This window comes from Dama dama, chromosome 9 (genome assembly GCF_033118175.1).
Source record: "Dama dama isolate Ldn47 chromosome 9, ASM3311817v1, whole genome shotgun sequence".
Taxonomy (NCBI): domain Eukaryota; kingdom Metazoa; phylum Chordata; class Mammalia; order Artiodactyla; family Cervidae; genus Dama; species Dama dama.
Window position 1 is genome coordinate 44,293,581 of NC_083689.1, and position 72,089 is coordinate 44,365,669.

Here is a 72,089-nt window from a genome sequence, read left to right on the forward strand (position 1 = left end):
CATCTGTGATTGCATAGGCCAACTTATGTAGTTTCTGATGGGTGTTTGACTTTGATGACCAAATGTTCTGTTGTATCTGCCTAGATTGTGTCTTTAACATATAAATAGTCCTCTTTCCCAACCCTTAAGGAGTGACCTGTATTTTGCATAAGAAATAGCCCTAGAGATCTGCACATTTGCAGAGATCAAGTGTCTTAGATAACTTTTAAAAAAGAAATAGCTAATTCTTACTCATTTTTGAAAACTCATTATCATCAGGTAGTTTATTAAGACTGAGCATATTTATGCATCTCAGGTCATATCCATGGACCCATGTCCATCATAAATCAACATACCCTTTAAACATTATGGATAGAATCAGTTTCAAAAATAAGATTTTATTTGTGGTTTGCGTTAAAGCATGTTACTCACTGCAATTACAATTAGATCCTGGGGAAAGGTATGGATTACTTAAATGAGAAGTTGCATGAATCTAAAAAACTGCCTTCAAACACTAAATAATACAGTCTGCAGAGAAATAAAAAACAATATTGTGACAATTTAACACGTTTCGATTAATCACTTTCTCCTGTGCCATGGGCTTTCATTTTAAGTTATAGCTAAATAGCAGTGTTCTTATCTTTCTTTGATCTCTATATTTAATTATTAGAAATGCACAGAGCAAGGACATAGAAAACATAATATTAAGAATAAATTACTGGAAAGAAGTAAAATATCAGCCCCATTTTAACATTTTTCACTGTTATTGGCAGTAATATTTAACTTTCTAACTTTCTGTTTATTTAGAAAGTGGGAGTCAAAATACTTATATCACATGGATGTCATAGGATGTAAAATAATTTCAGGCTTCTGAGGTAAGGGAGTCTGCCTGTCTGTGCATGAGATGCAGGAGAGGCGAATTCGATCCTCAGGAAAATCCTCTGGAGAGGAAACGGCAACCTACTCCAGAACTCTTGCTGCTTAGCATGAGGTATTGCAAATAGTAAAAGCTCAAGAAACATTACATCTTGATATGGGCCAGTATTCTTGCTTATAAAATCCCATGAACAGAGGAGCCTGGCAGGCTGCGGTCTATGGGGTCACAAAGAGTCAGACCGTACTGAGTTAGCGTGCATACGTGTGCGCGCGCATACACACACACACACACACACACACACACACACACACACAAGGTAGACTGACAATTCTTAACAACTTCCTATTATACCAATCATTGAATTTTATTTTCTCTTCAAGCATTCCTAAAGAAGAGATACCTATAATATGGTTAAAATGCTAATAACTTCAAGAATTTGACAATGGGTAATGTTAAATACTGGGACTAAGTTTGCTGGTATTTGAAGTCTGCACATTTTCTCAGCCACCTTTTCAAGGCTTCTCTGACCTCACTGTTCCTCAAACTGTAGATGAGGGGGTTCAGCACAGGAGTAAAGATAGTATAGAATGCTGACACAACCTTATCATGGTTAGCTGACCTATAGGATCTGGGTCTCATGTAGATAAAAATGGCAGGTCCATAAAAGAGTGCCACCACAGCTAAATGGGAGGAACAGGTGGTAAAAGCCTTCTTGAGGGCTTCTTGAGAACGCATATGGAGAATGGCAGAGAGAATGAGACTATAGGAAGTCAGAATGAGGGAAAAGGGAATTAGGAGCATTAACACACAGCAAACGTACATGACATTTTCAAAGACTGATGTATCAGCACAAGCCAAACGCACCAACATGGGGGCCTCACAGAAGAAATGATCGATCTCATGAGCACTGCAAAATGGGAAGCTCAGTGTAGTGGCCGCTTGCATGAGCCCATCAGCTGCCCCCAGGAACCAAGAGCCCAAAGTCATTTGAAAACATAATCGCCAGTTCAGGAGTACAGGGTATCTCAGTGGGTGGCAAACAGCTACACAACGGTCATAGGACATGGCCGCTAGGAGGAAACTCTCTCCACCACCAAGCGTGAGTGAGACGAAAATCTGCAACCCACAGCCAGCAGGAGAGATGGATTTGTTCCATGTTAAGTAGTCAGCAGCCATTTTGGGCACGATGGAGGAAACCAGCATCATGTCCATGAGAGATAGTTGGCTCAGTAGGAAGTACATGGGCCTGTGGATTTGGGGGTCCAGGAGAATCAGGAGAAGCATGAGGGCATTGGCCATCAAGGAAGCAATGGCCATTGTCAGAACCATCATAAATAGAAAGAGATGGGATCTTGTGTGCTTAAAGATTCCTAGGAAAATAAAGTCTGAGGCTGTATTTCTCTTCTCCATGATTTCTGCTAGATATGACACTGGAAATGGGAAAAAAAAAAAAAAAAGAAAAGATAAGGGCTTTTATTATCAAAACATCTTAGTTAAACTTAATAACTTCTGGGTATGTAGTGGATATGGGATCCAGGGACCTGATTCAAAGCCTTACTTCCCGCTTATAATGAGTCTTCTTGACCTATCATCCACTTCTCGATAGTGGAATGTTAATAAATGTTAATATTTTAAGTAAGGTCAAGCTATATAATTCAGAGAATACTGTATTAACTAATTGAGATGATAGATTAAAATAGATCAAAAGCAGAAAACAATATCAGGGATTAAATAATTGTAAATAGTTATTTTGACTATATATTTTGTATTGTTATTTTATGCTCTTATTATGTATATTGAAACCAAATTAACTTATTGAGGAAATAAAAACTCATTTAGAAATTTGTCATTTATATTTTTTTAATCACAGGTAACTTTTTCTAAATTTTGGAACTTGTAGCATATTCAATCTAGGTTTTTTTTTTTTTTAATATAACAAGAAATTATAGTTCCCAGGATCATGAAATGGAACAGATGAGTATGAGTTAAACAAAATTTCTGCATTGAAGGGAGATAATATCCTCAGTAACTGATGAAAATGTCCTTTTATTCTTTTTCTCACTGGATCACTATTTCTATTTACATGATTTTAAAATGCAGATATTCTAGTTCATTACTCTCTCCTCTGAAATCTTCAGTGTCTTCCCACAACACTTATTCTCACAAACTTATTTCTCCAGCTTACTACGGCTTGGTGACAAGCCCTAAACACCATTTCACCGCAAAGTATACTATCACAGAGACTTCAAATCATCAGGTGAATATGACAGGGAAGCATGAAAGATCTTTCATGTTAGTAAATGCTTAGAGAAAATACCAATAAGTATAATGAGAAGTAACATTACTAAAAGGACAAAGAAGCAATTTTAAAGCAATTTCATTACCATGAAGCATAATTATCAACAAAATGTAAAGATACTTGGGAAGAGAAAACACTTTATTTTAAAAATACCTAAATTCAAATATGTGGCTTGTTTTTAAACATAGTTTTTAATATTCAACAAAAAAGAACCATTTTCTTGTGCTGTGTGTGCTTAGTCACTCAACCGTGTCTGACTCTTTGGGACCCCGCGGACTGTAGCCTGCCAGGCACCTCTGTTCATGGGGATTCTCCAGGCAGAAATACTGGAGTGGGTTGCCATGCCCTTCTCCAGGGGATCTTCCCAACCCAGGGATTGAACTCAGGTCTCCTGCATTTCAGGTGGGTTCTTTACCATCTGAGCCACCAGGGAAGACAAAACTGAAATGACTGAGATAAATGAGTACAGCTTCATTAGAAATGATTTACAGGTTGAAAGCCATTGTCTACAGAGTACAAGTAAGAATTTTTTTAGTGTTTACCATTTTTAAACTCGATACTAAGGAAAAAAATGTAAATTTATAAACAGCAGAAGAGTATATAGCTTCAAGGAACCAGTACTCCCCTGTTATTAGCAGAAAAAAATTCACAAATGTGCCACTTTTTTTTTTTAATAAATGTAACATTTGCAGATCACGGCATCTGGTCCCATCACTTCATGGCAAATAGATGGGGAAACAGTGGAAATAGTGACAGACTTCATTATTTTGGGCTCCAAAATCACTGCAGATGATGAGTGCAGCCATGAAATTAAAAGACATCTTGGAAGAAAAGTTATGACCAACCTAGACAGCATATTAAAAAGCAGAGACATCACTTTACCAACAAAGGTCTGTCTAGTCAAAGCTATAGTTTTTCCCGTTAGTCATGTATGGATGTAAGAGTTGGACTATAAAGAAAGCTGAGCACCAAAGAATTGATGCTTTTGAACTGTGGTGTTGGAGAAGACTATTGAGAGTTCCTTGGACAGCAAGGAGATCCAACCAGTTCATCCTAAAGGTAATCAGTCCTGAATATTCACTGGAAGGACTGATACTGAAGCTGAAACTCCAATACTTTGGCCACCTGATGTGAAGAACTGACTCATTTGAAAAGACCCTGATGCTGGGAAAGGTTGAAGGTGGGAGGAGAATGGGATGACAGAGGATGAAATGGTTGAAAGGCATCACCGATTCAATGGACATGAGTTTGAGCAAGCTCTGGGAGTTAGTGATGGGCAGGGAGGCCTGGGATGCTACAGTCCATGGGGGTCACAAAGAGTTGAATACGACTGAGTGACTGAACTGAACTGAAGGTTTGCAGACCTCTTTATTTCTGATATGGTGAAGAAAACTTCACCAAATCTTTAGAGATGTAACGATTTCTAAGCCTGTTGTCTAGAATTTGTCCAGTTATTGATTATTACAGAGACAGGTAGTGATGATGCTTTCTGTTCTAAGGGGTTTGATTTTGTGAATATCTTAATTCTATAAAAATCATATGGCCATCATAGCCCACCTCTTGCAGAGAAATCATGACATCATACACACTAGCAGTCTCTTTAAAACACCTGCAGAAAAGCAGTGCTAATGGTCTATTAAATCACTATTTGAACCACAAGAACATTCACATTTGAACAGACATAAAACACATATTGACACCAGTATCTTCAGACACTTGTTTAAGCATCAGATACCAGAAAATAGGTATTCTACTTTACCCAATCAAGGCATTGTTAAACCTTGTGAGTCCAAATAACCTCTATCCAGTATATGCAGTCCCTTGTTGTATATACTGTTTAAAATACCTTTCTCCTATTTTTGACATGAACCTTGAATTCAGACTCCTTCTGCCTTCATTATAAATTTAAGTTACACTTGTGTTCATCTTACTGATGATGAACAAAGACCATGAGACCTGGAATACAGAAGTACTGGTTTAAGAATCATTCTGTCATTTTCTACATATGTGATAGGTCAGTCAACCTTGTTTTGTTTGCTTACTTATGCTTAAAATTATAAACCTCCTAAAAAGATTACTCAGATAATTAAAAGAAGACATTTTGTACATGAAAGATTTTTGAAATAATTTCCCAAGTCATTTTGCAGATTCAGGCAACATTTTAAATTTTAATTTAATTCATCATTCAGGATAATTTGCTGCTATTTTAAAAAATTTTCATGTAAACAAGAGCTAGAAAGTCACAGTATAATACATTGATTTGATAAATTGACTGAATGCTCTGGCAAATTGAAGGTGACATTCAAAGGCAAAACTTAAATGACAGAGATACACACATACACATGCATCACACATGTATGTGTTTAAATTAAATAAGAGTAAAACTTATAACTATTACTTTTTAAAATGAAAAAAATAGTAAAAGTAAAAAAAATCTGTTACATTTGTTTATTGCTTTAATAAATTACACTGCTCAAAATTCAATATGGTAATTTAATAAAAATGTCAGCTTAAATGTATTACATAATTCTTTTAGTTATATGGACAAGCAGCTTCATCTTTTTTTCCTAAATATCATACAAAATATGTTTAAATGAAGAATGTTTGTAATTATGAATATATCAATGTATTTTCTTGCTCTGTGAAATGTTTAGCTGTTAAATAAAAAGCAAATTATGACTATGGACATGCCCTTATAAGTATTTCTTCATTAGGTCAATTGTGGACAAAATTAATTCCAGCCTGCTTTAATAAATAGGGTAAAAAATTGAAAAAAATTTAAAACTATACATATTTTTTCCAGAAATGATAGAAATATTTCTCCTCCAGAAATAGATGATGTATACTTTTTTAGATGCATATGTATGTATCCTTCAGAGAAAGAAAAGACTTTGTTTCATTTTCTTTAAAGTAACAGTATATCTTGCGCCCCAAAATTTTATACTTACTTTGTCTCTCTTATATGAAAAATATTTTAGAAACTCCACTAATCTCAAAAGTATGCCCTTTCTGATGCTGTTACACAAATTGATTATAGTCTCCCCCCATCCACACTTACTTGTAAACACTGGTAGAGATCATTGTCGTGAATTACTGGGAGTTTCCCTTTACAAACTCCTTTTCTCTTCTGCCATCCTGCACTTCACAAAGAAAGTGCCTTTATAGTTACAAGATATTGATATAGTATGGTTACTTCCTTAAAACTGTCCCACTGTTCAGTGAAAAATTACCCTAATATTAATTCAATAACTTGAGTGAATTCACTGCCATTTCAAAATGACTTTTTAACTCACAGAGTGGACACAGCCAACAACTTACACATAGAAAATAGGGAGGTTTTTATTTTTTATCACTTGTGGATGAAATTTTACAAAATTACTATGAAATTAAAAATTCAAATGTAAAGCATCAAGTACATAGCAAATATGAATCGATTGCTATGACTTAAAAAATAAGTAAATGGTTTTCAAATTAATTAGACTCACCTCTATAGAAAAGTCACAATCCATGAAATGTGCATTTATACATATTTGATGCTCGATCTTTCTGACAGGTTGGCTACAAATGTTTGCTTATATAAGTGTTGAGGATACTGCTTTCCGCTCCTGGCTGCATGCCATATTTACTTAGCAGTCCTATATGACTGCTTAAAATATCCTACACCTACAAAATATCTTCCCTTGAGCAATGGCACCTGCAAAGGCAAATCTTCTATGGTAAGGGAACACAGATAAATGTTTCTTAAGAGTAAATGATGAAATGAACTAATTTACCTCCTAGGTTTTTGTTAAAGCAAAAGAATCCTGAGTGGTAAGGTGAAGCAATGTGACACTGTTAGGAACAGCAAATACAAGAAATTGTTCAAGGCAACACTGGAATTCTGCTCCTTGAACCAAACACATGTGATTTAATTGCCTGAAATAGACAGTTCTACAAGAATGCAAACAATATTAATACTTTTTTTAAAAACTGTCCTGAGATACCAGAGTAGAAGGATTTATCTCTAAATCATTTTAAATTTGTGATTCTCAGACTTTAAGGAATATCTGAATCACCAGAAGGGCTTGTTAATTACACTTTGAAAAATATTTCCTTAATTTTACCATCTGAAGGTGACTGTTGACTCTATCCTGAACTGGATGTCAGTGCTCCATAAATTCATCAATTCCAAATTTTGTGTGTGTGTTTAAATCCTTGTGTCTATTCCTTATCCATTTCACAATCTTGCATTACTGTAATGAATAAGCCCTGCCTTTCTTTTCCAGGAAATATGCATAACATTGCTTACTTGGTAGCATTATTAGAAGGATTAAATCAAATAGTTGTTATCTTAGTTTTCTGAATGTTGAGCTTTAAGCCAACTTTTGCACTCTCCTCTTTCACTTTCAACAAAAGGCTCTTTAGTTCTTCTTCACTTTCTGCCATAAGGGTGGTGTCATCTGCATATCTGAGGTTATGGATATTTCTCCCAGAAATCTTGATTCCAGCTTGTGCTTCATCAAGCCCAGTGTTTCTCATGATGTACTCTTCATATAAGTTAAATAAGCACGGTGACAATATACAGCCTTGACGTACTCCTTTCCCAATTTGGAACCAGTCTGTTGTTCCATGTCCAGTTCTAACTTGCTTCTTGACCTGCATACAGATTTCTCAGGAGAAAGGTCAAGTGGTCTGGTATTTCATCTCTTTAAGAATTTTCCATAGTTTATTGTGATCCATACAGTCAAAGCCTTTGGCATAGTCAATGAAGCAGAAGTAGGTGCTTTTTCTGAACTCTCTTGCTTTTTCGATGATCCAATGGATGTTGGCAATTTGATCTCTGGTTCCTCTGCCTTTTCTAAATCCAGCTTGAACATCTGAAAGTTCACAGTTCATGTACTGTTGAAGCCTGGCAATAATGGCTCAGTGTCAAATACTGTGCCAGCCTATTTTGTAGCCTTTTTCACCAACAATTCAGAAATGAGAATTATTTACAGAAGTGAGAGCTACTATTAGAATAGAACTGATTGATCCCAGAGGCCTGTTTCAACCATTGTTTCCAGTGTAGTCATATGAACTGTTCCCTTCTTCAACCAGGATTTCTAAGACTCCAGAATAAAATCCAGTTCTTTGCTTCAGTCCACAGGAAAAAAGCCTAATTAACATGACTGTGTTAAGAAACTTAAAATTTCACAGTTTTGTGTTTACAATTAGTGGTGGCTGTTTTACTTTTGCTTGTTTGTTATTTACATTGATAGTTCATTTACAATATTGTGCTCATCTCAAATATACAACAAAGTAATTTTATATGTATATGTTTATGTTTATGTATATATGTGTATATATACACACATACATGTGTGTGTATATTTGTATATATATATTTGTGTGTGTATATATATATATATATATATGTATGTATATATATATATATATACACACACACACACACACACACACACACACACACACACACACACACACACATATATTTGGCAATTCAGATGTGGTGAACAAAATTGTCCCCAAGAAAAGCAAATGCAAGAAGGCAAAGTGGTTGTCTGAGGAAGTCTTACAAATAGTTGAGAAAAGAAGAGAAGTGAAGGTGAAGGAGAAAGGGAAAGACATACTTAAATGAAGATCTTGGCAACTGGCGCCATGACTTAATGGCAAATAGATGAGGAGAATTTGGAAACAGTGACAGATTTTATTTCCTTGGGCTCCAGAATCACTACAGATGGTGACTACAGCCATGAATTTGAAGATACTTGCTCTTTGGGATAAGAAGCCATGATAAACCTAGACAGTGTATTGAAAAGCAGAGACATTACTTTGCTGACAAAGCTATGTGTATGGTCAAAGCTTTGATTTTTCCAGTAGTCATATAAGAAAGTGAGAGCTGAAACATAAAGAAGGCTGAGTGCTGAAGTATTGATGCTTTTGAATTGTGGTGCTGGAGGACTTTGGGGGTCCCCTGGACTGTAAGGTGATCAAACCAATCAATCTTAAAGGAAATGAATTGTGAATATTCATTGGAAGTACTGATGCTGAAGCTGAAACTCCAATACTTTGGCCATGTAATTCAAAGAACCTACTCATTGAAAAAGACTCTGATTCTTGGAAAGATTGAGGACAAGAAGAGAAGGGGGTGACAGAGGATGAGAATGTTGGATGGCATCACCAAATCCATGGACATGAGTTTGAAGAGACAGTGAAGGACAGGGAAGCCTGGTGTGCTGTCTTAGGGTTGCAAAGATTCAGACACGACTTGGCAATTGAACAACAAGAATATTATGCTTATTTATTTTTGGCTCTTCTTGTTGCCATTTATAGCAGTAGTAAAAGAAAATAAGTCTCCTTGTATTGCATCTGTGTTCCCTTAGAAGTTCTTCACTGACCCGTTTATTGAGTACCTGTTCCCAACTCAAATTCTGCAAATAAAGATTATAATTTATAGTTCAGGTTTACATCTTTGCTACAGGTGTAAGGCAGGGAGGGAAGTGAGCATTTGGGTTTTCTCATAGGTATTGAAAGTGAACGTGAAGTGAAAATCACTCAGTTGTGTCCTACTCTTTGCGACTCCATGGACTATACATTCCATGGAATTCTCCAGGCCAGAATACTGAAGTGGGTAGCCTTTCCCTTCTCCAGGGGATCTTACCGACATAGGGATCAAACCCAGGTCTCCTGCATTGCAGGAGGATTCTTTACCAGCTGAGCCACAAGGGAAGCCCAAGAATAATGGAGTGGGTAGCCTATCCCTTCTCCAGAAGATCTTTCCAGTCCAGGAATTGAACCAGAGTCTCCTACATCGCAGGTGAATTCTTTAGCTACTGAGCTGTGAGGGAAGTCCAGGTATTGAAACATTTGCCATCTAAGAAAATTCAGAAGAGGGTTTAGCTTAGCAAAAGCCCAGTGGCCTCTCATTTACCAACAACTTGTGGTAACTATCAGTGAGATAAGACAATATTTTAGAAGTTGTTGTTTTTTTTATGTATAATGTGTGGGGAAATAATTGAGGGTAGAAAAAGTAAAAATGATTTGGTTTTTATTCTTTGATTAGTCCACAAATAATTTTTGTGACCAGATCCAATTGATGAAATGTAGCAGAGAGATTGATAGAGAAGGTGAGAAGGGGGAGGGAAAGAGAAAGGGAGACTCAAGCAGAGAAAGGAGGAAGCTTACCATGAATTTGTGAAATTAGTGAATAAGTATATGTCTAAGGCCTGGTGATCTAATGTGAAGCTGAGCTGTATGGAAAAGTCATCTGTACAATTCATAAATAAACTAATGTGATGGAAACAAAGTAAGAAACAATACCAGAAAATCTCTCACTCTTTTTGTCATCTCAAAGGTTATGCATCTTCCAGATTTTTGGAGTGATGCCTTCTCGGGAGGATCTCAATTGCCATTTTCACTTATTCTTACACTCTAAGAGAATCTGAGGATGATTGTTTTATTATGGGTGTAGTCTCCTAAATTTCTCATTCTCTTCTCTCTCTCTAAATCTAGATTGGATGGAAATACTTCCAGAAGTTATCTAGCCAAGATACATATTGATGATGTCACTTACCTCAGTATGGTAAGCAGTCACCTCCTTTAGCATAACTGACTCAATGGACATGAATTTGAGCAAACTCCAGGAGACAGTGAAGGACAGAGAAGAATGGCATGCTGTAGTCCATGGGATCACAAAGAGTTGGATATGACTTTGTGACTGAACAACAACTCCTTGTGGCTGGTGCATCTCTAAATATGCAGTATCACACAGCACAAATTCCTACCTAAAACTTTATATTCTCAATTGTATCAGATATACAAGACATCTTCAATACAAAATCCACTATCTTCACATGAAGTTCTTCCACTGGATAATTGTTACATTGCTCCCTGTTCTCAAGTTTGAAATCATGTGAATTCATATAAGGAAGATGCTGCTTTACACTGTTGTGTTAGTTTATTGTGTACAGAAAAATACATATATCTCCACCCTTTTGGACTTCCTTCTCATTCACATCACCACAGTGCATTAAGTAGAGTTCCCTGTGGTATACAATATGTTCTACTCTGACCTTTATGATTTCTTCTTTTCTACTAACTTTGGAATTTTGTTGTTGCTATTGTTTTACTTCGTTCTCTAGTTGCTTTAAGTGTAAGGCTAGACTGTTTATTTGAAATTTTTATTCTTTCCTGAGGTAGGATTTTAATGCTATAAATTTCTCTATTACAACTTTTTTTTTTTCCCCCTGTGTCTCATAGGTGTTGAGTCATTGCACTTTTATCGCCATTTCTGTCTAGGTATTTTTTTAATTCCTCTTTGATGTCTTCAGTAATTCATTGGTTCTTTAGTTACATATTGTTTAGGTTTTGTGTGTTTGTATTTTTATAGTATTTTTCTTATAATTAATTTCTAATTTTGTAGCATCATGGTCATAAAAGATGCTTGATATGATTTCAGTTTTCTTAAATTTACTGACACTTGATTTCTGATGGAAGATGTGATCTATCCTGAGGAATGTTCCATGTGCACTTGAAAGGAAAGCATATTTGGCTGCTTTCAAATGGAATGTTCTATAAATATCAGTTAAGTTTATTTGTTCTAATGTGTCATTTAAGGCTTATGTTTCCTTATTAATTTACTGTCTGGATTATCTGTGCATTGTTGTAAGTGAGGTTTTAATGCCCTCTACCATTCTTTTGTTGCTATCAATATCTCCTTTTATGATAGCTATTAGCATTTCCTCATATATTGAGCTGCACCCATATTGTGTGAATATACATTTACAATTTTTATATCATCTTCATGGATTGATCCCATTATTTCCTTTGTTTTTAATTAATTTATTTTTTACTGAAGGATCATTGCTGTACAGAATTTTGTTGCTTTCTGTCAATCCTCAACAGAGTCAGCCATAGGTATACATATATCCCCTCCCTTTTGAACCTCTCTTCCATTTCCCTCTGCATCCCACCCCTCTAAGTTGATACAGAGCTCCTGTTTGAGTTTCCTGAGCCATACAGAAAATTCCCATTGGTTATCTATTTTACATATGGTAATGTAAGCTTCCACGATACTCTTTCCATACATCTCACCCTCTCCTCCCCTACCCCCACGTCCATAAGTCTATTCTCTATGTCTGTTTCTTCATTTCTGCCCTGTAAATAAACTCAATACCAATTTTCCAGATTCCATATATATGTGTTAGAATACAATTTTTATCTTTCTTTTTCTGACTTTTTTCACTCTGTACAATAGGTTCTGGGTTCATCCACCTCATTAGAACTGACTCAAATGGGTTCCTTTTTATAGCTGAGTAATACTCCATTGTGTATATATACCACAACTTGTTCATCCAATCTTCTGTCGATGGATATCTAGGTTGCTTCCATGTTCTAGCTATTGTAAATAGTGCTACAATGAACAATGAGATACATGTGTCTCTTTCAATTTTGGTTTCCTCAGTATATGCCTTTGCTTTCCTTTGGTATATGCATAGGAGTGGGATTGCTGGGTCATATGGTGGTTTTATTCTTAGTTTGTTTGTTTTTTTTTTTTTTTTTTTAATGAATCTCCATACCTTCTTCCATACTGGCTGTATCAATTTACGTTCCCATCAACAGTGCAAGAGTGCTCCCTTTTCTCCATACCCTCTTCAGCATTTATTGTTTGTAGACTTTCTGATGATGGCCATTCTGACCAGTGTGAGGTGATATCGCATTGTAGTTTTGATTTGGATTTCTCTAATAATGGGCATTGTTGAACATCTTTTCACATGTTTGTTAGCCAGCTTTATGTCTTCTTTGGAGAAATGTCTGTTTAGGTCTTTTTCCCACTTTTTGATTGGATTGTTTGTTTTTCTGATATTGAGTTGTGTGAGCTGCTTGTATATTTCAGAAATTAATCCTTTGTCAATTATTTCACTGGCTATTATTTTCTCCCATCCTGAGGGTTGTCTTTTCATCTTGCTTATAGTTTCCTTTGCTGTGTGAAAGCTTTTAAGTTTAATCAGATCCCACTTGTTTACTTCTGTTTTCATTTCTGTTACTTTAGGAGGTGGGCCATAGAGGACCTTGCTTTGATTTATGCCATCAAGTGTTCTGCCTATGTTTTCCTCTAAGTTTTGTATTTTCTGGTCTTTCATTTAGGGCTTTAATCCATTTTGAGTTTATCTTTATGTAGGGTGTTAGGAAGTGTTCTAATTTCAGTCTTTTTCATGTAACTGTCCAGTTTTCCCAGCACCACTTATTGAAGAGGTTGTCTTTGCCCCATTGTATATTCTTGACTCCTTTCTCAAAAAGAAGGTAACCATAGGTGCATGGGTTTATTTCTGGGCTTTCCATCTTGTTGCATTGGTTCCTATTTTTGTGCCAGTACCATACTCTCTTGATGACTGTATCTATGTAGTATAATCTGAAGTCAGGAAGGTTGATTCCTCCAGCTCCATTTCTCTTTCCCAAAACTGTTTAGGTTACTCAGGGTCTTTTGTGTTTCCATATAAATTCTGATTTTTTTTTTTTTTTTTAGTTCTGTAAAAAATGCCATTTAATTTGATAGGAATTGAATTGAATCTGTAGATTGTGTTTGTCAACTTAGTCATTTTCACAATATTGATTCTTCTTACTCAGGAATATGGAATATCTCTCCATCTGTGTATATCATTTTTTATTTCTTTCATTAATGTCTTGTAATTATCCATGTATAGTTCTTTAATCTCCTTAGGTAAGTGTATTCCTAGATATTTAATTCTTTTTGTTGAAATGGTAAATGGGATTGATTCTTTAATTTCTCTCTCTGATTTTTCATTGTTAGTATATAGAAATGCAAGTGATTTCTGTGTGTTGATTTTGTATACTCCAACTTTGCTAAATTCACAGATAGTTCTAATTATTTTTAATACTACCTTTAGGGTTGTCAATGTACAGTATCATGTGATCTGCAAACAGCGAGAGTTTTACTTCTTTTCCAATCTGAGTTCCTTTTATTTCTTTTTCTTCTCTGATTGCTGTGGCTAGGACTTCCAGAACTATGTTGAATAACAGTGAAAAAAGTGGACACCCTTGTCTTGTTCCTGATCTTAGGGAGAATGCTTTCAGTTTTTCATGACTGAGAATAATGTTTGCTGTAGGCTTATCATATACGGCCTTTGCTATGTTGAGGTAGGTTCCTTCTACCTGCAGTTTTCAAAGTTTTAATCTTAAATGGGTGCTGAATTTTGTCAAAGGCTTTTTCTGCATCTATTGAGATTATCATATGGATTTTATCTTTCAGTTTGTTAATATGGTGTATCACATTGATTGACTTGCATATATTAAAGAATCCTTGCATCCCTGGAATAAACCCAATGTGATCATGTGATATGAATTTTTTGATATGTTGCTGAATTCTGTTTGGTAAAATTTTGTTGAGGATTTTTGCACTGATGTTCATCAATGATATTGGCTTGTAGTTTTCTTTTTTGTGTGTTGTCTTTGTCTGATTTTGGTATCAGGGTGATGGTGGCCTCATAGAATGAGTTTGGAAGTGGTCCTTTCTCTGAAATTCTTTGAAACAATTTTAGAAGGATAGGCATTCACTCTAAGTGTTTGATAGAATTCTCCTGTGAAGCTATCTGGACCTAGGCTTTTGCTTTTTGGAAGATTTTTGATCACAGGTTCAGTTTCAGTACTTGTAATTGGGCTGTTCATAATTTCTATTTCTTCCTGGTTCAGTCTTGGAAGATTCGACTTTTCTAAGAATCTGTCCATTTCTTCCAGGTTATCCATTTTATTGCCATATAATTGTTCATAATAATCTGTTATAATTCTTTGTGTTCCTGCATTGTCTGTTGTAATCTCTCCTTTTTCATTTTTCATTTTGTTGGTTTGATTTTTCTCTCTTTTTTTCTTGATGAGTCTGGTTAAAGGTTTATAAATTTTGTTTATATCTTCAGAGAACCAGCTTTTAGTTTTATTAATCTTTACTATTGTTTCTTTCATTTCTTTTTCATTTCTTTCTGCTCGGATCTTCATGATTTCTTTTCTTCTACTAATTTTTGGGTTTCTTGTTCTCCTTTTTACAGTTGTTTTAGGTGTAAAGTTAGGTTTTCTATTCTATGTTTTTTCTTATTTCTTGAGGTAGGATTGTATTGCTATAAACTTCGCTCTTAGAACTGCTTTTGCTTCATCCCATAGGTTTTGAGTTGTGTTTTCATTGTTATTTGTTTCTAGAAATTTTTTATTTCCCTTTTGATTTCTTCAGTAACGTTGGTTATTTAGAAATGTGTTGTTTAATTTCCATGTGTTTGTGTTTCTTATAGTTTTTTTTTTTCTGTATTTGATATCTAGTCTCATAGCATTGTGGTCAAAGAAGATGCTTGATACAATTTCAATTTTCTTAAATTTATTGAGGTTTGTATTGCATCCCAAGATGTGGTCTATCCTGGAGACTGTTCCATGTGCACTTGAGAAGAAGGTGTATTCTTCCGTATTTGGATGGAATGTCCTGAAGATATCAATGAGATCCATCTCATCTCCTGCATCATTTAAGACTTGTGTTTGCTTATTAATTTTCTGTTTTGATGATCTCTCCTTTGGCGTGAGTGGGGTTTTAAAGTCTTCCACTATTATTGTGTTACTGTCAATTTCTCCTCTTATGCCTTTTAGTATTAGTCTTATGTACTGAGGTACTCCTATTTTGGGTGCATGGGTATTTACAATTGTTATGTCTTCCTCTTGGACTGATCCCTTGATCATTATGTAGTGTCCTTCCTTATCTCCTGTAATCTTCCTTACTTTAAGCTCTATTTTGTCCGATATGAGGATTGCTACTGCAGCTTTCTTTTGCTTCTCATTTGCATAAAATATATTTTTCCATACTCTCACTTTCAGTCTGTATGTGTCTTTAGGTCTGAAGTGGGTTTCTTGTAGACAGCATATATATGGGTCTTGTTGTTGTTGTGTGTGTGTGTGTGTGTGTGTTTAATCCATTCAGTCAGCCTGTCTTTTGGTTGGAGCATTTAATCCATTTACATTTAAAGTAATTATTGATATATATGTTTCTATTGCCATTTTCTTATTGTTTGGGGTTGATTTTGTAGATCTTTTTTCTTCTGTTGTATTTCTTGGCTGTATAAACCCCTTTAACATTTGTTGTAAAGTTGGTGTGGTGGTACTGAATTCTCTTAACTTTTGCTTGTCTGAAAAGCTTTTGATTTCTCCATCAATTTTGAATGAGATACTTGCTGGGTACAGTAACCTTGGTTGTAGATTTTCCCCTTTCAGTACTTTAAATATATCCTGCCATTCCTTTCTGGCCTGCATAATTTCTACTGAAAGACCAGCTATTAAGCATATGGGGTTTCCCTTGTATGTTATTTGTTGCTTCTAACTTAATGCTTTTAATATTCTTTCTTTGTGTTTAATTTGATTAGCATGTGTCTTGGCATGTTTCTCCTTGGGTTTATCCTGTAAGGGACTCTTTGTACCTCTTGGACTTGATTGACAATTTCCTTTTCCATGTTGGGGAAGTTTTCAACTTTAATCTCTTCAAAATTTTTCTTATACCCTTTCTTTTTCTCTTCTTCTTCTGGGGACCCCACAATTTGAATGTTGGTGCATTTGGTATTGTCCCAGAGGTCTCTGAGACTATCCTCAGTTCTTTTCATTCTTTTTACTTTATTCTGCTCTTCAGAAGTTATTTCCACCATTGTATTTTCCAGCTCACTGATTCGTTCTTCTGCTTCAGATATTCTACTATTGATTCCTTCTAGACTATTTTTAATTTCAATAATTGTGCTGTTTTTCTCTGTATGTTTATTCTTAAGTTCCACTAGGTCTTCGTTAATTGATTCTTGCATCTTCTCCATTTTGTTTTCAAGGTTTTTGATCATTTTTACTATCACTATTCTGAACTCTTTTTCAGGTTGTTTGTCTAGTTCGTCTTCATTTATTTGGACTTCTGTGTTTCCAGTTTGTTCCTTCATTTCTGTAGTATTTCTCTTCCTTTTCATTATTTTTTTTTTTTTTAACTTATTGTGCTTGAGGTCTCCTTTTCCCAGGCTTCACGGAAAGTTGAATTCTTTCTCTGAAGAAGGTTGAATTCTTTCTTCCTTTTGGTTTCTGCCCTCCTAAGGTTGGTCCAGTGGTTTGTGTAAGCTTCATATAGGGTGAGATTTGTGCTGAGTTTTTGCTTGTTTGTTTTTCCTCTGATGGCCAAGGCTGAGTTTGGTCTTAATCCTGTCTCATGATGATTCTGTTTGTATTTTTGTTTTGCTTGATGTTTAGATGAGGCAGCCTGTACAGGGTGGTACTGGTAGTTGGGTGTTGCTGGGTCTTGTATTCAAGTGGTTTCCCATGTGTGAATTCTCACTATTTGATACTCCCTAGGGTTAGCTCTCTGGTAGTCTATGGTCTTGGAGAAGGAAATGGCAACCCACTCCAGTATTCTTGCCTGGAGAATCCCAGGGACGGGGGAGCCTGGTGGGCTGCCGTCTATGGGGTTGCACAGAGTCGGACACGACTGAAGTGACTTAGCAGCAGCAGCAGCAGTCTATTGTCTTGGAGTCACTGCTCCCACTCCAAAGGCTCAGGGCTTGTTTTCTCTCTAGGATGCCCTCCAACACTCTGCTGATCTTTGGACCTGCTGTGGGGGCAGCTCAGATTCTAATCTGGTCCTACTCCTGGGTGTTCTTGCCTCCAATGTCCACAGTTTTCAGAACTAGTGCCTTTTCTTTTGTGGGAGCTCTCAATGACCTTTTATATATTCCATAGACACAGAGTCTGCCTAGTTGATTGTGTGGATTTAATCTGCAGCTTGTGCAGCTTGTTCAGCTTATGGGAAGGGTTTGGGTCTTCTTCCTTAACCATAGTGTCCCTTGGTTTCAATTGTGGTTTTATTTCCCCCTCTACATGTGGGTCTTCCACTGGGGTTTGCTCCTGAGGCTGCCCTGGAAGACTTGGGTTTGCCCCTGTGAGGGCTATGTATGGAGATGGTGCAGCTGGTTGGATTGCAGGGGTCCTGGCAGCACCAGGTACTCAGGGGAGATGATGGCTAGGGCACCAGGAAATGTAATGCTCTAGAAGGGTATGGCAACCAGTATTGGCCAACATGCTCCAGTGTTCTTGCCTGGAGAACCCCCTTCCCTGACAGAGAAGCCTGGCAGGCCACAGTCTACAGGGCCACAAACAGTTGGACATGACCAAAGTGATCCTGCATGCATAGATGCCAGATTTTTTTGCCTGTGGCAGCTCTGCCCCAGTGAGAGTTGAGCTTGAAGGTGGCTGTGAAGCTGCTTGTTGTGCGGTGACCCCAGTGGCACCAAGTGTGCAGAGATATGGGCTGTCCCTGCTGCAGGAGTTATGTCCCTGTCAGTCTTTTTTCCAACCTCTTGTAGCTGGCAATCAGAAGGCCTCTTTGGCCAGTCTTTCTCCATAGCTCCGCCCATTCAGGCACTTAGGGGGCTCCCTTGCCTTGTGTCCTTCTCTGTGTTCAGAACATCAGGCACGTAGAGGGGTCCCCTGGCTGGGGTCCTACTCTGTAGTTCAGTGTGTCAGACATGTGATGGACCAGTCTCTCTATTCTTCACCTGCTGATGCTGGCCTGTGGGGGGAGAGAGGCTGTGGTGATGGCTCCACCCCCTACACATGACTCAGCAGTATTGCCTTGCTTCCATGGCTGCTTGGTTTTCCACCACAGGGATTTCCCACCACAATCTCTTCCCTCACATCCAGACAATCCATCTCTCTGCAGTCAACAGCAAACTTTGTCCTGGGATTGCTCCACAATCCCTAAACTCCAGCTCCCAGCCGCTATGCCTTCCAGGGGACCAGTGTTCCTGTCCAGGGTATGTATTCTGTGGTAAGGACTGTCTGATTCTCATTCCATTTAGTCTGCCACAGATCAGCTGTTTCACTCTCAGCCTTAAATGTTTCTCCTCTGACTCAGACAATTGCCCTGCTGTGGGGATTGGACCCCTGCTTCAGTTACCCCACCCACTGAGGGCAGGCTCAGTCCTACTAACACTCCTATTTTTCCCCCTAGTTCCTTCATCCTACTGAGTTTTGTGGTTCTATATATTCTTTTCCATTGGTCAGATACTCCTGTCAGTTCTCAGCTGATGTTCTGCATGCCCTTTTGTGTCTGAAGCTGTATTACTGATTTATCCGTGTAGAGAGATATACTCCATGTCCACCTATTCCTCTGTCATCTTCTCTCAATCCTTTGATCATTATGAAGTGTCCTTCCTTGTCCATATATATATCAATATATTATGAGACTATATATATGTATGTATATACATATATATATATATATATATATATAATTGTGAGACTAGCAACTTATATATATAAGTTGTTAGTCTCATAATTTCAGATGCAATTTCCATTTGCTTTATTTTCTCTCCTCATGATTACTGGTGTTGATGTCATATTTGTATTATTTCCTGCTTTTACTTTACATTTGTCTTTACAAGTAAGCTTTCCCATTTGTGAGTTATTTTTCTCTAAATGAGGCCTCTTTTTTTTCCCCTACCTAGGCAAATTTGGCTTCCCTGGTGGCTCAGATGGTAAAGAATCTATCTGCAATGTGGGAGACCTGGGTTCGATCCCTGGGTTGGGGAGATCCCCTGGAGGAGGTCATGATAATCCATGCCAGTATTCTTGGTTTGAGAATCCCCATGGACAGATTATTCATTACCAGTGTCCTTTCCCCCACAGTGAACTACAGCCAACCTCTGCCACTCAGGAAACTCTCCAATACTTCTTGGTAGGTCTAGCTCAGGTTCCTTGGAGGTTCTAGTTTATGCTGGGTCTAGGGCAAGTGAGAACCTATATAGACCCTCCAAGAATGGGATCTCTTTTTTCCCCTCAGCCCTGCAGATGTCTTGCATTCAAGACCCACTGGCCTTAAAAGCTAATGCTCTAGGGGTTCTTCTTTCATATGCCTGCATGTGTGCATGTGTGAAGGCCATTTTCTGTGTAGATATTTGCCACCTCTTTCCTCAGTGTATGCTAGCCATGAACCTCTTTATAAGGGGTTTGACTGGTGTTGTGGTGACCAAAACCTGGTTATTTGGTGGGGCCTCTGCTCTGTGATTTTCACTGCCCTGTTAGGGGCAGGGTCTGCTCCCTAGTTGATGAGATAGAGACCCACAGATCTGTTTCTGAGATGTGTTTCTGATCTATGGTGTGAAGTACATGAGACAGGAGCACTTCCACTGGGAGAGACTCCACTGAGTATTCATTTTCTAGAACTGTTCTGTGAGCATGCTGTTTTGTTCCCTTTCACCCATGTGAGAGCTCATTGTTACTCTGTTTTTGGCACTGCTTTCAGCCTCGGCTTGACCATAGGTATACCAACATTTGGCCTTGGTGTCTCTCAGATGTTGTTTTCACCAGGCCACTGGCATAGATCCACTGATGTCAGGTTCCAGGATTGCAGTAATCAGGGACCTGGACCTGCTGAAGGCACTGTGGGGGCAGTTCAGACTTTAATCTACCCCACCCCCTATATGTACGTGACCACAAAGTCCACAGCTATTAAAGTTATATCTGTCTCAGTTGTAGGAACACTCATTGACTGTTAGATTTTCTGCAGGTGCTAAATTTACCAAGCCAGTCCTGGGAGTTTAGTCAATAGCTTGAACAGCTTCAAGGAGAGATTTCAGCTCTTCCTTAGTCCACAGCCTCTGGGGCTCAGTTTTGGTTTCGGCCCCACTTCTGCATGTGGGCCACCCTCAGATGTCTGCTCTCTGCCCAGGCTAGAGGAGGTGAAGGCAGGAAGCAGAGGTGCCCTGACCTGTTTTGATAGGAAGGGAGAGGGATGGTAACTGACTGGGGTGCACTTGCTTGCTCAGGAGGGAGAGTGGGGAGTCAGTGACTAACTGGGGTGTATGTGCTTACTCAGGCAGGATTCCTTCCTAGTAACAATGGTGCCTTGTTTCTATGGCAGTCTTGGAGACCTCCAGCAGCATTCTTGATTGTTGAGTTCCTCACTCCTATCTCCTGAAATAATCTCCAACAAATAGCAGTCAACTCTCCAAACTCCACATTTGAGAACCCAGCCCCTGTCAGCGCTGGTGGACACTCACCTCAGGCTGCGGCACTTATGGCTGCGGCACTTATGGCTGCGGCAAGGTCTATCTGTATAGGTCTTACTCTGTCCTGCCTGCCACAGAGATTGCTGTGCTTCCCTTTGATAGCCCCCAGAGCTCCCCTTCTGCCCCAACTGATCACCCTACTGGTGAGGGGGCTTCCCCAGGAATAAGAAACTCTGATCTCCTTCAACTCTCCTCAGGGATGCAGATCCCATCCTGTCTCCTCTTTTCTTTTTCTTCCTTTTGTTTCTTTTGTCCTACCTGGTTATGCAGAGATCTCTTCTTATTCTTTTAGGTGATCGATGACTTCTGCTAGTATGGTGCTCTGTGAGAATTGTTTCCATTGTAATTGTATTCTTCATGTACTAAGGGCAGAGTAAACTCTAGGTCCTTCTATTCCACCATCTTGACCCCTCTTTCAGAATTTCTTAAATAACAATGTAGGCAATATGGGAATCTCAGAAGGAGCAGACAAACAGAAAGAAGGTAGAAAGATCATTTAAAGTAATAATGGCAAAATCTTCCCAAGTGAACATACAGGGAGGGAAGTGACCATACAGATTCATGAAGTTCAAAGAACTCAAAATAAATTAAACATAAAGAAATCTTCACTATGATACATTAAAATTTAAAAAATTCAAGTATTTTTAAAATAATTTTTATATATTCAAAGTGCACCAATACTACTCCATCCCAAATAAAGGGTATAATTAATTAATTACTGGAAATTGAAAAAGATAAAAATATTTAAGGTATACTTTTCTGAAATAAAAAAAGTTACAGGTTTGAATATGCTCTAAATGATGCATCAAATTAGTAATATCTTCATTTTCATTGTTTAGTTTAATAAGTAAAAATTGTTTCATAATTTAATGGGTTTCCCATCAGAATGGAGACAATTGAAAATATGTAATACCTAAAATAAATTAATGCTAACTTTCATATTTTGATATTTAAATAGTTTTACCTTACATGCTTTATTTATTTGACTTATTAACTTTTAGCCAATATGATAACTGGAAATACATTGATAAATGTGTTCATATCATTCCTGAACACTTATTGAACTTATTGAACAACACTTACTGAACAATTGTAAAATTATATTATCCATGAATTTCAGAGGCTTAATAATATTGGAAGAAACAAACAAACAAACAAAATTGCTTTTATATCTCCAATGAATTGACACTTTTACCCACTTGTGTAAATGCCTGTAATTGTTATCAGAATGCCTTCTCTAATCTTGGCTTCTGGCCATCTTGGCCTATTAGTGATAACCTACATTGTTTAAGTCTCAGTGGTTTTTCCTAAGTGAATACCAGGAAAGACACATACACACTAGAATAAATCTCCAGTTAAAGAAATTCTAGAATTATGTTTGTTCTTGCATTTCAGTTGAGGTATTAAAAATGTCAGAAACACAGAAATCAATATGTACATTCATTTAGAAAAATTTCAAAGCAGCTTACTCAGAAAATGATTTTGTTTATTGGAAGATGGTTTGATATCTGTCAACTGACCAAACCAGTGAATTTGTGAAAGGGCAGAAATAATACAAGGTATTAGTTCTAATTGTACTTTGATTTTTATTTAACACAGAATAGGAGAGGCTTTTCAACAAGTGCTTAAGGGAAATTTATTCAGAATTAAGAACTTTTATTTACAATAAGAAATGAATACATACAGGCATTGCATTAGTCAGGAATTCCAAAAAGAAAATTTTGTCTGACTGAACTTAGTATAAACAAGATATAGAAATATCTTATACTAAAATAAATGTACTTAAAAATAAAACAAAATGGGCAGTTTGAACTCATTTTTTAAGACATGAAGCTCTATTTACCTACAAAACTTTATTACACAGTTTTTAGAATTGTTTTGATTGCAAAATGACAGTGAAACCTAGCAAATTGATATTAAAGGCAACTGCTGATTTTGCTTATGAACTATTGTCCTGGATTTATGGCCCACCCTCAACTATATCTTCTCTTGAAATATAATTTTAAATAATTATGACATTCTAAGACAAATTATGCAATAGTAGTTTGTATGAATTAAAATGGTACTATAATTATGAGAATTATTGGGCTTAATAATTATATTTGTTTATATTAAAGAAGATAGGCTTGATTATCACACAGCTTGTGATGTATTCTCTGGAAATAGGAAAAACACAGCTGGCCCACCAGGCTCCTCTGTCTATGAGATTTTCCCAGCAAGAATATTGGAGTAGGTTGCCATTTCCTTCTCCAGGGGATCTTCCTGACCGAGGGATTGAATCCAGGTCTCCCCAGTTGCAGGCAGACTCTTCTGCTGCCCCTCTTGGAAAGCTCCAAAAAGGTACCGTAATTATGAGAATTATTGGGCCTAACAAAAATTCAACATTTATTAAAAAAGGTAGGCTTCATTGCCACACAGCTTGGGATATATTCTCTGGAAATAAGAAAGACACAGCCAACTAGAAAATGGTTGAAAACAGCATACCTAAAATAAATTATATATTTCAGGAGTAGAGATGTTTTCATATAAGCACATTGTATAATCATATAGGTGCTGACTTCTACTATACTAACCCTTTTGACAGTGTTGGTTACTGTTTGGATGACAATAATCCAGTATAAGGTAAATAGTTTCGGAAACAAGTGAGGTTTTTTATGTTTAAGAAATAGAAGATTTTAAAGGAAGGTTGATTTTGATCAAATGCTGCATTTCTACTATACTGTTCATTAAAAAAAATTAGAATATGAAATGGACAACAGAAAGTGTCTTTGGGCCTTATACATACATGTCTTCTCTGAATGTGGAGTTTGATAAGGGTTTTGGAAAATGCTTTAGATGAGCTCAATTGATACTTAAATAATAAACCTGATATCTGAGAATGCCTAAACTCACAAGGAGGGTAGAAATTAGCATTTTTCTTATTTATTATGATTTTTTTTTCATAAATGAGGAATAGTTACACTATCCCCATGGTAATGTTGCTGTTGCTTCCTACTTTTTCTTTTATCCTATGAAAATCCAGTCTTTTAAATCAAAACCTGGGAATTACAGTCTAGATAGTATATTAAAATATAAAATGAAATATATAGTGAAGATAAAAAGTAATGGGTAATATTACTTCTCTCTCATATATAATAAATATAAATATATATATATATATATATACACATACATATACATACACATGTATTTATATATATGTATACAAATATATGGGCTTCCCAGGTGTCTCTAGTGGTAAAGAATCTGCCTGCTAATGCAGGAGATATAAGAGATGTGGGTTCGATTCCTGGGTCAGCAAGATCCCTTGGAGGAGGGCATGGCAACCCACTCCAGTGCTCTTGCCTGAAGAATCGCCTGGACAGAGGAGCCTGGCAGGCTACCGTCCTTACAGTTGCAAAGAGTCAGACCCCACTCAAATGACTTAGCATGAACACACGCTTACATATAAATACCTATATATTTATATATATATGCATTCAGTTCAGTTCAGTTCAGTTGCTCAGGCGTGTCTGACTCTTTGTGACCCCATGGACTGCAGCATGCCAGGCTTCCCTGTCCATCGCCAACTCCTGGATGCCATCCAATCATCTTATCCTCTGTCGTCCCCTTCTCCTCCCACCTTCAATCTTTCCCAGCATCAGGGTCTTTTCAAATGAGTCAACTCTTTACATCAGGTGGCCAAAGTATTGGAGTTTCAGCTTCAGCATCAGTCCTTCCAATGAATATCCAGGACTAATTTCCTTTAGGATGGACTGGCTGGATCTCCTTGCAATCCAAGGGACTTTCAAGAGTCTTCTCCAACACCACAGTTCAAAAGCATTAATTCTTTGGCGCTCAGCTTTCTTTATAGTCCAACTCTCACAACCATACATAACTACTGGAAAAAAACCATAGCTTTGACTAGACTGACCTTTGTTGGCAAAGTAATGTCTCTGCTTTTTAATATGTTGACTAGATTGGTCATAACTTTTCTTCCAAGGAACAAGTGTCTTTTAATTTCTGAGTGTCATTGTTGCTTTGGCTCCGTCTCTTCATTCTTTCTGGAGCTATTTCTCTACTGATCTCCAGTAGCATATTAGGCATCTACTGACCTGGGGAGTTCATGTTTCAGTGTCCTGTTTTTTAGCCTTTTCATACTGTTTGTGGGGTTCTCTAGGCAAGAATACTGAAGTGGTTTGCATATAAATATACACACACATATATATACATATATATATGAGAGAATATAATTTTAGTAATCCACCTTTTGTTTTTTAAAATGGTGACAATTTAGTTTCATATGTTTTTAAGTTTTGCACTTTATTAACTTTTTAAAAATTCTTACATGCGTTGATAAATTTATAGTGAAGCATAATAATATTGGCATGAACAACTTTGCACAGCCGTAGTGAGCATATAGGCATAGGATGCATAGATTATTGGAAACTATATCATTATGCAATTGTAGCAGATGACCAGCGAGGTGAATGTAAATGATGGTGATGACTTTGTATTGATACAGATGCTAAAGCTTGCAGCTACTTTACAATGATACTTTTTATACCCAGATATATACTCTTTATGTTTTATCTAACAGTTTGTAATATTCCATGACTTTTTATATCTATTTTACATAAAAATTACTAGTTCAGGTAGTTTAATTATATAATATTATGTTTCTTATAAGTAAGTGAGCTAGATTTGTATCTACTTTTAAATCTAAACTCTCTCTGGTCTACTTGTGTAATGAAGCAAAATAAACATGTTCTCACTGTAAAGCAAAACTGAAGGATGTATACAAATAATCAGTTTCCCTCTTTGAAAATCCACCTATATAATTACTTACTTATTAACACTGATTTACCACTGTAAAACTCCATTGCCTTATGTGAATTAGAAGCACGGAAACATGTATATACAAAGATTCATCATGTATTCTAGATCTCTTTATACTCTAAAATTTACTTCAAACCATTTATGTTCAAGTATTGAAAATACACATTAATTGACTATTAAATACTATTAGTAAAATTCCCAAGTAGGTAAACTAGTACAAGGGATTGCACAATTTTTGTCCCTTATTTGGAACAGATTGGTATGGAAAAACTTGAGAAATGTGGACTCTCATGTCGGCCTCCATTGAAGGTTACTGTGGAGAATTCTACTTGTCTAGAGTCCAGAGGCCACTCTTCTGGCTAATCTGATTCAATTCTACAAAAGCTACTTCATAATGCTGTCAATTCTAGAGAACAAATTCTAGTAATGCAGAAATAATCTTATCATAGACATTTAGATCAATGTTTGTTCAGGCCTTTTATAGGAACTATGACTGACTGACTGTAGCCAGTACATTCAAAGATCTCTCAGTAAAATTGACCTGCTAACTTGGTTTATTGCTTTCCCAGCCCTACAGAACATTAAGGCAAGTCACGTTAGGGAAGGTCAACATTTTAAGATATTTTAGGGATCTATGAAGATAGGAAGTGATCCAAATTTCTGAAAACCTGTTGCAGAGTGTCTTGTGCTTTAGAGGTTTTTAAAAGTCTACTCTGAGATTTCCTATGAAATTTCAAAAAAAGCTGGATTTGTTTTTTTTCCAATTAAAAATAACTGCCATTAGAATATCCTGCTAGTAGGTCAATTCTTTTATGTATCATGTCATTAACTGGTGAATGGATTGCAATGCTTTTAAAGAAATTTTAAAAATAAAAGGGATTGAAAATGTTTTGCAAGTTGAAATAGGTTATTTATTTTTTATCTGGTGGATAAAAACAAAAGAGAAAAATAAGCAATCTGGATTTATTTTATCTGAGAAATACCCTCTTCATTTGAACCCTGAAGTATGTAAGGCGGATTATCTACAATTGAGATTTCCTACTTGTTAGATACAAGGATCTTTTAAGTAATTAAATAAGACAGAATACTAGAAAAGTAAAATATGAATATGGAATGAAATGTCAATATAGCGTGTCATTTATTGTTCTATTTGGTATCTAATTTTTTTACTTTTATAGTGTGACCATATTAGCCACCCCAAGGAAAAATTTTCAGAGATAGCCCTATATAAAATGTGTATGATAGGAATGATCATAATTCCATTGGTAATTTTGAATATTACATTTTTAACTTGTCTATAATTAGATTACCAATGTAAGCTCTATACTATAGGATAGCCTAACATGCTGTCTAGTTGAATCCATACAACATTTATATAAAAAATGGTCCATTTTTTCATGATGAATTTTCATAAGCCATGTATTATTAGAATATTGATTCCCTTGCACATGTTTAGGACATTTCCATAGATTTTATACAACGTATCTGGAGTTCCAAATATGAACTGGTTTCTTACATTTTATGTTTGACCTTATTTTGGTAAATATACATACAATAATATTTACAATTTTACCTATTTTTCAGTGACATTAAGTACATTCAATGACATTAAGTACATACACAGTATTGTGCAATCATAGCTAACATTACAACAGAACATTTTTATCTAGCCCAACAGAAATGCTTTACCTAGCAAACTCTAAATCTCCATTGCTCCCACTTCCCAGTCACTAATAACCACCATCCCACATTCATCTGTGTGGATTTGACTACCCTGAGTAACCCATATATGTGAAATCATGTTTATGGCTTCTTGTGACTGGTTTATTTTATTTAGCATAATATTTGCAGGCTTTACCCATGCTGTAGCATGTAGCAGAATTTATTTTTCTAAGACTGTACACAGGTGTATAAACACTTGCTCTAGACTCTGCCTTCTTTTACTTATGACATATGCTCATAAGTGCAGTTATATATTAATTCTTTATTTATTTATTTTAGATATTGCCAGAGCATTTGCAACAATGGTTACATAATTTGAATTCCCAACAGCATTGCATTTGCATGTGTTCTAATTTCTTTTTTTAATTTGGTTTATTTATTTTAGAATACTTGGCTGTGCTGGGTCTTTGTTGCTGCCATTTCTTTCCAAATTCCTTCTTTCAAAATGCCCTAAACTATTTATTATTTTATTGTGTCTTATGCTTATCCATCCTCTTTTAGCTTCTAATATGTTGAAACATAAAACTTATCTGTTTTTTATCATTATGATAGTTTGATAGGTTTGAACAAGGAGAAATTATAAATACATGTGCTTTAGATTTAAACAATAACCTATACTTGGAAAAAGTTTTAAATACAAAAAAAGGCAAAATTGATGAGTAGATAAAGTCCCATAAAGCAAAGTTTATCATGTGAGTATTAGAGAAGCAGAGAATATAAAGCATATGCTATTTGTCAGAGCTTGGGCAGCTTTATCAAACCTGTAATACAAAGGGGCTGTGTACAGATATTCAGGCAAAGGGAAGATTTCAACTATAACATTCAGAAACTCACTGAGGAGGCAGAAGGAATGACTTTGTGTAAATGGTGCTTGAATAAGGATTAATCCTAGATTTCACAATAGATGAATCAAACAGTGTTACTTGACTTCAAGGAAGCTTGATTTGTTATATTCATAAAAAGATGTCTCAAGAAAGAAACAACAGGGCCTTAACATGAGACAATAGGTTATTGAAGTTTTAGAGGTAAGGCTTAGGGCTAAATAAGAAACAAAAATTAGTTCCTAATGGTCATGAACTTTAATTCATAATATAATTTTAGCATCAGTTCAGTTCAGTCGCTCAGTCCTGTCCGACTCTTTGCGACCCCATGAATCGCAGCATGGCCAGGCCTCCCTGTCCAACACCAACTCCCAGAGTTTACTCAAATTCACGTCCATCGAGTCGCACTCATGTCCATCGAGTCGGTGATGCCATCCAGCCATCTCATCCTCTGTCGTCCCCTTCTCCTCCTACCCCCAATCCCTCCCAGCATCAGGGTCTATTCCAATGAGTCAACTCTTCGCATGAGGTGGCCAAAGTATTGGAGTTTCAACTTCAGCATCAGTCCTTCCAATGAACACCCAGGACTGATCTCCTTTAGGATGGACTGGTTGGATTTCCTTGCAGTCCAAGGGACTCTCAAGAGTCTTCTCCAACACCATAGTTCAAAAGCATCAATTTTTTGGCACTCAGCTTTCTTCATCGTCCAGCTCTCACATCCATACATGACCACTGGAAAAACCATAGCCTTGACTAGACGGACCTTTCTTGGCAAAGTAATGTCTCTGCTTTTTAATATGCTATCTAGGTTGGTCATAACTTTCCTTCCAAGGAGTAAGCATCTTTTAATTTCATGGCTGCAATCACCATCTGCAGTGATTTTGGAGTGCAAAAAAATAGTCTAACACTGCTTCCACTGTCTCCCCATCTACTTCTCATGAAGTGATGGGACCAGATGCCATGATCTTAGTTTTCTGAATGTTGAGCTTTAAGCCAACTTTTTCACTCTCCTCTCTCACTTTCATCAAGAGGCTTTTTAGTTCCTCTTCACTTTCTGCCATAAGGGTGCTGTCATCTGCATATCTGAAGTTATTGATATTTCTCCCAACAATCTTGATTCCAGCTTGTGCTTCTTCCAGCCCAGCATTTCTCATGATGTACTCTGCATATAAGTCAAATATATGTGCTATTATATTGATTTCTTATGAATACACATTGAATGCAACATCTGATTTTGATACTACCTATGTTTGCACAGTATAATATGCCTATTCTAATGGTGTCAATAAATACCTTTTTTTAACTTGAAAGATCTCCTTGAAAACACTTTGTCAAAAAGTATATGCATCTTCACACATAAATCTCTAGCTTATAAAAAAAGTGTGTTTTTCCAATATAGATATTTCCAGTTTTTTATTACAGAGGTATAAAACTTTAAACAATATTCAGCCTGACTAAAATAGTACTATAAACATATCTTATTGTTTTAAACTTGAATCATACACTCTTGTGTCTGCCTTTAGGAAAAATTACATGAATGATTCATGGAAAATTACAATCAAACAGCAACTGATTTCATGTTACTGGGATTGTTTCCTTCATCAAGAATTGGTCTGTTCCTTTTCATTCTCATTGCTTTAATTTTCTTAATGGCTCTAGTTGGTAACCTTTCCATGATTCTTCTCATCTTTATGGATATCCGTCTTCACACGCCCATGTATATTCTACTTAGCCAGCTCTCCCTCATGGACCTGAACTACATCTCTACTACTGTTCCCAAAATGGCCTATGATTTTCTGTTTGCAAACAAGTCTATCTCCATCATTGGGTGTGGGATTCAGAGCTTCTTCTTCTTGACTATGGCAGGTGCAGAAGGATTGCTCTTGGCCTGTATGGCTTATGATCGTTATGTGGCCATTTGCTTTCCTCTTCACTATCCCATCAGAATCAGCAAAAGAGTGTGTATGTTGATGATAACAGGATCTTGGATAATGGGCTCTATCAACTCCTGTGCCCACACCACATATATTCTCTCCATCCCTTATTGCCAATCCAGGTCCATCAATCATTTCTTCTGTGATGTCACAGTCATGTTGACAATAGCCTGTACTGATACAACGGTCTATGAATACACAGTGTTTCTGAGCACCACACTTTTTCTTTTGTTGCCCTTCATTGGTATTGCATTTTCCTATGGCCATGTTCTCCTTGCTGTCTATCACATGAATTCAGCAGAAGGGAAGAAGAAGGCCTGTTCAACCTGCAGCACCCACCTCACTGTGGTTTCTTTCTACTATGGTCCCTTTGCTTACACATATCTATGCTCAAGATTTCTGCATACTCCAACAGAGGACAAGGTTCTGGCTGTCTTTTACACCATCCTCACACCAATGCTCAATCCTATTATATACAGCTTGAGAAACAAGGAGGTGATGGGGGCCCTGAGAAGAGTAACTCAGAGAATTTCCCCTGTGAAAATGTAGACAATATTTTTGCATGAATACCAGGAGTTGGATATAAATCAATTTATAATTGTATAGTCATTAAAATATTATTTTTATTAAGTGAAAAGAGTAAAACTAAAGGATCCACATATTGACAGTGTGGATCACAACAAACTGTGGAAAAGTCTTCAAGAGACAGGGATACCAGGTCATGTTACCTGCCTCCTGAGAAATGTTTGCAGGTCAAGAAGAAACAGTTAGAACTGGACATGGAACAACAGATTGGTTCCAAATCAGGAAAGGAGTATGTCAAGGCTGTATATTGTCACCCTGCTTATTTAACTTCTATGCAGAGTACATAATGAGAAATGCCAGGCTGGATGAAACACAAGGTGAAATCAGGATTGCCAGGAGAAATATCACTAATCTCAGATACGCAGATACCACCACCCTTATGGAAGAAAGCTAAGAAGAACTAAAGAGCCTCTTGCTGAAAGTGAGAAAGAAGAGTGAAAAAATTGACTTAAAACACAGCATTCAGAAAACTAAGATCATGGCATCCAGTTCCATCACCCCATGGCAAATAGATGGGGAAACAATGGAAACAGTGACAGACTTTATTTTTCTGGGTTCCAAAATCACTGCAGATGGTAACTGCAGCCATAAAATTAAAAGACACTTGCTCCTTGGAAGAACAGCTATTACCAACCTAGACAGTATATTAAAAAGCAGAGACATTACTTTGCCAACAAAGGTCTGTCTAGTCAAAGCTATGATTTTTTCCAGTAGTCATGTATGGATGTGAGAGTTGGACTATAAAGGAAACTGAGCACTGAAGAACTGATGCCTTTGAATTGTGGTGCTGGAGAACACTCTTGAGAGTCCCTTGGACTGCAAGGAGATCCAACCAGTCTGTCCTAAAGGAAATTGGTCCCAAATATTCATTGGAAGTATTGATGCTGAAGGTGAAACTCCAATACTTTGACCACCTGATGAGAGGAACTGACTCATTGGAAAAGACTCTGATGCTGGGAAATATTGAAGGAGGAAGGAGGAGGGGATGGCAGAGGATGAGATGGTTGGATGGCATCACCGACTCAATGGACATGAGTTTGAGTAATCTCCTGGAATTGGTGATGGACAGGGAAGCCTGGTGTGCTGCAGTTCATGAGGCTGCAACAAGTCAGACAGAACTGAGCAACTGAACTGAACTGAGAGGAGAATAAAATAACTCATATCCTTAAAAATCTCATTCCTATTTTTTCTTTTTTTTTATCAATTTCAAATGCATTTATATTTTGTTGATAAGCTGTCAACTAGAGAGATTCTCTGTCATTTAGTAGTGGACATGTAAATTAACTGAATAACAGAATATCATTCACCATAATAGTTCTACTGTTTTCAATACACTTTTCAATAGGTCTGAAACATATTTTCTGAATGTCCAGATACAATTAAAAGACAGAATACTTTTGTTCTTCTCATAGTATAACCATAATTACTAGTAACATTTTTTCTTAATTTTACTATTGGGAAACTTCCTGTGAGAGATTTAGCTGAGACTTCATCAGGAATTCTGAAGTCCTTAAACCACTCTGAATGAAAAATGAGAAGCTTAAGTTAATTTTAAAGTGGTGCATCCTCCATATCAGGTGTATCTGGAAATCAACAATAGGCCTTAAAAATGCTGCAAGAAATCAAGTAAATTGCTAAGATAATTATACAGGTGGGTCAACATTTAGTCTCATTAGTGGAAATTAGAACTGTAGGGGAAATTCATGCAAACAGCTACTGCTCTCAAACCATTCAGTTTACCTGCTAAGTTGCCACTACAACTCTTGTATTAGATAACTCCTCTCAAATGAGATTTTATTCTCTACTCACTACATTCCATAGCTTTACTGGGAAAATTAATTTTGTAAACCAATTTTATTCATTCATAAGATGACAATCACTTTCTTAAACAGGACTCAGTGCTGTATCAACAAAAATTCATCAGTTCAAGTAAATTTCCTACATAAATTGTTATCCATCAGTGATCAATGAAGAAATGCTCTTAACTTCTCACATGTGTCAAAGAAGGAAATGTTCGTATTCTACATAATATGCAGGGCAAAGCCCAAAATGAACATATGAGGACTTTTGCTCAAAAATCAGAAAAAAAAAATGTTTGATTATTGCTGCTCAAATATAGCTTTTTTATTCAAAATTAATTCATTAGGTGTGAAATGAAATTACACTTTCCAAAAACATTGTGTGTCAAAACGATATACATATAGCATCAATCCTTTCAACTTTCTTTTCACCAAATTTAAAGTTTTAAAAATTGTAAAGTGTTTTCAGCATCTGGTGATAAATGTTTTCAATGAATTTTTGATGGTTTTTAATATTTATATTTTAAAAGTTTCTTTCTGCTTATGTTACTGGAGCTATTAGGAGTCCTCATAGTTCAGGAGAATATTGGGCTGAATTTTTGATAAATTATATTAACTACAAATTCTAGTACGCACATATCTGATGATTCACAAGGAGAAGAAATGCTTTCTAAAAGTATTTATCTTATGAATTAGCTTCAAGCCATCAATTAATGCAAATCTATTTTTATGCATGTGTAAATTTAACTTTAAATATAAATTTAGTCAATGGCTTTTTAATGATTCATCTTCAATTTCTCATAATTAGTTGACTTTGTATAACAATGATGTTTCAATTATCTGCTCACTCATTTTATCACTAAGTATTCAAGTATAAAGAAAATTAATTTTAAAAAAGTTTTAATAATTGTTTTCTGAAAGTTTACATGAAACTGGTATTCTTTTCCATCCCTGATCTTTCAAATTAATTTTAAATCTTTAAATAAACTTTAAATATTATTTATAAGCCTGTGGATATCTGTGTTACAATATTTCAAGTTTTTAAAACCATATATTTTATACTTTGATAATAATTCCATGATATGCTCTTTAGTAATGATCATTTGTACACTTTTATAAGTATTTATTGGAAAAGTTTACTCCCTAAGCCTATCATTTCCTGTTCTGACATTTGAGTGAGATTATTAAGAATTTAGTAGATGACACAGGGATTAACACTGAATGGAAAGCTAAATCAGTCCCCATTTCCCTAAGAGCCATTTCTCCTGCCAAGCAAATCTCCTCTCTCCTAGGCAGTGGCCTACTCACCATTCTAGGCAGTGGCCTATCACCATTGTTGTTGTATCTGTATTTGCTGCTCTCACCACTACCACCAATCTGGGTTCAAGCTCCACCCAGCCACTCCCCTGGGGTCCTGTAGTGCCCTGAACACTAATGCATGTGTGGACATGGGGAGGCCAGGCATACTGCCTCATGTCCATGTTGCTTGCCCTTCTGTGTACAAGTCCTGCTGCTGGACGGAAGCTGCATGCTAATGCCGCCACTCAGCATAGATCCTCTGCTCACGTGTGTACTCAGCGATAAAATTAAGAACTTCAAGATGGCAACAGAGCAATAAGTAAGCAAGGTTATTATATAAATATGAGAGCCAATTAAGTACACATGCTCTATGCTTTGAGAAATGTAGATTGAACAAATACAAAGGGGATGGAATCGTGTAAAAGCAACAAAATGATGGGAGTGTCAGTTTTTATCATTGAAAATATCCTAAGGAAATGTGGAAGCAAGCAAGCATGGGCATTCCATACTCCTTACCATTTCAGGTAGTGAGTAATAGGAATCAGGAGACATCAATCTATTTTTTGTCCTGACACAATATATTTTGTTCTGCCCTTAAAAGAAACTGGAAAGAATTTTATTTACTTTTTAAGTAACTGCCTAGAAAATCAGGATTTAGCATTATATCAAATTAATTTCCTATGTTGTCCTTAGTAGGTCCTTGAGTAATTAAAAAAAAAAAAACCTCAGTCTTCTTTGTTGAAAGAGATATGTTTTCTTAAAAACAAATATTTAACAGTATTTTTGCCTACAAAATCTTTAATTTTCACTATGATTAAAATGAGAGGTAAGTTTTTTTTCACAGTGACCTATAATTCTACTTGACCAAGTGTTTTAAAACCTTTTAACAATTCTTGACCAATTTCTCAAACTCAAATACCAAGCAAAGTTCTGGAATGCAAATTAACTTCGGTATTTTTCATTAATCTCATATAAAATTGAAAAAAAAAAAGAAAAAAAAATCTCTCACCTTAGAAAAATAGAAAAGTTAGACTAATTAGGCTGATACGTTAAATTGCATGAAAAGAATTGCCAAATAAGAAATAATACTAAGACTTGTTTGCATTGTTTATGTTTAATTTGTATATATATATATGCATATAATAGTATATAATGTATACCATATATATGGACATATTCAAGAAGTTATATGATATGATATTTTAAACATCTGATATGTTCTGGCACAATGTTATCAGTCATAATTAAAAGTTTATGTTGCAATCACAAAATTGTATGTTGTATATCACAAAATTATATGTTGCCAACAAAGGTCTGTCTAGTCAAAGCTATGGTTTTTCCAGTACTCATGTATGGATGTGCGAGTTGGACTATAAAGAAAATTGAGTGCTGAAGAATTGATCCTTTTGAACTGTGGTGTTGGAGAAGACTCTCGAGAGTCCCTTGGACTACAAGGAGATCCAACCAGTCTATCCTGAAGGAAATCAGTCCTGAATATTCATTGGAAGGACTGATGCTGAAGCTGAAATTCCAATACTTTGGCCACCTGATGTGAAGAACTGACTCATTGGAAAAGACTCTGATGCTGGGAAATATTGAAGGAGGGAGGAGAAGGGGATGACAAAGGATGAGGTGGTTAGATGGCATAACTGACTGGATGGACATGAGTTTGAGTAATCTCCAGGAGTTGGTTATGGACAGGGAAGCTTGGCGTGCTGCAGTCCACAGGGATGCAAAGAGTCAGACATGATTGAGCAACTGAAATGAACTGAACTGAGTCCCAGGAACCTCTGGCTTTATAAATTAGGAAATCAGGCACAAACAACTTAAGGTGTTAAAATAGACAATATGCTCAAGCATTTACTTCTCATAGTATTAAAAGAAGTAACAGAGAAATGGGAAAAAACACATGGTATCTATAAAGATCTTGGTGTGGAATTGATGTTCAAACACATGGCATTAGGGAAAACAAAATATAGCTTGGCCAAGCCAGTATACATATAGACACACACACGTGTGTGTGTGTGTGTGTGTGTGTGTATACATATAACTAATACATATGCATATATGACAGTGAAGTTCATTCTTCACGTGGAAATCAGCAGAATGCAGAGAATATTTATAAAGCAATAATAAATCACACACAGACTTCAAACACATTAAAGACTGTTGGCTGAGAAAATCAATTTGTCAAAATAAGATTTTTTTTTCAACAAATATCAAGTCAGACAAGGCAATATGGATTTTTAAAAATGAAGAATATTTCAGGGGAATGTTCCAGTGTCAATAAAAATTAGAAAACTACAAAAATTATTAATTTTCTTCATCCATATTATAATTAAAAATTAAATGGCTGCCCGGTAAAAATTGAGAATGTCTGAGAACATATTGCTATGTTTCTCTCACTGTCTTTCTCCTTTTTGGAGTGTTTATTGCTATATTCAGGACTTTGATTCACCAAATATGTTGGATATTCAGATGATATGTATTTCACAGGTCATCAGATATGAGAACATTTCTGGATCCATGAGTAACTGCTCATCACCCTTGACTGAATGAAATTTTTACTTGTCTCCTTTGGAAAGTGAATGAACTTGTTTTGTGAAGAAAGTTAATGGAACAAGACACTTGTTAACAAGAGAAGAGAAACAATTGGTTAATGATGTTTATTAGTAATTGTGTTTCCTACTTCTGGAATACAGGTCATATTGCACTTTGTCTATGTTCCCTGAATTGTCAAGTGTGTCCCTTTAATCCTAGGAGAGGAGAGGGAAACAGAAGAGTAGAATTTATTTCCCTTACTTCCTATTCGCTCAGGTTTAAGTTCTTGACTCTGCATATATATATATATATATGGTATATATTCAAGAATTATATGATATTTTAGACATCTGATATGTTCTGGCACAATGTTATGAGTCATAATTCAAATTATATGCTGCAATCACAAAATTACATGTTGCATATCACAAAATTATATGTTGCCAAGAAAGGCCTGTCTAGTCAAAGCTATGGTTTTTCCAGTAGTCATGCTTTGACAAATCTGTGACCAACATGAAACAATATTCAAAACAGAAAGTATACATTTTATTGAGAATGATTGTTATTTTCTTGCCAAATGTCTCACTTGAAACCTGATATACTACCTGTCCAGGTTGTACTACTTTTGCTTAGGTAGAAGTCTGAGGTTTTGCAAAGGAAATAATATGAAACTGAAAGTGAAAGCCATTCAGTCATGTCCAACTCTTTGTGACCCTATGGACTGTAGCCTGCCAGGTTTCTCTGTTCATGGACTACTCTAGGCAAGAATACTGGAGTGGGTTGCCATGCCCTCCTCCAGGCTCTTTCCAACCCAGGGATTGAACCCAGGTCTGAGTCACCAGGGAAGCCCAAGAATACTGGAGTGGATAGCCTATTCTTTCAGCAGGGGATCTTCCCAACCCAGGAATCGAACCGTGATGTCCTGCATTGCAGGTGGATTCTTTATCAGCTGAGCTACCAGTGAAGCACAAGGAAATAATATGGTGTGACTTTAAAGGCAAGGTTTCATTCAGGAGGTCAATTATGGTCTAAATCAGAGTAAGATTGGACACTTTGATAAGATTCAACATTCAAAGGTAGAATTATAATGAAAATCTAGGTTGTGCTCCCTTCTTAAAGCAAACAAAATAACAATTATTACTGCTCACCTGGATTAAACAATTTACAATATCTTATGCTTTTTTTTTTTTTTTAATAGAGGCAGCTTCTCCCACTAACTATTTCATGAGAAATATATATATATACTTTCATTTGTGGAAGGTGATCCTTGTATTTACTTTTAGACAACACAATGAAAATGAACCCAAAACATAATTATCCCACACTCTGAAAATGTAAAGTAAACCAATAATAAAATTATAAAAATTATCCCAGATAGAATCAAATTGCATATTGCTTGACACAAAAATGTAATCTACTATAACTATTCTTGCTATTGTAATGCATTTTATTACATAGACACAAGCATGCAGGTACAAAATTATGTATAGTTATGTTATATGGATGCATACTAAATGAAACATAATACACAGTTATTTTATCAAATTAAGTTCAAAAAGAAAAAAAAGGTAGTTGAACTATGTCATACACTTCATCAATTTAATTATTGATTTTTGTTATGCGCGATGTCCGAATCCCCGAGCGGGAACAGAGAAGGCCTCCAAGACAATGCAACTCGCAGAAAGGGAAGTTTATTACTGACTCGAGCCAGGACTCTCTGCCGCAACCAACACAGTGGTGCGGGTCAGAGAGCCCTGAGCTCAAGCTGTTACACAAATTTATAGGGTGAGAAGCGGATTGGTTACACGTTTGCAAAGCAATTTCATTGGTCAAAACTTTCGCGCGTGCGGGACTTTCCTGAGGGTTTCCGTCCCGTTCCTAATTTCCTAACTGGCAAACAGCGGTGAGTACTAAGTGAAAGCTAATTGGTCCTAATTGGCAAACAGCGGTCAGTGTTAAGCGAAAGCTAATTGGTTGTATCCAGGTGGCCTGATAATCTTGCCAAGTAGGAAGGCCTACTGTCGCCTCACATTCCCCCCTGTCTGTTGTTCAAGTAGAGGAATCTTCTTTTTTTCTTGGGCCACTGACACTATAAGTGGACCCAGGAGGGTGGAAATTAAGGGTAGTCAGCCAGGGGGAGTGTTGAAACCAAGACTCAAACCATCTCTGCTGGGCTTCCCGTTCTCTCTTTCGTTGTGCCAGTCCCTCTCTCACTTTTGCCATAGATTCTACCACCTCAGACAAGGAAGTCAAAGACTTCTCTAAGTGACTGATTGCATCTACAGCGGCTCATAGGGAGGAAAGCCCTTGGCCTTGCAGAGATAGTGAAGCTTGGTTAAATTGCCCCCATATCTGAGGTACTTGGCCCTGCGGATTGTGCCACACTCGGGGCTACCAAATCTGTTTCCTACGTCCCATTCCCGGGGCCCATCACAAGAGGTTGCCCAGCTTCAGCTCCTGCAATAATCAGCAGGAGAATTAGGAGACCTCCCGGCAGATGAGTCAAAGGACTTGACGGGTGAGGACTCGCCTTCCATTCTGCTCCTGTTCTTCCGGTGTGGCTTGCTGCACGTGATTGCAGTGAACCCAGGGTCCAATCCCGTCGACCTTAACAGCATTAGGAGTGGTAAGGAGAACGACATAAGGGCCTTTCCATCTAGGTTCTAATACATACAGGAGGGGGTCTTCCATACAGAATCTCTTATAACGGGTGTTACGCGCCCAAAAGAGTGCGAAGGGAGGGAGGGTCACCCAGTCCCCGCCAGTCTCTATTGCCAACTTTGTTCTTTCAACCTGTCCTGAGCTCTGGGGATTATATTCACAATGTAATTTCCATTTCATCCCCAGAACTTGGGCCAGCCCTTGTACAATCTGGCTCTCAAAGGTAGGTCCGATATCAGAGTCCATAGTCACTGGCAGCCCGTACCTAGGCACTATCTCCTCTAAGATCTCCCTTAGCGGGGAAGGCTTCCACTCACCCCGAGAAGGTATCTACCAGAACCAACATATAGCGATACCCGTACTTGCCTGGCCTTACCTCAGTGAAATCTATCTCCCAGTGTTGCCCTGGCTCTTCCCCTCAGTACCTCATTCCCGTGTGCTGCTTTTTGCCTGTCCTCATCAGCTGGCACGCTTTGCAAGCCTGGATTATCTCTCGTCCAGTTGCATTTTCCTCAAACACTGATCAACATGCAGATTCAGTCCATATTTGCTTTCATTTATCTACTGAGTGTACCCAAGCTTCTTCTTCAGAGACTCTGGCATCTCAGGGGGAGGAGGGCGAGGGAGCCTGAAGTAGACCTTCACAGAATCATAGATAAACCACTGTAGTGCAGTCAGAGTGCCGATCATGATGATACGGGCAAACAGTCCCTTCCATACACCTCTAAATCCAAGTCTCTTGAGGACCTGAGAGGCACTGCTACCCTTCTCTTTATTCAACACAGACACCACGGAATCGGCAGGGTGGGAAACAATGGCACAGAAGACTCCAGCTATGTAACCTGCCACAAATGTGACAACCAGCTGCTCTGGCTTTGAACATTCACTTCGGGCCTTGGGAACCACAAACTTGTACAATGCTTCAACAGTACGTTCAAAGCAGGCAAACTTCATCATGGTGTATGGTATCTGTCTCATCCAAAGAGGAGCAACCCCCTTGTAGAACACCTTTAAGCCTTCTTCCTTATACATTTTGGGAGCTGCATCCCTCAGAGTGTTAGCATAACCTGGTTGGGTTTGAATTCGAACCTTAGCAGCTTCCATAGCCTCACTGAGAGCCTCATTAGGGGAGTTCTTGAACCCCTGTGGGAGGCGGGTCCAAGTTAATTGTCAGCAAAGAATTCAGCACTGGCAGAGGCAGCCAAATACAGTGATGTGTGCCACAGATAGGCATTCTCCTCTCCAAGCATGTACTTCATAAAAGCCAAACTTGTAGAGCCCCTGCAGGGAGTAGCCAATGAGGGTCGGGGCCCATCCTTTGGCCAAACCACGGAAACCATCCTCTTTGAGAATGCCCTTGTACTTCTGTGGGTCCACCTGCATACAGCATTTACCCCACCAAAGCCATACAGTCCATAAAACTTCGCAGAGCCATATTTCTACCGTGGCGGCTCCAGCTTTCTTTTCATGCTGCCAGGGTCACAGCCAGTATCTCACTGCAATCATGGAGCTACAAACAGCTGGAATGGCTTATTTGGGTTAGGCAGGGCAAGGGCTGGGGCTTCTAGTAGGGCCTGTCTGAGTGTCCAAGTCCAGTTTGGCCGGGCCTTCTCAGCAAACCCCATGATCCACTGTCTGCAATATCCAACAGTCCCCAGAAACTCTCTCACCTGGCGCGGGGTGGGGGGGGGGGGGGGGGGTCTTGGGCTCTGGTATCCTTCATGGCCTGGGTTAGCCACCTTTGCCCCTGCCTGATCTTATACCCCAAACAGGTGACCTCTTGCCGGCTATTTGTGTAGCAGAAGGACCTCTGGGTGGCAAGTAACTTTCTGGGTCTGATCTCCACCATAGAGAGGTACAAAGCCTACATTTGACAGGCTAATAGGAAAACATTCCAGATTTTCAGGGTCCCCACACCTCAGATCTACATGTAATCTTCAGCAGAATTTTCCAGTTCCTCATGACTGCAATTATCCAATATATACCCAGGACTCGGGGAGGGGTGCCGAGTCTTGACTCCCCTAGTCACTGTCTTCCCCCGCATATAGAACTCGAGTTCCAGGGGAGATTCTCTCTCTCTGGGTCGTTCCTCTCCTCGGGTCCCTCTTAGGGCACTCGTTTTTCCAGTGCCCCTGTTCTTTGCAGTAGGCGCACTGATCTTTCTTTAGGGCCTGCCTTTTTGGTTTCTGTTTTTCTCCCGTCCAGAGGTCTCGAGGTTCCCTCAATTCTGTTCCGGCTTTTATCCCCGCAAAAAGAATCTGGGCTAGCTCCCTCTGGTTCTTCCAGTTTTCCTTCGTTCTATATTCTCTATCTTCCTTCCTGATCTTCTCAGCTAATTCCCTTTCCTCCCGTTGAATTCGTTCTTCCCTTTCTTCTGGGGTCTCCCTATTATTAAATACCTTTTCAGCTGCTTTCAGTAAATCCTGTATTGTCTGTTCTCCCAATCCCTCTATCTTTTGTAATTTCCTCCTAATATCTGGGGCTGCCTGATTCACAAACACTAACAGAACTGCAGCACGTGACTCCTCAGCCTGGGGGTCCACAGGTGTATATTGCCTGAAAGCTTCCATCAGCCTCTCTAGGAAGGCTGCCGGGCTCTCAGTGGGCTCTTGCCTTACTAAATTTACCTTTGCCAGATTTGTCGGCTTTCTTGCTGCGGCCCGCAGGCCAGCCATCAGAGTCTGGTGGTACACTCGGAGACGCTCCCTACCTTCCGCTCGCTCAAAATCCCAGTTAGGCCGCAACAGAGGAAACCCCTCGTCCACGAGATGAGGCTGGGTGGTTGGCCTCCCGTCGGCCCCTGGGACCCGTTTCTGTGCCTCTGCCAGAATTCGCTCCCGTTCTTCTGTGGTGCAACAGCTGCTGACAATTGTAGTGAAAGGAGGGTTTCACCTGGTCGGGCTTCTAGTTACTGAGGCTCACTTATTGTAGGGCCTTCAGAGTCTGCCAGAGTGTAGCCCTGGCCAGGACTCATCAATTGCGCCCACAACCGTTCGCCTGTTCACTGAAACTCCTCAAGAGAGTAGGAGTTGAAGGCAGAATGAGACCAGAGACAATGCCGGCACACACACAAACACGGACAAACACGGAGAGCCGAAGACAAACACACGGACAGACAAACGTCGGCCGACAACACAGCGCTGAGTTTTCGGGCCCCCTGAGTTTTCTCACCAGATAGAAAGCTTTCTCCTGTGCCAAATAACTTCTGCTTCACAGCAGGGCCCCAGATTTACACTGGACTTCCTGTGCCAGACACCTTCCTGCTTCACAGCAGGGCCCCGGATTTACACCGGACTTCCTGTCCTGCCTGAGACAATGCCGGCACACACACACAAACACGGAGAGCCAAAGACAAACACACGGACAGCTGACAATACAGCGCTGGGTTTTCGGGCCCCCTGAGTTTTCCTGAGCACCGGTGCTATTATCTATCCTTCCCCTCTGTCCTGGAAGTGTTCTCTTCCCCCGGTAAAGGGATCCCAGACAAGCCCCCAAATGTTATGCCCGATGTCCAAATCCCCGAGCGGGAACAGAGAAGGCCTCCCAGACAATGCAACTCGCAGAAAGGGAAGTTTATTACTGACTTGAGCCAGGACTCTCTGCCGCAACCAACGCAGTGGCGCGGGTCTGAGAGCCCCGAGCTCAAGCTGTTACACAAATTTATAGGGTGAGAAGGGGATTGGTTACACGTTTGCAAAGCAATTTCATTGGTCAAAACTTTCGCGCGTGCGGGACTTTCCTGGGGGTTTCCGCCCCGTTCCTAATTTCCTAATTGGCAAACAGCGGTGAGTATTAAGTGAAAGCTAATTGGTCCTAATTGGCAAACAGCAGTCAGTGTTAAGCAAATGCTAATTGGTTGTATCCAGGTGGCCTGATAATCTTACCAAGTAGGAAGGCCTACTCTCACCTCACATTTTGACCAAATCTTGTCTTTCAGTAACACAGTCTTCAAATTTTCCTTGTTAAATCTTAACAAGTAATGCTAGAATCAGATTAGTCTATTCAATGTATTTTCAAATAGACATCTCTTTCCAGGTTTATTTGCATTTTAGCTTTCTGTGTGTAAATAATATTCTTATTTTAATGAATCATAACATTATGAAAGCATGTAAGAAAATAAATTGAAGTACTGGGGACTTTTAAAATCCTTGAAAATTAAACATCTTGTTATCCAAAGAGTCATGCTTATGTAGCTCTGACACATTAATAGGATAGTAAATTTAGAATTGGGTTTCCCAGATGGCCCTAGTGGTAAAGAACCTGCTTGCCAATGCAAGAGACGTGAGAGACAAGGGTTCGATCCTGGGTTGGGAAGATCCGCTAGAGAAGGGAATGACAACCCACTCCAGTATTCTTGCCTGAAGAATCCCATGGACAGAGGAGCCTGGCAGGCTACAGTCCATGGGGTCACAGAGTTGAACATGACTAATGGGACTTAGCACACAAATATAAGATGGCAATAGGCCATTAATTTAATGGTCTATTAATTCCACATCCATTAATAGGTTGCTGCAGACACTGTGATGAGCACGTTTGATGTTGCAAGACTAGAAAAACTTTCCTCCAGTCAAAGAGGAACATTAGGAGGATGCCACTCAGAGGGGATACAGGTGCAGGCTATTGGAGTTTGTCATTTTTATCTTGTGTAAGTGATACTAATCTTTAAAAATGTCTTAGTTTTGCTTATTAAATTTAAACTCAAGAAAGGCCACAGTTATATCATTTTCTTTATATAGTTTTACAAATAAAATCCATTTGATTATGTACCCTACGATCTGAAGAACTAAAACTTATGTTAGCTGGCAGAGTCATTAGGTTAAAGCACTTGTAATAACTTCATCAAATAAATGATTTTGCTGTTATCATTTTATTTTTTATAGAATAGATTGATAAATTCTTTCAGTTTTCTGGAGGGGAGGAATTTATAATTGCAATGTTGAGTGAAGACAGCAAGGATTAGAAAATATAGAAAAAAATTATAGACAGATTTAAAGATTCTATGATAGCTCTATGAGAAAATACGAGAGGCTCTATTTGTAACTTCCGGTAGCATTGTGAAGAGATGAGTTTGTGATTTAAAGTAAAAATATCACAACTTTACTGCACTATAAATGAAAGACTATATAGTCAGAATGAAATAGAGAAAATCTTTAGCATTCTGAAACCATAGTGCCAAAGAAAAAAATATTTATTTTTACAGTATTACATATTCCTATTCTTATGCTAGTTAGAGGTAAGCTTTTATTGTCTACATAATATCATTGTAAATATTTTATTTGCAAGATGAATTATTCCTCATTTAAAAATTTCACTGTGCTTTGTATCCATAGCCAGTTTAAGTCAAAATTCTATTTTCATAGGTTTACAAACATTTTAAATAGTGGCAAATAGATTCACTTAAGTAATATGAAAAAATAGAAATTTCAATACAACAAATAATAAAACACTATCACATACTAGGAAATATAATTCCTTACCACTCATGTAATTGGCACATTTAGTTCCATGCTGACTAATCATTTATATTTGTGATGACTGCTTGCTTGTATATACTTATCTCACTCAAAAATAAAATGTATAGTCATATCATTTATGTCCATTGAAAAGTTAAGAGTTAGTGATATCATAATAGATAAAATGCTTAACACAAGTGGCAATATCATAGTAAGAGAATGTGTGGTATAAGCAAAAATTTTGGTTAGAAATTAATATTTTATGCTTATACATGTATCTATACAAAATTAAAAATAATTACTCTGGATTAACAAAAAGTCCTATTAAATTAATAATTAAATGCAAACCTGGAGTGGCAGCAACACAAATGTTCATAAATGAAATGTATTAATAAATAGAATGTAGTATGCACATATAAAGAAATATGGCTCAATCATTAAAATGGAAGGAAATTCTGATTCATGTTATAGCTTGGATAAACTTTGAGGGCTTTATAATAAGTGAAATAAACTAATCAAAAACAGCATAAAAGTAAATGCTGTATGATTTCTTTTATCTTATGTTTCTAGAGTAGTCACTTTTATAGACATAGAAAGTAGAACAGTGATTTCCAAGTGCTGAGGAGAAGCAGCATTGGAGTATTATTGTTTAATTGGTAATAGTTTCAGCTGGAGATGATGAAGAAGAGTGTGGAGATTAATATTCACGATGCAGTCACAGCAATATGAAAATACTTAATTCCACTGTATTGACAGTACACTTAATTTAAGAAACTTACCAAACATCCTATAGTTACTGAATTACCTATTGATTTTTAAACACAGTTAAACTTCTATCAACCTTCAACAACAAAAGTAATGAAAATAGTGGCAAACAAGAAAGACTCAAGTCAAATAAATAAGTTAGGAGGGTTTGAGGTGTTTCAAAAGAATGAGACTGAGGGTTATAGTTGGAAATGCATGTAGTTATTAGTGATTCAGACTGATTATTATAGATTTGATAGTGTTTGGATCATGAAGTTTTGGAAAATATGAAATGCATTTGACAAGGGGGATTTCCATAATATCTTACTTTAAAACAACCAGCTAAAACCATCCAGTAGAATGCTGGTAGTGCAATGATGATGGTCAAGCAATGGAATTAAGAATTGAATGAGCCTTTTGCAATGCCTTTCTCCTTGACTGACAGACTAGTATGGGATGGATATAAAAAGTGTGGGTAAAGGGAATGACCATGAAAGAAGAGGACTCCTGTCAGGTCACTTCATTGAATCACAGCATATCATTGAAACTGAATTAGCCTCCTTACTTCTGCAGTTATGGTTGTATTTATTTAACTAGCTAGAATAGCTTTGGCTCCAGGATATCAGAGATGAAAATGCTTTTGAGGATTTAGATCCTCATGAAATTGAAGGAGAAATTAATTTATCTCTGTGTTTTAGTGAAGAAGTAAGAATTTTTTTTTTCTTTATCCATTAAAAGTGTTTCTGTGAATTTCTAGGGAAAACTTCCTACACAAAATGTCCTTTCTGGTTATGAAGATTTGCACTTAGCATTATGGGTTTACACTGGGGGGAAATACTACTAAGAAGGCCATTACTGTTTTCAATTTATAAGTTGGCAAAGTTAAAGTAAATGCACTAACAATTCCAAATTAAGTTGTTTCCATCTACAGACTCAGTTCTTCTACTTGCTATGTGTAAGAGTATAAGGCATCTTATTTTGAAAGTAAAATTAACTTCTAAGATTAATTGATGTCAAGAAAATTTATTGGATTTTAGTGTGCTTTGATAAAGTTTGGCATGTCATGTATATGTAACCCTCATGTATTTCTCCATTTGCAGTATCTTGTTTGAAATCATGGAAAACTGGAATATCACTGCAGATTTCATTCTCCTAGGTCTTTAACCACACTGGAGCCCACCAATTTCTCTTTGTGTTGGTTCTGATAGCTGCTTTCACCTTCCTAGTGCACAACGCCCTCATGCTTTTCCTGAATCTCCTGGACCACTGACTCCACAGGCCCATGTACTTCCTACTGAGCCAACTCTCCCTCATGGACCTGATGCTGATTTTCACTGTTGTGCACAAAACGGCTGTTGACTATTTGACCAGCAGGAAGTTTATCTCCCCCACTGGCTATGGGTTCCAGATCTTCTTCTTCCTCACTTTTGGAGGGGGTGAGTGCTACTTTTGACAGCTATGTCCTATGATCGCAATGTCACTGTCTGTCATCCACTGAGATACCCAGTCCTCATGAGTTGGAAGTTATGCCTAAGTATGGTTTTGGGGTCTTTGTTCCTCGGTGCAGCTGATGGGCTTGTGCAGGCTGCTGCTACCCTGAATTTCTCATTTTGCAGTGTCTGAGAGATTGATCATTTCGTTTGGGAGGCTCCCACCCTTGTGCATTTGGCTTGTCTGTGACTTCTGTCTTTGAGTATGTCATGTACATGTACTGTGTGTTAATGCTCCTGAGCCCTGTTTCTCTCATCTTGATTTCCTATAGTCTTACCCTTGCTGCTGTTCTCCAGATATGTTCTAATGAAGCCCACAGGAAGGCTTTTGACACTTGTTCCTCACATGTCTCCATGGTACGACTCTTTTTTGGAGCTGCCATTTTTACCTACATGAGACCTAAATCTTACAGGTCAGCTAACCATGATAAGTTTGTGTCAGCATTTTATACCATCTTCACCCCTGTGTTAAACCCCCTTATCTATATTCTGAGGAACAGTGAGATCAAGGAAGATCTGAGCAAGTGTATGAATCAGTGGACTCCCTTAAGTCATGAATAACATTAGATTTATTTGCCCTAACATTCAAGATTGTACAGAGTTTGTTTGTAAAATTTACTTGAGAGAGAGTATATACTCATTGGGCTTTGCTTGTGACTCAGCTGGTAAAGAATCTGCCTGCAATGAGGGAGACCTGGGTTTGATCCCTGGGTTGGGAAGATTCCCTGGAGAAGGGAAAGCCTACCCACTCCAGTATTCTGACCTGGAAAATTCCATGGACTGCATACTCACTATATCTCTATGTGTTATTTCTGTTTTACTTTAGAATTCATATGGACCTCTGTACTTTGGGATCATTTGCTAAGCTATCATCAATAAATCAGACTATTTATTATTAAAAATCTGTTAATCACAAATCCTTGTTAAAATGTTTCAACACTCCACCTAACAATAAATATTTGTTCAAAGAATGAACAAAGTAGTCAACAAAGTTGAATTTTGTTACTTTTTAAAAAATTGATGTATAACATGAACACTAGAATATTCACAGACACAGGCTTCCCTTCAACCAGTTTCCACAGTACATGCACATGCACTTTTAACATACATCCAGTATGAAGAGACAAAACTTTTGGGCTTCCCTGGTGGCTCAGATGGTAAAGAATCCACTTGCAATGCAGGATATCTGGGTTTGTACATACAGTACCAAGACCAAACCAAAAATGTCTCTCATGTCCTTTTTCAGTGAAATCACTCTGCCCAGAGACAAATACCGCTCTGATTTGTATCTCTGTCTGTTATTTTAACATGTACTTGAATTTTCTATCAATGAAACTCTGAAGTATGTATTTTCTTGGCTTTTATATCTTTATTTCAATTTAAAAGTTGTTTAAAGATTCCTACACAAATTTACACTATCAGTAGTTTGTTTCTTTTATAGCTAAGTAATACTTTGTTATGGCATGAATCACCATTTATTTATGCATTATTTTGTTGATAAAGATCTGGGCTATTTTCAGCCTGGAGCTGTTTCTTCCACATGATTGTAGTCATAATGTACTATGGGCCATTTATTTTCACATACACGAGACCTAAAAAGTACCCCACTCCAGGCCAGGATAACTTCCTGGCAATATTCTATATCATCCTCACTCTGTCTTTCAACCCAATTATCTACAGCTTTAGGAATAAAGATGTTCTGGAAGCACTGAAAAATATGCTCAGAAGTAACTTTGTTCAGAAAAAACAGTAGAAAAAACCTTGAAATACATGTTCTCTATTTCCACAGTCATACTTAGAGCATGTCTGTTATTCATATCTCTGAAAAGATAATAAAAAATTATTACCTCTTCAAGTGTAGAAAGAGGCAGATATTTCCAAAATCCTTATAATAATAAAGTTCATCACAGGTATTTGTTTTGTGAATATATATATCTAAAAAATATACCTCCCCTTCTATGGTAACAATTATAATCGCCAAAGTCTCTAATAGAAAGTCAAATATGACCCAATGCTTCTAATTTTCTCCCACTAAAATTATAAGAATGTGCAAAAATCATTTTTTATAATAAAATCACATTGTATAAATAGTCACATATGTGTTAGTCACTCAGTCGTGTCCCTCTCTTTGAGACCCCACAGACTTTAGCCCACCAGGCTCGTCTGTCCATGGAATTCTCCAGGCAAGAATATTGGAGTAGGTTGCCATTCCTGTCTCCAGGGGATCTTCCTAACCCAGGAATCGAACTCAGGTCTCCTGCATTGCAGGCAGATTCTTTACTGTCTGAGCTATCAGGGTATATAATTTTATAAATAACTGTGTCTCTTTCTCTCTTTATTTATATAGACATATATGTATATTCCATACAAGTATAGAATATTCTTATATATTCCATATAGAGAACATATCCGTTTTCCAATAGATATGGAATATGTATATATATCTATATAAATAGGGGGAAAGAGACTCACATAAATTTTTAATTATATTTCAAACACTACAATGTTATTAAAAATTTAAGGTAACATTGATCAAAGGTGCAGATTACCAGTTTTGAGATAAGTACTAGGGATGTAACAAACAGCATGGTAATTATAATAAAAAATATATATTGTATATTTGAAAGTTGCTAAAAGAATAGATTTAAAAAACTCTCATCACAAGGACACAACTGTTAATTGTTGCTGATGGATTTTAACTAAACTTATTGTGGTAATCTTTTTCTAATATATGCATGCATACATACACACATGCTAAGTTTTACAATATATGTATGTATGTGTATATATATATATGTATATATATATATCAAAGCATCGTCTTCTATGCTTAAATGTAATACAATATTGTTTGTCAATTATATCTCATTGTAACATAAAGATAATAAAATATATTATCATTGAAATACATTTTATTTGGTATATATTGCTTGTGTTATATTATTAAATAATATTAATACATGACATTACTTTAGTGGGCTTCCTGGCAGCTCAGCAGTTAAGAATCTGCCTGCCAATGCAGGAAAGGCAGGTTCAATCTATTTGTTGGGAAGATCCCCTGGAGAAGAAATGGAAACCCATCCCAGTGTTCTTGCCTGGGAAATTCCATGGATATAGAAGCCTGGCAAATATAGGCTATGGAACCACAGAGAACTGGACAAGACTTAGTGACTAAGCAACAACAACACCAATTTATTTGCTATCATTTAGTTAATACTGTTATAAGAATAACATGTATTAAAAGTTATTTAATAAATAATATGCAATTTCCATTAACATGGGTTCTAAATATAGAAACTGCTTAATTTTGAAATGCTCGACTCATTTTTTTACACAGTGAAATAAGCAATACTGCAAGTAATAATGCATACATATTGATCCCATCTTTCTCACAGCCAGATCTGTCTTTATTGTGGTACAGAGGAATGTACCACTGCATGGATGAAATGATGTAGAGAACATGCAGTGAAGCAATAGTTTAGTAGACACAAGTGATTTCTGTTCCTACTCTCTCCTGACCTCTAATGAGGAGGAATTTGGGGAAAAAATTATATAGTTACAAACTAGCACTACTGTTATCTGTCACTTGGCCCTCTCCTGGAAACTTCCAAAACCTGAAAAGACTTCACAAGTTCCATTTGAAAAATGCTTGATTACTAATTCACAATATTTATCTTAAAAAAGCTTAGTGAGATAACAGAGAATGCAGACAACTATACAGAATCAGAAAATTAATACTGGAACAAAAAGAAAAGTTCAACAAAATTTGAAACTGTAAAAGAGAACCAAATGGAATTCTAACCCTAGAACTGAAGAACATAGTAATTGAGCTGAAAAAGAAAAAAAAATGATAGACTGAATAGCAAACTAGATCAAGCAAAAGAAAGTATCTATGGGATTAAAGAGAGGTTATTTGAGATTACAAAAAGGAACAATAACAACAATAAAAACTGTAAAAAAGAGTGGAAAGAGACTTATAGCACTTGTGGGATTGTATGTCACTAATATATGCGTTATGGGAATCCCAAAAGGAGGAAAGAAAAAGAAAAGAAATAGAAAGTTTATTTAATATAATAAAGGAAAATAGCAAAGAAACTGTAAATCTGGAGAGGGAAGTGAACATACAGATCCATGAAGCTCAAAGAACTCAAAATAAGTTAAACATAAGGAAATCTTCCACCAGACACATTGTAATTCACAAATAAAATATTATTAAAGTCTAAGTCGAATCAATATTACTCCTTGTCAAGTAAAAGGTGCAATTAATTAACTTACTGAAAACTATTGGAAATATAAGAACACAAATTATAATCTGCAATAAAATTTGTGGTTGAATATTTTCTTGATATCATTGCAACAAAATAAATAATGTTATTTTCATTATATAGTTTATTACATGAAAAATTTAGTAATTTAATTATAATAAAATTATAATTATATGACTTTTTTTAATCATTGAGTGGGCTTTATCAAAAGAATGGCAATTTCAAATAAATTATGTAAACCTAAAATAATGCAGATGACACCACCTTTATGGCAGAAAGTGAAGAGGAACTAAAGAGCTTCTTGATGAAAGTGGAAGAGGAGAGTGAAAAAGTTGGCTTAAAGCTCAACATTCAGAAAACTAAGATCATGGCATCCGGTCCCATCACTTCATGGCAAATAGTTGGGGAAACAGTGGAAACAGTGGCTGACATTATTTTTCTGGGCTCCATAATTACTGCAGATTGTGATTGCAGCCATGAAATTAAGAGTCGCTTACTCCTTGGAAGGAAAGTTATGACCAACCTAGATAGCATATTAAAAAGCAGAGACATTACTTTGCCAACAAAGGTTTGTCTAGTCAAAGCTATGGGTTTTCCAGTAGTCATGTATGGATGTGAGAGTTGGACTATACAGAAAGCTGAGTGCCAAAGAATTGATGCTTTTGAACTGTGGTGTTGGAGAAGACTCTTGAGAGTTCCTTGGACTGCAAGGAGATCCAACCAGTCCATCCTAAAGGAGCTCAGTCCTGGGTGTTCATTGGAAGGACTGATGTTCAAGCTGAAGCTCCAATACTTTCGCCACCTGATGCGAAAAGCTGACTCATTTGAAAAGACCCTGATGCTGGGAAAGATTGAGGGCAGGAGGAGAAGGAGACCACAGAGGATGAGATGGTTGGATGGCATCACCGACTCAATGGACAAGGGTTTGGGTGCACTCTGGGAGTTGGTGATGGACAGGGAGGCCTAGCGTGCTGCAGTTCATGGGGTCGCAAAGAGTCGAACATGACTGAGTGACTGAACTGAACTGAAAATAAAGTAAAAATTACTCTCACAAGTGTGATATTTTAAGAATTTTTACAAACATGTTCTTATTAAATTAAACACATCTCATTTATTAAATTTTTGGCCAATATAATCATAATAGGAAATAAATTAATATATACAGATGTATCAGTTCAGTTCAGTTCAGTCGCTCAGTCATGTCTGACTCTTTGCAACCCCATGAACTGCAGCACACCAGGCTTCCCTCTCCATCACCAACCCCCAGAGCTTACTCAAACTCATGTCCATTGAGTCGGTGATGCCATCTAACCATCTCATCCTCTGTCATCCCCTTATCCTCCTGCCTTCAATCTTTCCCAACATCATATCATTACTGTGCATTTACTGAATAACAATATATAAAACATATGATCTAAAAATTTAGAGACATAATAATATTGGAGGTATCCGATTAAATAACTGGTGTCTTTTCCAATGACTGATACTAAACACCCCAGGGAAAATTTCTATAGAGATTATGTGAACTCATACCCAATCTTGGCTTGTGGCCATCCTGGGCTATTAGTGATTTAACTGATATTATGTAGGTTTCAGTGGATATTCCTAAGTGCCTAAGTGGATGTAAAAAAAAAAAAAGAAAGAATTAAATTGAATTTCAGGTAAAGAAGGCCTAAAATCAAATCACTGTGACCCCTGAGTTTCACTGAAGGCATTTAAAATGTCAGCTGTAGAGATATAAATACTAATACATTTGCTTATAATTTTTTCAAAGAATTTTACTCAGAAAATGACTTTGTTCCCATGAAGACGTTTAGACTGCTTTCAACTAATCAAGCTAGTGAGTGTGTGAAAGTGCAGATATAATAAAAGGTACTAATGGTATTTTTATTTCTATTTGCCACCGAAGAGAAGGGACTCTTCAATTACTGCTTAGAGAAGTTTATTCAGAATTAAGTATTTCTGCTTATACTAAGCAATGAATACAGCCAGGCATGCCGTTAGCCAGAAAACTCAGAAGGAAAACTTTATTTGACTGAAGTTAGTTTAACAAGGTATATAAATAATCATAAATTTTATAAAAATAAAATATGTATGAGCTGTTCAAACCCTTATAAACATTTTTAAAGACATGAAGCTCTGTTTAAATCTAACATTTGTTATCATATAATTCTGAGTGTGAATGATTGTGAAATGATAGTAAAATATAGTAAAATTGATAAAGACACCTGCTGAGATTGTTTAAAAACTACTCTTCTGGATTTAGGGTGAATAATGCATGAGACTACACACATCTATACCATATACTGAAATATGAATGAAAATAATTGTTATATTCTATGATAAAACATACAATAAAATTTCATATGAATTAAAATAGTACTTCAAATATGAGATTTACGTGGCTATAATTGAAATAAAATATGCATAGAAAAAAAAGAAAGTTGAATAATAAACAATATTCACTAAAGAAGTGAGGATTCATTGTATCCATAACCTGTGATATATCCTCTGCACATGGGAAATATTGAAGCCAAGAAAAAGAATGGTTTAAAACAGCATAGGTAACATAAATTATAATCTCTAGGAGTAGACATCTTTTCATGCAAGCACACTGTATAATAACATGGAAGCTGACTCTACTGTATGAACCTCTTTGGCAGTGTTGACTACTGTTCAGATTGAAATCATTCAGGACTTAAGGTAATCAGTTTAGGAAATGAGTGATGTAATAATAGTTGGTTAAACTAAGAAATAGAAAGTTTTAAATGAAGTTTGGCATCAAGTGTGTGATTGCACCTTTTAGAATACTGTTCAGCAAAAATTGTACAATATGAAATAAACAACAAAAAGTAGTTTTGGACCTGATTCATAAATGTGATTTCTGAAAGGAAAGTGATATGAAGTTTTTGGAAGAGATAGAGCCAAATCATATTTAGTATGCTTTGGATGTGCTCATGTTATATTTGAAAAATAATAGAACACTTAGGGATCCAAACCACAACAAAGTTTATAGAGGACAGCTTTTCTTATTTCTTGCTAATTGAATTTTTTGTTTATGAATGAAGGGTGATTACATGGTTGTGTTGTAATCTTAATACTGCTTCCTACTCATTCTTTGACCCTAAATGAATTCACAATTTCTAAGCAAAATCTAAAAATTACTTGTCTAGATTTCATATAAAAATATAAAATTAAATAAATACTGAAGGCAAACAATAATGGCTATTGTTACCTGTCTGTGGATATATTTTGATCGTTTGTATCCATAAATTCTATATGCATTTTAATGAAAGCTTCTAGAAATAATCCACTCATTAACCATATGTTTAGTGATAGTTATCCTTTTTTTTTATACTTTTAAACAAACTGTATAATTGAAGAGACTTACACTTTTAATTTGCATATTTTATTTATTTATTTTTATTTCATATCAATGCTAAGAAATAGAGGAAGAAAATAGAAATAGAGGAAACCAATAAAATGGGAAAGGCTAGAGATCACTTCAAGAAAATTAGAGATACCAAGGGAACATTGCATGCAAAGATGGACACAATAAAGGACAGAAATGGTATGGACCTAACAGAAGCAGAAGATATTAAGAAGAAATGGCAAGAATACACAGAAAAACTGTACAAAAAAGATCTTCACGAGCCAGATAATCACAATGGTGTGATCACTCACCTAGAGTCAGACATCCTGGAATATGAAGTCAAGTGGGCCTTAGGAAGCATCACTATGAACAAAGCTTATGGAGGTGATGGAATTTCAACTGAGCTATTTCAAATCCTAAAGGATGACGCTGTGAAAGTGCTGCACTCAATATGCCAGCAAATTTAGAAAACTCAGCAGTGGCCACAGGACTGGAAAATGTCAGTTTTCATTCCAACCCTAAAGAAAGGCAATGCCAAAAGATGTTCAAATTACCACACAATTGCACTCATCTCAAACGCTAGCAAAGTAAGGCTCAAAATTCTGCAAGGCAAGCTTCAACAGTATGTGAACCATGAACTTCCAGATGTTCAAGCTGGATTTAGAAAAGGCAGAAAAATCAGAAATCAAATTGCCAACATGTGTTGGATCACTGGAAAAGCAAGACAGTTCCAGAAAAACATCTACTTCTGCTCTATTGACTATGCCAAAGCCTTTGACTGGGTGGATCACAACAAACTGTGGAAAAATCTTCAAGAGATGAGAATACCAGACCACCTGACCTGCCTCCTGAGAAATGTATGCAGGTCAAGAAGCAACAGCTAGAACTGGAAATGGAACAACAGACTGGTTCTGAATAGGAAAAGGAGTATGTCAAGGCTGTGTATTGTCACCCTGATTCAGTTCAGTTCAATTCAATCACTCAGCCATGTCTGACTCTTTTGACCCCATGAATCGCAGCATGCCAGGCCTCCTTGTCCATCACCAACTCCTGGAGTTTACTCAAACTCATGTCCATCGAGTTGGTGATGCCATCCAACCATCTCATCCTCTGTCGTCCCCTTCTCCTCCTGCCCTCAATCCCTCCCAGCATCAGGGTCTTTTCCAATGAGTCAACTCTTCACATGAGGTGGCCAAAGTATTGGAGTTTGAGCTTCAACATCAGTCTTTACAATGAACACCCAGGACTGAGCTCCTTTAGGATGGACTGGTTGGATCTCCTTGCAGCCCAAGGGACTCTCAAGAGTCTTCTCCAACATCACAGTTCAAAAGCATCAATTCTTCAGTGCTCAGCTTTCTCTATAGTCCAACTCTCAACATCTATACATGACTACTGGAAAAACCATAGCCTTTACTAGATGGACCTTTGTTGGCAAAGTAATGTCTCTGCTTTTTAATATGCTATCTAGGTTGGTCATAACTTTCCTTCCAAGGAGTAAGCATCTTTTAATTTCATGGCTGCAATCACCATTTGTAGTGATTTTGGAGCCCAGAAAAATAAAGTTGACACTGTTTCGACTGTTTCCCCATCTATTTGCCATGAAGTGATGGGACTGGATGCCATGATCTTAGTTTTCTGAATGTTGAGATTTAAGCCAACTTTTTCACTGTCCTCTTTCACTTTCATCAAGAGGCTTTTTAGTTCCTCTTCACTTTCTGCCATAAGGGTGGTGTCATCTGCGTATCTGAGGTTATTGATATTTCTCCCGGCAATCTTGATTCCAGCTTGTGCTTCTTCCAGTCCAGCGTTTCTTGTGATGTACTCTGCATATAAGTTAAATAAGCAGGGTGACAATATACAGCCTTGACATACTCCTTTTCCTATTTGAAACCAGTCTGCTGTTCCCTGTCCAGTTCTAACTGTTGCTTCCTGACCTGCATACAGGTTTCTCAAGAGGTGGGTCAGGTGGTCTGGTATTCCCATCACTTTAAGTATTTTCCACAGTTTATTGTGATCCACACAGTCAAAGGCTTTGGCATAGTCAATAAAGCAGAAATAGATGGTTTTTTGGAACTCTCTTGCTTTTTTGATGATCCAGCGGATGTTGGCAATTTGATCTCTAGGTGTTCTGCCTTTTCTAAAACCAGCTTGAACTTCTATGCAGAGTGTATCATGTGAAATGCCAGGCTGGATGAAGCACAAGCGTGAATCAAGATTACTGGGAGAAATATCAATAACCTCAGATATGAAGATGACATCACCCTTATGGCAGAAAGCAAAGACTAATTTTAGAGACTCTTGATGAAAATGAAAGAGGAGAGTGAAAACGTTGGCTTAAAATTCAACATTCATAAAACTAATTTCATGCCATTGAGTCCCATTTCTTCATGGCAAAAGATGGAGAAACAATGGAAACAGTGAGACGCTTTATTGGGTGGGGACTCTAAAATCACTGCAGATGGTGCCTGCAGCCATGAAATTGAAAGATGTTTACTCCTTGGAAGAAAAGCTATGACCAACATAGACAGCATATTAAAAAGCAGAGACATTACTTTGCCAACAAAGTTCTGTCTAGTCAAAGTTATGGTTTTTCCAGGAGTCATGTACAGATGTGAGATTTTGACCCTGAGCACTGAAAAATTGATGCTTTTGAACTGTGTTGTTGGAGAAGGTTCTTGAGATTCCCCTGGACTGCAAGGAGATCCAATCTGTCAATCCTAAAGGTAATCAGTTATGAATATTTATTGGAGTGGCTGATGCTGAAACTGAAAGTCCAATACTTTGGCCACCCAATGCGAAGAACTGACTCACTGGACAAAGACCCTGATACTGCGAAAATTGAAGGTGGGAGAAGAGGACATCAGAGGATGAGATGGTTGGATGGCATCATTACAGGGAAGCCTGGCCTGCTGAAGTCCATGGAGTGGCAAAGAGTCAGACACGACTGAGCAACTGAACTGAAGTGAAATATTGAGTGAAAAATATCTGAGTAAACAATCTTGTATGATTTTTTGAATATAAAATGGGTTGTAGCATAAAGAAATAATTTGAAAACATGTAATTGTAGTGAATGACAAGTCAAGTGAATGTAAATGATATTGATAAAGATGCTAAAATTCAGAGCTACTCTCAATGATATTTTACACCCTGGCATATGCTGATTTTTATGTTTTATCTCCTAGATGGCCTGTAATATCCCATGTTTCCTTGTACCTGTTCTACTTAAAATATTTAGACTTGGATACTTATGTTCTTTATGCTTAAATTTCCTGTAAGTAGATAAGATGCATGTGTATCTAGTTTTAAAATTAAGCTCTCTCTTTCATATATCTGTGTTTTAAAACAGAATACATACATTCTTATTGCAAGACAAAATTGAAAAACATGTTGTTATAATCAGTTTCTGTCTTTGAAATTATCTGTTAATTACTAGTTTACCCAATAGTGCTTATTCACCACTGCAAAATTTCACTAAATAATATGAATTAGAACACACAAACATATAAATACAAATATATTCTGTGTATTCTAGATCTCATTACATGTAAAAATATTGTTCTCTAACTATATACCTTTAAAACTTAGAAATATACATTATTTGAATATTAAGTACTATCACTAAAATCCCTAAATCAGTTAATTAATTAACTGGGTGAACAAGTCCTTATTCACCATTGGCTCTTCTTTAGCAAAACCTATTGTGGAAACACACTGAACTAAACTGACCTGAATCCAATCTCAGTTATCCACGAAAGTGCGTTCTCTGCTTCATTAAAGGGATATTTGAAGTTGAAATGAAAATATTAAATTAGATTATCTTCAGTTAATCCAAAAGAAGTATATTGGGAGGGTATGACTCAGCCACACCCAAGGTATATAAGGTGTGTACATACTCAACACACCCAAGTTGATTCTGAACCTCCCAAGGGCTTCAGAGACTGCCACAACCAGAGAAGAGCAGACACATTTCAAGTGACCACCTACTCACCTGAATTCCATCAAGACAGAGTAAGTGCCAACTTTCTTCATTTCCTATATCAAGCCCTGTGGCTGCAGAAAAAAAGAGTACAAATGGAGGTAAATTGAAGGAAACCTGATTCTTGCGTATTTGTGAGTTTATTGCTGCTGGGTTATTTATCTTTCAGTTAGTTTCATGAGAATATTTACAACCATTAGAAAGTATGCAGTCCACCTTTCTTTTCTCTGCAAATATTCACTTATTTAATTCTCATAGTGAGACTGTGGAAGGTGTTATGACCATACTCATCTCACAGAGCAGGCACTGAGACACTGCTTGGCAGCTAACCTGAAAAGGGATCCACAGTTGTAACTTTAGAGCTAGGAATGAGAACCCAGCACTGTGTCCCCTGGATCCATGACCTTCACAGCAGTTCTGATCTGCTTGATGTATCTCTCTTACAAATTTTTTATTTTAATGAGATTATGTGTCTAATCTGATATTTCATTTTAGGCAGAGTATTTCTCATCTCTAGAAATTCCATAGGCTGCTAATACCTTCCTATCATCTCCTTATATTACTGCTTCCTCTGCATGCTTGATCACAGGGAGTCCACTTCTAGTGGCTGCTGTTAATCTGACTCTACTAATTGTTCCATCTGTGTCCTTTTGAGTCTATGGATTAATTTTCTGCTATTGGTGAATGAATTTGTTTTGATGCATGCCTGGTAATTCTAAGTGGGAGATCTGCATTGTTCATTTTGGGGTGCTAGATATTCTATGTTCCTTTAACTAACAATGTTGGCCTCTGTTCTGGTGCAGAGAAGGTACTTCAAAACAGTTTGAGACTTTTGAGGATTGCTTTAAGTCTTTTGTTAGCTGAGGCCAGAACAAACTTCAGTCTGGATAATTTGGCCCCACTACTGAGGCAATACCATTTCTGTGCAGTATATGTATGGAAATCCTTGGATTAGGGATTTTGTTTTCATTCTGGTTGCTGGTGACATATTCTGCATGGCCTGCGTCTCCAACAATTTTCCAGCCTACTCTTTTCCAGTGATTCTGATCCAGTCCAAGCACTTCCCACCCACACAGTGTTCATGTATCTTCGGACAGGAGACCTCCCTGCTGAGAAACTTAATCTGGCCCTTGTAGATTCCCTTCACTTTTTTTTTTTTTTTTTTTCTTTCAAACCACTATTCTGTGTTCCTATTGTCCCATGACTGAAAACCACCAGTCTGTAGTTCCTCTGGGTTTTTTTCTGGTTCAATGCTGGGGTGAAAAAAAGAGCACTCTGCTGTGTTTTAAAATAACTCATTGGTTAATAGTTTGCAACTTATGTTCTATGTTATTGTAAAATGTTTTATAGGTCTGTTCTTAACATTTAATGTTGTTAACAGTTTCAGTACATGCTGTGATTGGCTAATTATTTAAGACATCACAGGAAAGTTGTCAAGAGATTATTTACTATGTCAATATTCATCTTTTTTTTTTAAGATGGTGATAATTCATACTGAAATTATAGCCACCCCCAGGATGTAGAGAAGCTAAAAAAACCTAAGGAGCTGAAATGCCCTCAGGTATGATGTTCTCAGTCATGTTTAATTAGAGAAAACTTTCTATCTTACTTCCTTCATCTTCTCAATATTCCAGACCCCAGGGATGATAGGGCTTCCCAGAGTCCTGGGGCTGTCTGTTCCTGCCACCAACCCTCAGGACTGGAGGCAGGGAAAGTCCCACTGTGGGGTGGAAAGTGAGCCCCTTTTCAGCAGAGCCCTCCCAGGCAGTAAATTAACCACCAAAACCCTGTCAATATGCTTTGAAATTAAATTATGCAAGTTGAATAATGTCAGGCTGGCAGATGCTTCCTGACCTATTCCAATGACTGTATGGCTTGGACATTAGGACTCAAAACAGGACTATGAATCCCTTTCATCACCTCCTAACTAGCTAAAGTTATGGTTGAATCTATCAGTAGAGGGACGGTCTCTGAGAAATCCTCAGTACCATTTTTCTAGATTCCATATATGTGCACTAGAATATGATATGTATCTTTCTTTTTCTGACTTACTTCACTCTGTATAACAGGTTTTAGGTTCATCCACCTCATTAGAATTGACTCAAATATGTTCCTTTTTATGACTGAACAATATTCCATTGTGTATATGTACCACAACTTCTTTATCCATTCATCTGTCAATGGACATTTAGGTCACTTCCATGTTCTAGCTATTGTAAATAGTGCTGCAAAGAACAATGGGATACATGTGTCTTTTTCAATTTTGCTTTCCTCAGGGTATATTCCTAGTTTTATTTTGCCTATAAAACTGTGGGATTAGCTAGATTTTCCTCACTCTGGAATTAAAATAATTTCTGGCATTAAGGATCTTTCTCATGGACCACAGCAGTAGCATCTTGAGGGGTAACCCTGCTCATACAGTTCTTGATATTCACACCAAATCTCCTTACAGGGGCTTACTGGACAGAAGAGATTTCCCTGGTGGAAGGGTCCCTGGTCAAAGGATAATGGTGCTACAGTCCCAGGAAAGTGTGTCTATGCACAGGCCTGTCAGTGACTGATATGTGGGTAGATTGCCCCTGTAGTGATTCCTGGCTGTGTCCTTCTGCTTGCAGTTTGATGCATAAGTAGTGGTTCTGAACCAAATCCAACAACAGACCCATTTTTTCTTGTCTATCCAGGGGCAAGGTAACAGAGCTCCTCTAGTGATCCATCAGCCAATCGATAGCTCTCATCAAGCCTGTCTTTTCCATGGGAAAGCAATGTTCTGCAAGGACCTGCAGTACTATTTTTTTGGGGGGGTGTGGGGGCTCATTTTACTCATTGTTAGAAAAGTGAATTAATAAAGCTGCATGTGTGTAAATGACAATCAATGTTGAACAGGAGGATTTGTAAAATTAGGATCTACACAGAAGTAAAATAATGTTTATAAATTTGACACAGAGTGATTGTACAAGATTTCAATGAGTGAAATTACATACACATTATATCTCTACTATTTCTATTTTAATTTGAAATAACAAAGGCTTCCAGCTTCAAATCATTTGCTAAACTGTCATCAAGAAATCAAGCTGTGGATTTTTAAAAGTCTGTTAATCACAAATCCTGATTGAAATGTTTCAACACAACACCTCACAATAAATATTTGTTCAAAAAATGAACTAAGTAGTCAATGTTGAAGTTTGTTGATTTTTTTTAATTGAGGTATAATTTATAAACAGAATACTCACATGTGAAGAGTGTTTTTCAACCAGTTTCAACAGTATCTGTACCTTAACTAATGTGCCACAGCAAGAGACAAAACATTCACCAGACCAGAAATGTTCCTCATGCTGTTTTCTGATGAAATCCCTCAACTTAGATACAAACACTGGTCTGACTTCTATTTCTGTTAATCTGTAGTAGACTTTCATACCAATGAAAATATACAGTGCTTTTCTTCTATTTTGGATCTTTCAACTTAATATTACGTAAAGAATCTACCATATTTTTACCTGTATCAGTAAGTTTTTTCTTTTTCTTTAAATTGCTCCTTGTCAGAATATTATATAATCACTTATTAACACACCATTTTGTTGATAGACATCTATTTTTTTTTTTTTTTTCAGACTGGAACTGTTGTGACTAAAGCTGCTAGTAATCAGCTTTGTGTGTTGTATAGTCATGTTTTTATTTCTTTTGGTAGATGCATGATTAATTTTTTACTGATCTATTTTTAAAGTGGATATTTGATTTTAAACTCCCACCAAAAAAGCACATGAGTAGCAGTTGCTTCAAATTGGTAACAATTGTGTGTGTTACTAACCCTCTTCATCTGTCTATTCTATTTAATGTAGTTACTCATTTGGTCTTAATTTGTATTTCATTTGATGTATAATGATTCTCTGGACTGTTGCATTATTTTATTACCTATTTTTATATCTTCCTTTGTGAATGATCTGTTTATACTTTGAAAACAAACAAACATGAAACATACAGATGCTTCTAAAGTAAATAGAACTCGATTGTTTACTGATAGACAACACAAAATATTCATGGGAATATTTGGAATTTTTAAATAAAATTACATTGGGTCACTTATATTTTATATTTTCTGACATTTTGGTTTTCAGTTAATTCTTTAGTATTGAATATTTTCTATTTAAACTGGATATGTTTATAATGAATCTCTTCCACCACTTCCATTAGGCTTGAAACTATATTTGTTTGTGTATTTTAATTATTCACTACAACAAAATACTTTCATTCTACCAATGGAATCAAGCCATTGAAAATTTGAAACATTTTTCTAGTAGGTACTCTTTGCCCAAAGATGAAGAAAAGAAATTGGTTACACAAAAATTTAATATTTGGGTGTTTATGGTATATTTCTTATTTTCTCCTGCTAAATGAGTTGATGTTGTTCAGTTGCTAAGCTATATCCAAATTTTGGGGTTTTTTCAGTCTGGAGCTGTTGTGAATAAAGTTGCTATTAATTATTTATGTGTGTGTGATCATATGAAGTTCATGGTCTTGTAGCACACAGGCTCCCCTGTCCTTCACTATCTCCTAAAGTTTGCTCAAATTCATGTCCACTGAGTCAAGTGATGCAATCTAACCATCTCATCCTCTACCATGCTCTTCACCTTTTGCCTTCAATAATTCCCAAAATTGGGATCTGTTCAAACAAGTCAGCTCTTCCCATCAGGTGGTCAAACTATTGGAGATTTGGCTTCAGCATCAGTCCTTCCAATAAATATTCAGGGTGGATCTCCCTTAGTATTAACTGGTTTGATCTCCTTGGAGTCCACAGGACTCTCAAGAGTCTTCTCCAGCACCACAATTCAAAAGCAATGATTCTTTGGCACTCAGCCTTCTTTATGTTCCAACTATATACTTACAATAATTTTCAGCCAGGATATTTGCTATATTTAAAGAGGCCATTGCTTTTACAAAGCAAATAGTTGCAAATAAAAACTAATACTGTGGCATCTGGTCCCATCACCTCATGGCAAATAGATGGGAAGAAAGTGGAAACACTCAGATTTTATTTTGATGGGCTCCAAAATCCCTCCAGATAGTGACTGAAGCCACAAAATTAAAAGATGCTTACTCCTTGCAGGAAAATATATGACAAACCTAGACAGCATATTAAAAAACAGAGACATTACTTTGCCCAAAAAGGTCTTTATTGTCAAAAGTATGGTTTTTCCAGTAGTCATGTATGGATGTGTAAGTTGGACCATAAAGAAGGCTGAATGCCATAGGATTGATTCTTTAAAATTGTGGTGTTGGAGAAGACTCTTGAGAATCCCTTAACAGCAAGGAGATCGAACCAGTCTATCCTAAATAAAATCAACACTGAATATTTATTGGAAGGACTAATGCTGAAGCTCCAATACTTTGGCCACCTGATGTGAGCCGACTCATTAGAAAAGATCCTGTTGCTGGGAAAGATTGAGGGTAGCATGAGAAGGGGGCAACAGAGGATGAGATAGTCGGATGGCATCATCAACTTAATGGACATGAGTTTAAGCAAACATTGGGAGATGGTGAAGGAGAGGGAAGCCTCATGTGCTGCAGTCCATGGAGCTGCAAAGAGTCAGACATAACTTAGTGACTGAATAACAGCATAAGTACATCTCTCTGTCATATATATATATAATATATATATACATATATATAATATATATACTTATATTTATATATGTGCGTGTGTATTTGCTGTCCAAACACAAATCAATTAAATATAAACTATAACAAAATAGTTTAAAATGACATTTTTAAATGAGCTTTTGTCAGTATTGATGATCTCAGTCCTACTTTTCACAACATTTTACTTTTTGTGAATAGCACTTTTGTCAGAATTGTTTTCTCTATCTCACATGAATTAAAGAGAAGTATGATCTAAAGAAGACAATATCAAAGATCATATGGGACAAAACCAGTTTTGAGGTTTCAAATTGTAGGTGGCTCCTAGAGATTTAGAAGAAAGGCTTGTTGGTGAATTTGTCTTGACCCTGAATGTCATGTTTCAGATTCTCTAACGGAATCCAGACATTTAATAGTACTTTAAGCCTTGTTTATTTCCCCTAAACTTAATCATTCTTGATCAAAGGATAATTTCAATAAATATTTTATTGAATAGACCCTAAGACACATTAAATGGATTTGTTAAAACTTCATTGAGATGGAGAAAATACAGTTTACCATGATAAAATAGCTATGATAATATCAATAAACAAGTATATTTTATTCATTAATGAAATTGTGAATTCAATTTGCTTTACATTTCACTTTTATTCTCTTGTTTTAATTACTGTCAAGCATCATGAAGCTGGTTCAATTTTAGTTATTTTCAACAGAAAGAATAGTGCACACAGTTAGGAGGCTAGATCTGTTCAGGGGCCTTATGAGGTTAGATCTCCCAGTAGACTGGGAGATCAGCCTCTCAGATAACTCTTAGGAACTGCACCAAATAGGTAAGGTAGGATTTTTCTGTTTTTTGCTGGGAGATACATGAAGCAAAGCATTAAATGATTAGTGCTAATCACAAAATAGTGACACCCCAGATTACTGATTTGTGTGCTTTCCTATGTAGAGGAAGCTGCATAATTAGATAATTTGAGTATTTTTGATTAATCTGCATAACCTTGGAAATGTTGTTTAATGCCTTTGGGCCCCAATCAGTTTGCGATGATTAAATAATAATTGCAACATGCTAATACATTCAAAATGCTTGAAATCTTGTCTGAAATTTGAAAATGCTAAACAAGTTTTAGCTGCCAAAATAATTATTTGTAAAGCTAATATATTTACTGAATGTTTTTTGCTCTATTCCTTTATATAGTCAGTTTATTTGGTGATCCTTTAATTGACTCATGAGTCTGATAAAAATAAAAATAAGCAGAATCACTTAGGGGATATGAGTTCATCTTTTCAGTCTGCTCCCTGAAATAGGCAGTGTGTGGAATAATCGGGTTTGTCTATTGACACCCAGGAGACTCTCAATGCAGCAGCAAGTGATGCTCATCCAACTGACCTGTCCTGGAGCTTCTACTTAGTGTAAGTGACAGGCCATATACAGAAACACTAAAAAAACAGTGTACTCTCAAGCCTCTAAGAGTAGAAATAAAATATGCAAAGGAAAGAGGGATTGATGGGAAATGGATCAGAGAAGGTAGTATCCCCCCTTCTTCATCAAATGTTTATCCTACACCAACTCTTCTTGGGAAAACCTGCTCTGTCTCAGTGACCCCACCTCCCTCCACACAAAGTATTTCATCATGTTTCCTTTGTTGCCTTCTTTGGTTGTCCCATGGGGAAATGACTTTCTATGCTGCCTTATCAAAGGTTGGCTGTTTTCCTTCTCAGAAACCGCAAACCACAAGACTCAAGGTGGTTTGTGTCCTCCCTGTTTCTCCTTGCTCCTCCCAAATCTGTCCTCCATCTCCCTATAAACGCTCAGCTATTTCGTAGCAAATGCCTAGACTGAGGTATCATTCTATGTCTCTGAGTCACTCTGGAAGTGATGATATTGAAACAGACTGCTGAATGGTGTGAGCAAAGACCAGGCGCCATCCGGAAGGGAGCTGATGGTAGCTTCTGAGGCACCAGTGAGGCTAATGTGTTAGATGTGAAATATTCAGCAAGAATATCCTGTTCTGTGTGCTATTAAACTGGTAAAGTGGAATGGGGTAAGATGTGGCCATGAGAGACTTCAGAGACCAGGATAAGAAGGAATACATAGATTATGTTCAGAGTGTAAAGAGTACAGATAAACTTAGACAGTAAAGCTATGGCTCAAACATAGTTTCCTGGCAGTGCTGTCTATTTCTGAGTAAGAGAGAAAAGCAAGCAGGAAAGATTTAAAGAGGGCAAGGAAGTCTCCACAGAAAGAAAGATTTAACATAAAATCTTAGAGAGTGAAATGTCACAAAGCCCTTTGAAATGAAATGTTTTGTGGAAGAAAGAATATGGGTGTGGGCAAAAGTGCAAAAAAAAACTATGTTGTATAAATATAAGTAATTCAGCTTTATGGGAAATGGGAACTAATGATGAGAAATTTTATATTTTCTTTCTCTCTTCCTTTTTCCTTCCTTAATTCTTTTCTTCCTTCCTTCCTTTCTCTCTGTCACAAAATGTAAACCAACAGGTTGTTTAACTTCTTCAAATGGTGTTCCAGAAAGAATAACTTGATCTAGGGCAAAATATATTGAAGTGGGTATGTATAGTTGGAGGCAGAAAATTACTTTAATGTTCATTGAAATATTATAATAATTTCAATTTCTATCTCATAAAGTAAATGCTAAGTATTTTGAATCAAATATATTAGAATTACACTATGATTATATCCAAAGTTTATGATCTGGTAGGAATTTTAAAGATAACAATTACCACAGAGTACCCTTCTGCATTTTCCCTTCCCAAAGCAATTTCTTCAATAGTTTGGTCAGTTATTTCACTTTAATACCCTCATATTTTCATGATCAATAGTAAACTGCCTAATGACCCACAATTCTGTGCTTTTGATTGGACTTTGTTTCCTGTACAACTCTCTAGGAAGACTGCAGAACCAAGCATCATCACATTCAGATTCTAACTAGCAGGATGAAGGAACAAGAAAAGTTCATGTCTCCAGTTCAAACACTCTTCTGATGTCAAAATTTTACTTAATTGGCCACACTTTACTGGACTTAAGGAGAGTTGAAAGTTTGCAATATTATCTTAGTGGTGCTGAACCTGTACAGGTCTATTTAATTAAAAGACAAGAGTAGAATTGCTGCCTTAGAACCACCATGGCCACATAAGGTATGCAGCCCATGAGAAGGAATAATGTGTGAGAGGATTTACATAAAATAGGAGATGGTGATTTGCACAAGAAAGATGGAAGACATAAAGATAAGTCGGAATAATTTTCTGATTTCTGACTGAGGCAGTTATACATGGTAATACCACTTACTGTTTCAGGGGGCTTACTTGGGAGTTTCAATGTTGCTGGAGAGGCAGCAAAAAGAGGTAGAAGTAAGATCACCCAGTATTAACTCCTTGGGACATAATGCAGTCCTCTGAAAAGTCTGAAGGGCAAGAAGTGCATAATGACACCATCCCTATTATAAAATGAAATGGTGAACAGGTCAGTGATTTGATTTCATAATAAAAAAGCATTGTTTTACTTTCTCACATATTCCTGTATGTGTGTAAATGTGTGAGGAAGCCAACCCACACATTCTCATTCAATATGTTGATTTGGAATCATTCCCAGAGAACCTCCTGGATCAATTTTAATAAGCAGTGAGTGCCAATATACTTCTGACTCACCACATTGAAATCTACTTTTATTTCCATGGTCATATTCTCCCATAACCTGGAGATTCTCTCTCTCTCTCAGCTTAGTGAAGTGAGTGAAGTCATTCAGTCTTGTCTGACTCTTTGCAACCCCATGGACTGTAGCCTACCAGGGTCCTCCATCCATAGGATTTCCCAGGCAAGAGTACTGGAGTGGGTTGCCATTTCCTTCTCCAGGGGATCTTCCTGACCCAGGGATCGAACCCAGGTCTCCTGCATTGTAGGCAGATGCTTTACAATCTGAGCCACCAAGGAGGTCCTCTCAGCTTGCTTAGAAATAATTGCTAAATGCATGTTTAAATTATAAAGAATATACTGATTATGGAAATACTAATATACTAATGATAGAAATATTGATATACTAATTATATAAATAATAGTAAGAACAATAATCACTGTTTTTGAGTATTTACTATATGCCAAGTTTTGTTCCATGTGTGTGCATAAGTGCATGTGTATGGGTTATTTAATATATTGTTTAATGTGACTCATTTAATCTTAAAATCAACTATATGTCAAGGCACAGTTATCATCCTTATTTAAAAGAAATTGATTTCAGATATATTTTAATGTCTGATAGGTGCTTTGCTCTATAATGAGACATAAAATTAAATATTGAAAATATATATCTGAATTGTATTTTCTTTTTTATCTCTTCAAAGCTTTAGGAAATGTTTGGCTTATGTTGTTACTTTGCTAAGATAATTACTTGAGTCAAAAGCATACACACCACCAGGTTAGCAATATCTCTTATACATTTATTGTACCCATATTCCATATCAGTTCAGTTCAGTTCAGTCACTCATTCATGTCCAACTCTTTGCGACCCCATGAACCATAGCATGCCAGGCCTCCCTGTCCATCATCAACTCCGGGAGTCCACCCAAATTCATGTCCAATGAGTTGGTGATGCCATCCAACAATGGAATCTCATCTTCTGTCGTCCCATTCTCCTGCTGCCCTCAATCTTTCCCAGCATCAGGGTCTTTGCAAATGAGTCAGCTCTTTGCATCAGATGGCCAAAGTATTGGAGTTTCAGCTTCAACATCAGTCCTTCCAATGAACACCCAGGACTGATCTTTAGGATGGACTGGTTGGATCTCCTTGCAGTCCAAGGAACTCTCAAGAGTCTTACCCAATATCACAGTTCAAAAGCATCAATTTTTTGGCGCTTAGCTTTCTTCACAGTCCAACTCTCACATCCATACATGACCACTGGGAAAACCACAGCCTTGACTAGACAGACCTCTGTTGGCAAAGTAATGTCTTTGCTTTTTAATATGCTATCTAGGTTAGTCATAACTTTCCTTCTAAGGAGTAAGCATCTTTTAATTTCATGGCTGCAGTCACCATCTGCAGTGATTATGGAGCCCAGAAAAATAAAGTCAGCCACTGTTTCCACTGTTTCCCCATCTATTTGCCATGAAGTGATGGGACCAAATGCCATGATCTTAGTTTTCTGAATGTTGAGCCTTAAGCCAACTTTTTCACTCTTCTCTTTCACTATCATCAAGAGAATCTTTAGTTCTTCACGTTCTGCCATAGGGTGGTGTCATCTGCATATCTAAGGTTACTGATATTTCTCCCCAGCAATCTTGATTCCGGATTGTGCTTCCTCCAGCCCAGCGTTTCTCATGATGTACTCTGCATATAAGTTAAATACAGTCTTGACATACTCCTTTTCCTATTTGGAACCAGTCTGTTGCTCCATGTCCAGTTCTAACTGTTGCCTCCTGACCTGCATATAAGTTTCTCAAGAGGCAGGTCAGGTGGTCTGGTATTCCCATCTCTTTTAGAATTTTCCAGTTTACTGTGATCCACACAGTCAAAGGCTTTGGCATAGTCAATAAAGCAGAAATAGATGTTTTTCTGGAACTCTCTTGCGGTTTTGATGATCCCGCGGATGTTAGCAATTTGATCTCTGGTTCCTCTGCCTTTTCTAAAACCAGCTTGAACATCTGGAAGTTCCAGTTCATGTATTGCTGAAGCCTGGCTTGGAGAATTTTGAGCATTACTTTACTAGCATGTGAGATAAATGCAATTGTGCGGTAGCTTGAGCATTTTTTGGCATTGCTTTTCTTTGGGATTGCAATGAAAACTGACCTTTTCCAGTCCTGTGGCCACTGCTGAGTTTTCCAAATTTGCTGGCATATTGAGTGCAGCACTTTCACAGCATCATCTTTCAGGATTTGAACTAGGTCAACTTATTTCATATCACCTTATTAAGAATGAGTAATGATTTTGTTCTATTCATATTTAAGGGAATTCAGTGTCTGATTATTGCCTCGTCCCTGAAATTTCATTGCAATTAGTTGAATTATTAGTAACAATGAGATATTTTGAATGGTTTGCACATCAACCAAATCTGATACTCAATATTTTGTGATAGAACTTATAAATATCATGTAGATGAGTCATTGATATTATAAGTTTATAGGAAACTTTTACAAATAAAAATAACAGTCATATAGTATAAAATATAAATGCTTTTCACAGAATTAATATTGCAAAGCATTTTCATATCAAACACTTTAAAAAAATCTTTTTTAGAAATGATATAAAGTTTTTATCTTTTCTTTGCCTTTTGGTCAAAACTTTAAAGACCAATTATAGGAGCACACAAACAATTATCTTCTAAATATGTAGGCTCAACTATATTCTATTAAGTATGTTTATAAATACTGTATACATTTAATATATAATAATACTATACATGTTAATATCTTAAGATTAGTGATTGGCTTCTACTTAAATCTTAGTTTGCAGAAATATTCTATAAACCTAATTTAAATAATAAGAAATCTACTAGAAAAATGAAAAAAAGTATTATGAGTCAAGTCAAAATGCATTGATATATACTATATTTTGAGAATCTTGATAAATTCAAAATGATGAAAATGATTTGAGTGTAGTACATTCACTGAATAAAGAATACAAAGTATTTCTATTTCCTATAAGGAAAGACTGAAACATACTGCTTTTATAATTTAAAATAATACCTAAAAATTACATCATTTTCTATTTAGATTCCAAGCATTTAGAAGATAAAGGGATGTAAGCTATGTGTTACATCTCTTTTCTAGCATTTGGTATTAGTAAACTGGGAAAATTTGAACCTAAATGGAGTGGGAAAGACTTGACCTTGAGTAAGACTTGTATATATGTGGAAGTCTGATATGTAACATGTGTTTACTCCACTTTTTAGCTTTGAGTAAGGAGGCTTACCACTTGAGCATTCCTCCTTGAATTTAAGAACAGCTTTCATTCCAGATCTTGGAAGTCACAGACATTTTTTTTCCATCTGTCCAGTTTCATGGCAGAATATTCAGATGCCTGATTGACCAATTAAGCTGTTTTACAATAAATGGTTGCAAAAATTTTAGGTACATCATTTTAGACACCTCATTTTCCCTCTACCTCCTAAGGGTAGGGGAAATATGATAGAAGTAAGATAATAAACATGTTAAGGAATATATAATGGAGTACATCCTATATCTGAAATCAAAATAATAAACATACTTGTGCAGACAAAACCGTCTATAAACATAAATATAATTGATGTCTCATTGAAAACCTTTCATATCAGAGATCTTAGAAACATACGTCAAATATTTCCTAATAAGAATCTGGGAAGCTACCATGGTCCAGGGACTCTACTAACTAACAGGAATTTAGTGTGAATAGACACTGTCCATTCTTCTTAACACTAAAATGAAGTGTTGTTTTGATTCAGGATGACTACAATGAAGTAAACTGTTAATGGAAAAAGCAAAACCAGAAGGACAAAATGATTCTATGCAGTGAGAAAAAGTCAACAACTTTGGATATCAATATATTAAATGTGAGTTGCAGTAATATTCAGTGATTTTAGAGACTAATTTATAATCAAACAGTTCATGGGAAACACCACTGCTTTCAAACTGACTCTGTCTACACCAAATTTTACTGAGCTGAAGATCAAACCAGTAGAAAAAGCAAGAGCCATGTATACATGCACACATCTGCAAATCCCATTCATATACTGATCTTTTAAAACTTTTAAAATGACAGCAGAAAAAAAAAATGACAGC

The 72,089-nt window shown here is 36.8% G+C and overlaps 3 protein-coding genes and 1 pseudogene across 3 annotated transcripts; 2 read left to right on the top strand and 2 right to left on the bottom strand.

Moving 5' to 3' along the window:
- Window positions 1-1,321: 1,321 nt before the first annotated feature.
- LOC133062849 (olfactory receptor 2T12-like) lies at window positions 1,322-2,266 on the bottom strand. The gene has a single exon (XM_061152212.1). It carries the CDS (start codon window positions 2,264-2,266, stop codon window positions 1,322-1,324), a length of 945 nt encoding a protein of 314 aa, XP_061008195.1.
- A 27,850-nt stretch (window positions 2,267-30,116) lies between these two features.
- On the top strand, window positions 30,117-31,055 carry LOC133061355 (olfactory receptor 2L2-like). The gene has a single exon (XM_061149364.1). The coding sequence runs from the start codon at window positions 30,117-30,119 to the stop codon at window positions 31,053-31,055; it is 939 nt and encodes a 312-aa protein (XP_061005347.1).
- An 8,844-nt stretch (window positions 31,056-39,899) lies between these two features.
- LOC133062850 (solute carrier family 25 member 3-like) lies at window positions 39,900-40,495 on the bottom strand. Its single transcript, XM_061152213.1, has one exon. The coding sequence runs from the start codon at window positions 40,493-40,495 to the stop codon at window positions 39,953-39,955; it is 543 nt and encodes a 180-aa protein (XP_061008196.1). The 3' UTR covers window positions 39,900-39,952.
- A 6,209-nt stretch (window positions 40,496-46,704) lies between these two features.
- On the top strand, window positions 46,705-47,639 carry LOC133062851 (olfactory receptor 2T12-like; annotated as a pseudogene).
- Window positions 47,640-72,089: the final 24,450 nt, after the last annotated feature.

Coding starts and splice junctions, on each gene's coding strand:
- LOC133061355 (XM_061149364.1), top strand. CDS start 30,117: ATGGAAAATTACAATCAAACAGCAACTGATTTCATGTTACTGGGATTG.
- LOC133062849 (XM_061152212.1), bottom strand. CDS start 2,266: ATGGAGAAGAGAAATACAGCCTCAGACTTTATTTTCCTAGGAATCTTT.
- LOC133062850 (XM_061152213.1), bottom strand. CDS start 40,495: ATGGAAGCTGCTAAGGTTCGAATTCAAACCCAACCAGGTTATGCTAAC.